The sequence below is a fragment of the Capsicum annuum genome, chromosome 4 (assembly GCF_002878395.1).
Source record: "Capsicum annuum cultivar UCD-10X-F1 chromosome 4, UCD10Xv1.1, whole genome shotgun sequence".
Lineage (NCBI taxonomy): Eukaryota > Viridiplantae > Streptophyta > Magnoliopsida > Solanales > Solanaceae > Capsicum > Capsicum annuum.
The window spans coordinates 27,591,624-27,663,712 of record NC_061114.1 but is presented as its reverse complement, the minus strand read 5'-3'; the positions used below and the strand labels follow the sequence as shown (position 1 = coordinate 27,663,712).

The 72,089-nt window shown below is 33.9% G+C and overlaps 1 pseudogene; it reads left to right on the top strand.

Moving 5' to 3' along the window:
- Nucleotides 1–31,710: 31,710 nt before the first annotated feature.
- LOC124897926 lies at nucleotides 31,711–32,060 on the top strand (annotated as a pseudogene).
- Nucleotides 32,061–72,089: the final 40,029 nt, after the last annotated feature.

The following is a 72,089-nucleotide window of genomic DNA, read 5'->3' as shown; positions in this document are numbered from 1 at the left end:
AAGCAAAAAAGACGGTAATTGTGATTCATAGTAGTGGTCTAGCTGATGGATATCGAAAAATGCCGCGATATATTTATATGCTAAGCAAAGTGTATCCTGACTTGCACATTTGGATGCATAAGGCATTAGATAATGATTTTAAATACTTATTTATTGCCTTAAATCCCATGATAAGGGGCTTCCAGTTTTGCCGGCCTGTTATAGTTGTGGACGGTGCCCATTTAAGCGGACCATACAAAGGAACCTTTCTATCGGCAAGCATACTTAATGATGCAGGTATTATTCTTTACTTTTTAATAACTCTATAAACATATGAATATGTCTATGTATTGGATGTACTTATTCTTCCATCAACTTACAATATTGTGGATTCTAAAAATAACAATGTATGGACTTAGTTTTTTCATCAGTTTAGGAAAGCATTTGGTGAATAGGACAACATGTGTGTTGTATCGGATCAAAACGAGAGTAGCATTAAAGGTGTGAGCATTGTTTATCCTAATGTCCACCATCTAGAATGTATTTTACATTTTTGGAAATTTTTTTGCACATATTTTAGGTAAAGCAAAGAAAGACTTAGTGACCTTTATTATTCTAAGGTTAAAGCTTATAGAAAAGAAGGTTTTTGATTACATTATGTCAAAGGTTGCTAAGATTGATCCTAGGGTTAAGAAAAACCTGAAAAAAGCTGGTTATGAAAAATGGTCTCGAAGTCACTCGCATTTTAATAGAGGTAGAATTATGACCTCTAATATAGCTGAATGTAATAATGGTTGCTTGATAGAGGCAAGAGAACTTCCTATTTTTGGATTCCTTGAAGAAGTTACAATTTTATTTGTGGTATGGAATTGTAAGAATAGTGAAATTGCATCTTATACCAAAACAACATTAGGGAGAAGATTTAAAGATATTCTGACTCTTAATAGGGATAGGGCTTTACGGATGACGGTATGTATTTGAATAGTTATGAAACTAAAAGTTTTTTTAATTCGTTATTAATTTTTATGCTACCATATGTATTGAATCATGTGTTCCTAACAGGTTAAGGTAGCTACAAGTTATCTTTACTGTATATATGAATTTGGAAGGAGGTACATTATCGATATTGAACGTGGCACGTGCAACAGTGGCCAATATCAAATTGATGAAATACCCTATCCACACACAATTATCATATTCAAGAGTAAAAATTTAGAAGATTATGGTCCTTACTACTCGAAATTACACAGGATAAAAACCATTGTTAACATGAAGGATTGGAATGTCCTCAATTTGTAGAAGATGAAGAAGTTCTACCGCCTAAATACAGAAGACCTCCGGGTAGTCCAAACAAAGAAAGTTATTTTAAATCAAGTGAATCACTTTCTTCAAGTTCAAACTGTTGTGGTAAATGAGGACGTACAGGTCACAACCGATACACGTGAGATTTTATTCCAAAGGAACCGTAAAAAAGATAATTTGATTTTTCATGTGATGATGTGGCATTTGGTTTCGTTTGAATAAACAATTTACTTTATTGATGTTGATAATATAGAAAAGTTTTGAACTGTCTTTTATATTGTTATTTCAAGTTAAGTTCTTAATAATAGTTTGAGATTGTCATAAAAATGTTCTATATTAGACATAAATCAAATTGCATTCCTATAACTATTCCACTTTACATTATGCAAAAAGGTGTATAAATACTACCTAATTTGGCAGCTAACATTAAATAGTCATTCATATATATTGTATAACAAACAATTAAACATTAAACTATCAGTTGTATGTAATGTATAACATTGTTTATAACTGAACACCCGTAAACTTTCATTTTAAAAATAGATCTTCTTTGCACTCTTGTATGGAAGTTAGTTCAATTTAAGTAGTCATGCTATAATGTGCTTTATGTATGAGAATGTATTATACATTTCTTACTTTATGTCTTGTCAAGATTGTATGTATGATTTACACTCAAACAACGGCATGTTTCATATGTATAAGAAAGTTTTATACTTTAGTTTCTATGTATGATGTAATTGTTTTCATTTTTTTAATTTAAGTTATAAAATTGTAACTATATGTATGAGAATATATTATAATTAACTTTCTATGTATGAGACAAATGTTATATATATGAATCATAATCCATACATCGATACATTAGATGTAACTGACAGTTTAATGAAGTTTTGTTCTTCAAAATATTATACATTAGATATAAAATAACTCTTTAATGTATAATTGTTTGTTATACGTTATATATAAATCACTATTTATTGTAATAGCTGTCAAATTAGATAGTACCAATACAATATATTGTACGTCAAATGTAATAGCTACCAACTTAGATAGTACCGCCATAATATATTGTACGTTATTGCAATATACTTAATTAAAACTGAAACATGACCCTAGTAAACGAAGTTGCTAACTATACATAACAAATGTATGTATAAGCAATTCTAAGAGATCAATAAAATCTAAATTCCAAACCAACATCTAATACTAACTAGTGTTGTAATTGTTTAACAATCATTACTAAAAAAAATTAGATGTTTACATGCAGACTGTTAAAAATCGTGCTACTCAAAAGTAACAATTGCACTTTCATTAATTGATTGGAGATAACTATTCCTTGGATGTGGAGGATCATCATTATCCCTTGTGTATCCTCCAATTCCCTTCTCACTCTGTAATTCCATAGTAAAGATTCATAGCGTGCACGTTGACTTTGTGCGTCAAACCCACATGAATGCACATCCAGTCCTTCACTTAATATTTCTGCAAATGCAGTAACAAAAACTCCATAGTCCCTGATATGAAAAAATTATGAATTAATAGGTTGTTCAATAATTATTACATGATTATGCATGTAAAAAAATATAAATCAAAATCACTTACATACTAGCACACGTTTGCTATGGTATGTTTTGCACATAGTCAACATCAAATGAGTTTTGATTCATAAGTTGAGAGAGCTGACCAAGCTTGTCTTTGTATGCATCCAGTGTTGCCCAGACAGTACGCTCTGTCTTTTAAAAAAACACTGTGTTACAAGAAAGTAGACAGTATCACTGCCAACTTGTGTATGCTATTTGATGGTCCCCTTTTTATTGTTCCTAATAGTGAGTCATAGACACGTATAACTCTCGCCTTCAATACAATTACAACTAACACCCAGTGAAACTCTTTACCATAGTTAACTGGAACATAGGCCTTATCAACTATATGTTATGGTAATCTAGCAGAAATACAGAATTCATTAATTATATTGATAATTGATTCTACATTTCTAGCCACAACACATGATTCTGCGTAGTCTTCTTGCATAGAGGTCTGAACATATGAAGCATCTGGATAATATCTACGATATGTCTTCTCGATACATTTTGAAGAAGCAACTTGTTGTTGTATATCTATAATTTTCACAAAGCTGCAGCTTTTATTTCTTTCTCAAATGGTAGAAGATCATATCTAAATTCTACATATACAAACAAAAAAAAAGATTTAAAAAAATAAAACATAATAAGAAAATATGCATGACAAACCAAAAATTCATATTAAATAGAAGCTCCATAATTTATACCGGTTGACAAAATATGTATGAGATGGTTTTATACAGTAATTGGATGTATGCTGCTAGTGTAATTTGTTTTAGCTATATGTACAGTTTTGCACAGTATTGTATGACAAATCATAATAAATTACCCAGTTTGAATGATAATTTGACATTGTTTTAGAAATTTACCTTACATATAATAGATGTACACTCCAACTAATGTACGTGTATGATACGTATTTACATTCTTGTATGGTAGCTAGTTTAATTTAAGTAGTCATACCAACATGTGGTATAGGTATGGAAATGTATTATACATTTCTCTCTATGTATGAGGCCAGTATTATTTGTATGATTTACTCACTAACAACAGCTTGGTCTACATGTATGAGAATGTATTATACTTTAGTTTAAATGTATGACACAAGCATTTTTTTTTAGACATAAGTAAAAACAATGTAATTGTATGTGTTAGAATATATTATACTTAACTATCTATGTATGAACTCAATGTCATATGTATGATTTACACTCCAACAACATCCTATTATATATGTATGGGAATGTATTATACTTTACTTTCAATGTATGATGAAACTACATTCGTTTTTAAGATTTGAGTTAAAACAGTTCACATTATTGTAGGAGGTATTATAATACGTTGCCCATTATTTATGATATATATCATCACATTTGCAATTTATAGAGAAAAAATTGTATTTACACTCCAACAACAATATGTGTTGGATACTTATTTACACAGTTGAATGAAAGTTAAATTTACCTCATCATTCCAGCATGTGTTAGTTTGCGACATCAGGTAGAACCAATTCTTCAATTGTGGATGTGTAACGACAAAGTTTAACTCTGGATAACTTAGTCTGGAACTATTTTTCAGATAGTAATTGTCGGTCTGTTTTTTGTACAATTAACAATATATAAATATTACATATAATTATGTTAATGTACTATTTTAAAAAAAATGGTTTCAAATTACTGACTTACCAGCATGATATTTCATTAAATCTTCTACAGCCCATTTAGAGTAATCCAACATCAATTCATTAGGCAACTCTTGATAAATGGTACAACCCTCGAATACATACTTCTGCTTCTTTTCATTATCAGAACTTCCTTTAGCTTTAGAGCTTGAACCAAATTTTGTTAGGTACAGTGACCTAAAAATTCTGGACTTCTTTCGGTCCCTTTTTACTAGTGCTTTCATGGCTTCACGGTCCCAAACTTGAGCACCTGGGTCGAAAAGCGTCCATTGGATCTCGATCATAGTATTTGGAGTACCAACATCCACTAACTTCATAGTTGAGGGTGTTGTCAAGCCAAATATGAGTGCATCAACAACGTCTTGAACTGAATTAGTTATTGCGCCACTGAAATCATCCTACATACATGGATATTAATATGTTATGTCGTGATAAATATAGTGTAAAGAAGCATAAATGAAAAAAAAATAACAATCAGATTTTCCATAATTACTTTACAGATGTAAATTCTCTTTTAATGAATTATTTTTATCAGACAATCAAAATATTTGTAATGTATAGTAAATCATTGGTACTTGAAAACATCAAATACCAATACACAAAATATATAAGTATATCAAGTTGCAAATACATATTATTTATTAAAAACTTGCAAATCTCCCCTACTTAACAGTCGAATGTATAAGTGGTTAGGTAGCTTTAGAAATTCTCCGTAAGACATAACAAATGCATGTATAAAACTATTAATACATAACTTATATATGTATAAGCTGATTTATGTATAGTATTCTACTATGATTAAATACCTCAAATCAGTAATATATAATAGTTAACTAATTAAGTAGGTGTCATACATAAAATAAATACGTATACTTAGTTGGAAAACCTATTATAAAGGATCAGAAGACAAAAATAAAAGTAATTCTATGATTTTAATATAGATATAACTCTTGCATACATATCAGTTCTCCAAAACAAATGTGGAATAATAATATCAAAATACCTTCTCTTGGCTTTAAGTGTCAGTTGTTTTTATACATTCAGTATTTGTGTTGACACATCCTTAGATATCCGTGTCCGCAAGTTGAATTTCAACGGGATCATCATTTGTGATTTCAGTCAGTGGACCCTTGTCCAAATGTTCATTCAATTTAATAACAAAAAAACATATTTACCAATGGTAGAAAGACAGATTTAGAGTAACAAACACACATATTTAACAAAAAAAATACCGCAAAATACTCTATGATTGGACTGTCCTATTTTTTTATTCTTCTTTGCCATCTTCTTCTTATCAACCATTTTCTCATCCTATATAAAATAACAATATGATTGTATGAATATTTTACCAAAGTAATAAAAAATTGAATGTAAAAAAGTTTTATACCAGTGATTCTTTATTTTCTTCTTTCTTCAAAGCTTTCATAACCTTAGAGGTATATTTGATATTACTGTTATCGGGTCAGTAATCTTTTTATCAACCTTATTACGTACACACACAAGAATATTAGTAACAATTTTATATTTTTAAAATAAAATTATCAATAAGAAAGTTAACTTACATAGTACTTGATGTAAGACCTTATCTCTTCCATGTCTAAATTTAACTTAGAAGTCCCATGAGGCAATGTGGAAGATGAAGGAAAAGACATAACTTGCTCACGCTTTGAAGACACAACAAATTATCCTTGCTTACCATGCTTAAATTGAAATGATGCCTTATCTGTTGAGGCCTCTTGATTTTTTGAAAAAGACCCCGACACATCACCTACTGAACGAGCATGTGTAGAAATATCATCGTCTTTCACCCCTGGACTATTTTCCTGAAACCTTATTGTCTTTCTTCTCTTAAATGCTTGTTTAGTTGATAAAGGTGAAGATAAACTAGCCTTAATTAGAATTTCCCATGGTGGTATAGTGTTGAAATCATCAAAATATTCAGCTGTAATAATAATACAAAATCGATAATTATTAGCTTTCCTTTTTAACTTGCAATCAGCAGATGTGGTAGCAGCAGATGTTGCAAGTCAATAACTTATCTCAAATCTTCAGTAAAAGACAAATCCAATATCTGAACTTCTTCACGTGTAGGTCGTAAATTGTTGCAAGTAAACTACTAAAGTGAAGTCCAAAAAAAATATTAGAACTTCAAGAAAATGAATTGAAAAAAATAAAGAAATGGTTTTACATCTACCTTACTGAATATTCCAGCCATAAAAGACTCATACTTAGGCCTCACACACTCTACAAACCAGTTGAATATCCTTGGGATGATGTTTCTCTAATGGACAACAAATTTTTTAACAACTTCATAGCAACACTCAAACATTCAAACAATGAGTACGCGTGGCATTCCACCCAAAGAGTATAATTATTTTGCGATACAAGAAATCTTATCACCATGAGTTTATCAACTTGTCAAATGTAATCTTTTCCCCTGGTAAATATCTGTAACGACCATCTTCACCCATCTGGAAGTGGGCTAAGCTAATTGGTGATTCACGAAGTCGAGAAAACAAAAATGTATGAACAAAGTATAGAATGACAATGTTCAGTGCATCTTGAGAGTTATCAAAGTATTTCTAACGCCTCGAGAGTACACCCTAGGTGCCACACAGTGCTTACAGTCCCAAAGGACCATAAGTTAACCCATGAGTTGGTACCTTTTGTGAGGACTAAGTAAAACTAGTATCAAACAATCATATGCAGATATAAACTGAGGAATGCCATCAAGTTTTAAGTCATAAATCTGATAAGTCTGTAAGACAAAACTTATAATGCTGATAATACCAACTGAAATCTAAAAACTGACTAACTATCTGTACTAGTTTGAAAAGCCTCTACTGACTGAATAAGAGTTGATGGAACAAGCCCTAACTAACTTCAACTAACTACTGAACTGAAAGCATGAAATTAAATATAGTTTGTCCTCAAAATATCAGGACTCACCACTGCTACGGCTGATAATCTGGAAAGTCTATACGTGATATGAGAACTGAATGTCCGAACCTATGATACGATACATCATAGCGTAAAAAAAGAGCATGCGATCAGTACTTGAAATATATGGGTATGTTAAATGAGGTAGGCTGATATGCTAGTTTTATGTACATGAATAATAATAACTGTCTAAATAGCGTGAAGTCTAAATAGAATGCATAGAATCGGTTCTATAAGTACTGAATGTGCATAAAATTTGTAAATACTATGTGTGCATGAAATTTGTAAATACTGAGTGTGCATGAAATTTATAAATACTGGGTGTGCATGACCAAGCATAAAACATGTTGTGAGTATAATCTGTAAGCTTAGTTACTGAAATCTGAGGACTAAATATTTGATATATGTATGCTATTGTCAAACAATACTGAAGCTAAATTACTGAGCTGATTACTGAATTGGGACTATGGGAGGTATCATCTAATTGACATGCCCTGCTCTGAACTGATTAAGGTTCAACCTATAACCCCAGTTAAAAGGGTGTTAATATCGTGCCATGGGTACTAACAATGTCTATGTAGATCAACTAAGATACTGAAAAACCAGGATGTAAAGCCTAAACTGACGGGTGACACCTGGGCGGAGTCAATCCTAATTTGACGGGTGACCCCTGGGAGGTGGTCAAGCCTAGTCTGATGGGTGACTCCTCATCTTACGCTGGCTACACAGTTAATTAACACAGGGACTGCTACTAGCGACTCTGCCAAACTAACGGGGAAGACATCATCCCTGCATTCGCTCAGTTCTAAATCCTACTCCCAACTGAAGGAGGCTAAATTCTAAATTGATCTAAATTTAACCGATTATGATGACTGATTGGACTGATAATGCTTATAACATATTTTAAAACTATTTTGAAGATACTAAGACTAATTAAACAACAAATTTTTTGGGTATTCATAACCCCCAGGACTCGATAGCAATAATAGTAAAATAGTACTAAGCTTTGGGGACATAACATAGAAACATTTATTCAAAAATCTATTCTTGTAGGCATTTCATCAAACACTTGATATGCATAGTTTAAGCTAAGCATAGGAATAGCTTAAAGCTTATAGTAATAGCATGAATTCAACCTCAACACCACTAATTATGATATAAATCAGTGAATAATAACATTAAAATATGTGGGGTTGGATAACAACTACAATTTCATTTAAACATGGCATAGAATTACAATTCATGGGAGTTCATGGTTAAAATTACCATTTAAAATCATAATAACTTGTAAAGATCGCAACTTTGAATTTAAAATTTGATACTTGGACTCCATGGGTGAAAGGAACCCATGGATGGACATTTAACATACCTGGGTTGATGAATTCGTGAGAGTTGTTGGTGAATTCTTGAGATTTGTTCTTGAATTGTCGAGGCTAGGGTTTTTGTTCTTGAAAAAGGGCTACTTTAATTTGAGTAATTTGTGAAAAAAATGATCATATAATGTTTTTTTGAGACTTAAATATCGTGTTTGGATGGATTTAGAGCTATGGGAAATGACCAAATAGTCCCTGGACATTAAAAATCCCAATTTTGAGGCTTACCATTGAGCGGTATTAGTCCCACTGCTATAGCACCACTGAGCGGGCTAATAGCGGTGACCTACTAACTTGGGATGACTCTAATTTGGAGTTTTACCACTGAGCGGTATTGGCTTCACCGCTATTGCACCGTCGAATGGTGTAGTTGCGGCAGCCCACTGCCTCACATGAAAAATGCTATAACTTTTCGCTCAATTATCGAATTTAGGCAAAATTTATATCATTGAAAAGATAATTCAATTATATATCTGTTCGTAGGTTATGAGTAAAAACTTCTTAGTAAAACAAAGAGAAATACATAAATACCCCCCTAATGTTGTCCGACTTTTTCAAAGAGACACCTAAACTATACTTTCGACTTATTACCCCACGAATCTTACCTAAACCATTGTAAATACACCATTTTGACCAAAAATTTGACTCTGTATGTAGACACACACATAAAGCACGTTAATGGGAAAAAAATTATGAACTAGTAAATTAAAATGTGCCACGTGTAATACAAGTGATCAATTTTTTTAATTTTGTATTTTAGTATTTTTTTCTTCATTTTCCATATTTTTATTTTATTTTTTCTTCGTTCTTCTTCTTCTTCTTCTTCTTCTTCTTCTTCTTCTTCTTCTTCTTCTCCATTAATTTCCATTAATGGTTCCTTTATTTTTTCTCTTCCTCTTTTTATTTTGTTGATTGAATGAGAATCTTACATATTACTTCCTCTTCCTCTTCTCATCTTTCTTCCTCACGCATCCATTGTCGTATATGTCAAGAGGTCAAGAAACAGTCCACATAAGCTTGCTTCAGAGATTCGTACCCAATGTCCAACACTCTTACTGCTACTAGGGGTGAGCATATTTTGGTTTAAACCAAAAAACCCAAAAAAACAAACCGACATTTAATTTTGGTTTTGGTTTTTCTGATCGGTTTCAATTTGTATTTTTTAAATTTTGGATTTTCGATTTGGTTTTCGATTTTTTTTTAAAAAATTAAACCAAAAAATTAAAATTTTATAAATAAATAAATAATACATATATTTTATTAAATATATTATATATATATATAATATTCAGTAATTCACAATCACAATTAACATTTAACATATGCCGCAGCCCGCGGCTATTGTCAGCCCTAAATCCTTATTTCGATATAAGTATTCCCTATGATGTTTCTCACGTACGCCAGCGACGATGAGTCACGACTCACGAGTGTTCCTCCATTCAACCAAAGGCAAGGCAGTGTTCCTTCGTTGATCGTTGGTTTATATATTAGTATCTCTTTAGTATATGGTATTGTTTGTACTGTCTGTGTTGTCTTGAAATTATGGTCGATGGTTTTTCTTGTTTGCATGATATGAGATGATCTCGAATCTTATTTAAAGATGAATGAGGTTTTAAAATAGCAGAGTCTCAGTTTTCTCAAACCATTCTTCATAATGTTAACAATTGCACAGCAAATAATGGTTAGTAAGTCATAAGACAATGACAAATATCTTGTGAGAAGGAAATAATTGGCACTATTACAGAGTGAATCACGAGAGACTGTAATCTAGGATGTTTATGTTGTGTCTGTCCTACATTGTTAGTTATTATTATCATAAGTCTGGGGTTGCAGAGGCATGTATATGTTACCTTATGCTTCCTTTGTCAAGTAGAGAGGTTTTTAATAGACCCTCGGCCCTCTGGTGAAGTAAAGCATTTAAAAAATGAAAAAGAGAGGCTAACTACTTTAATATTTCAAATCGAAATAAAATCCGAAATAACCAAACCAAATTTGTAAAAATCGAACCAACCCATTTATTTCGGTTTGCTTATTGATGTCATTTTTGTCAATCCAAAAACCGATAAATCAAACCGATATTAAACAATCAAACCGAACTGGACGAACGCCCACCCCTAACTGCTACTGGTCACCTTTGATTGATTAATATAATGTTAAAATTTAGAAGTACTTAAAAGTGTTGGCACTTGGCACCCTTTTACAGGACACGGGAAAGTGACATCCAATGTTAAAAATTTTAATTTAGCTTTGGCTTGTATCCTGGAAGACAACTACATTCAAATTCAACCAAATCGAACATATTGCAATTTCTAAATGCTCCATAATGTTCATAATTGTCACAAGGGTCCATGATGTTAGAAATAGATACAAACCCGTTCTCTTGTCTATCCCATATTTCATTGAAGGAAGAAGAGTATTGGTAGGATAATCAAAGATCTACCATTTAATAACATCCACTTTTGAGTCTTGAAACAACACCAAGTGATGTCTCTCTATTACGGATTTTGAGAGACATCTTTATATATGAAATTTCAATTTTGATATTATTTTTATCAAAATCTTCATTGATTTAAAATATCAAAGTTTATTCATGTAAAAGAATGATTAATTTTATATTAATAACTTAATCAAAGTTGAGAAAGTGCTAAATTTTTCTTTTTTATAAGAATGCTTTCTAATTGCTGAAGGGAATGAAGATGTTTGTGGAGAAGAAGGAAAAGAAATATGAACTTAAAGAGGATTGGTTGTAGAGGAAACGCATGGAGTGAAATGATTGGTGGAAAGGGAAAAGAAAGTCAAAAAGTATTTTTGGTGGAAAGTTAAAAATAATTAAAAATAAAAAATATGTATTTTTTATTAAGTCAAACGTGTCAAATTTTAATTGGTGTGTGTTTAACACCTACTTTTTGAAATTGGGATTCGTCTAAAAATAATGGAATAATATCGGTTTAAAATTATGTAGGGGGTATTAGGACACACACAAAGATCAAGTGTCTTTTTGAAAAAACGGTCCAACATTAGGGGGGTATTTGTTTATTTTCTCTAAAACGAAATATATGATCATTTGAAGTTGACTATATCATTATTCTTCTCGAGAACTCAATCGGTAAGGGATATTTTGATTCGTCTAATAGCTAGGAGTTATTTGAGGCCTTAATATACATCAAACTCACTCATAAAACTACCAAGACACTAAAATTTATTTCTCGTGAGTTTGAAGCATATCCCTAACATTGGTTTGAATTTTTGGGGTATTACAATATCTCCCCCTTGGGAACATTCATCCTCGAATGAGATTGATTAAGCTAAAAAAACTGAGGAATTTTGGTTTCATGTTGAATATACACGATGATAACATGATTACATGACTGATTCTAAAACATGACACATGACTGAACTGGTTCTGTGAATGTATGACTGACATGAGAATGATATGCAGCTGGAAGTGAGCATGGAAAAGAGAAATTCTAAGAAGATTATTACCTTAAGCTGAATATGAGTTTACGGAGAAAAGATGAGGGTACTTGATCCACATATCTGTTTCTGCTTCCGAAGTGGCTCCCTCAACGGACTGATTCCGCCAAAAAACTTTGACTAGGGGAACGTCTTTGTTCCTTAATCTATGAATTTGGCAAAATTGGGGACGATTACCACCCTCTAACTTAGCTGAGTAAAACTAAAGCTACCTATTATAGCCTTTTTGTTCTCCCTCTCTCTTTCCTTAAGCTTCTGTTCCTCAATCTATCAAGCATGGACCATAAGTATGTATACGTCCATAACCTTAATTAGCATCGCAGTCCTACACTCCTTGACCACATTATCAGATACCCCAGACACAAACTTGCTCATCCTAGACCTATATTGTCAGCCACCACATGAGGAGCACACCTAGCTAACTAAGTAAACTGGAGGGAATACTATTTCACACTTATATTGCCCTGCCTCAAGTTGATAAATTCTAACACTCTGGCTTCCCTCAACTCTAATAGAAAAAATTTATCTAAGAAGGTTGTAGCAAACTCCTCCCATTCTATAGGCTCTATATCTCGCCTCTATCCCATTTCCACTACTTAAACTAAGTGTGAAATATATCCTGCAACTGGTAAGCAACCAGTTCAGCACTTTCACTAGAATTCACCCCCATAATATCGGTTACTTTATGGACCATGTGTACGAATTCCTATGAATCCTCTTCAGATTTGGATCCCAAAAATAGAGGAGGATTCATTCGGGTAAAAGTCCCAAATCCTTGTTGAGGCAGTATTAGCCACCGAGTTGGCCAAAACAACAACTGGCTACTCATCTTAGGTTGCTACAGAGTAAGCTAGAGTAGTGAATGCAACTCTAAACTCTGCATGAGAAATATGCACATTTAGGGGATCTTCCTGGAAGGGCGGAGGTGCTGGGTGGTTTATATTTCTTCTTCTGTTTGTCTTTCTAGGAGGCATATTCTGTAATCTGAAGGGAAAGTAGATTAGACGGAGAGTTTAACTTGAGCATCATGCTCTTTAGCATGATATAAACACCAAAAGAAGGGTACTTTTCCTAAAACACCTTGTAGCCTCCCGTCCATAAGTGTGGCACGGTTTACACTCATGCACAAGACTCTACTTGTAATACCCCGTATTCAAGTACATATATTAGCGTATTCAAGTACGTGTATTGGTCTTATTTATATGGAATTAATTTTATTTTATTTTATTTATACTGAAATTTGCCCGTCGATGGTTCCATACGAAGGTTATTGAATAAGCTTTCCAACGATATAAAGATTTCCAAAAACGGATAGGTTTCGGATATAATCGAGCACGTTCGAAACTATAAAACGGTGGCCGGGATATTGGGAATAGTAAATGTGCAGAAAAATTTCCTGCACACAAACTACTGAGGTCAGTCATTTTTTTGGGTCAACTTTGAACGATCATAACTCCCTTAATATAATGAACTGGGAGAGCTTCCACCTATGAAAAGAAATATCTTTGAGTCTTCTTTCCAATGCAATTGGTTTCATCCAAATCCGACATCTGAGTAATGAGTTATACTCGTTTTACTTCAGCCTCTCAAAACAGATTTTTAGGGTCAACTTCAAACGATCATAACTCCTTGTACAAGACGAACTGGGTGGCCTACTTTATATTAAATGAAATCCCTTTGAATTATCTTTCCAACGATACCAATTTCCCCGAAATCCGATATCGTAGCAAAGAGTTATGGTCGATTTACTTTAGCCTACCAAAACAGTCCACCATGGACAGATTCGGATTTACTTAAATTTTAAGGGCAATATGGTCATTTTCCATCACCTCATGGACGAAAATTGGTCATTATATACATATACTTAGCCTCATATCCATCATTTATCATCCAAATTATTGAAGGATAAGAAAACCTAGCCTAAGTTCAACTCCAATTATCTTGTGATTCAACCGTAGAAAATCCAAATTGATTCCGTAGTTGTGTTCACCGTCTCGAGGGCTTCGAGAAGCACCCCTTATTTTTGCCAACAGGACTTTGAAATCAAAAGGGCCATTTTATGGTAAGGATGTAAATTATGTTGGTGTTATTTATATGGATATGTATATATATATATGCATGTGAGCATAAGAAGTATGTTATTTGATTGTTGTTGAAAGATGATTGGAAATGATGTTGGATTATTCTTGTGCATAGTTGGATTATGTTGAATTGTGGAGGGATTTGGTGTGATGATGTGGTATTGAAATTATGATTATATATATATATATATATACACACACATAAACCGATTGTTCAAGTTGGTTTTTGGAATGCTTTGCAAATATTGGTTGTATGGAATTATGGAAGAGAATTGTGGTGTTGGGTTGCTAATACTAGATGCCAAACATTTCATTGTAGATAAGTGATTTGTAAAGGCGGAAAGTTGTGTTGAATTGGTATCCGAATCTACAACGAGGTATGTAAAGCATACTCTAACGATGTTCTTTGGCATGAAAACACCAATGTTCCATCAAGTAAGATTCCGAGGTTGTCCAAAAACATGTATTGTTCTACATTACCAACGAAGTTGTTTCCATTCTATAAAGTGTCAAAATGTTTCATTGATATACCGAAAGGCTCCTATTTCATTGTTGTGATATTGATGATTCCGAAACACATTGTTGATGTACCAATGAGTCTTTATTACATCGTTATTGTATAGAAAGTCTACTACTTGGTTCCTATTGATGTATCATTATTCTAAAGGTACTATATTGGCATGAACACTAATGTAATAATCTCAAAAGCTTTTGAACTAAGTTATTGGAAAGATCTCTTATGTGTGTTACTTGATATACGTGTGGGTGGTAGCTCAGGGGCTTAAGCCTAGTATGGGCCGATCCCGATATTTGATATGATTACAGTTGATATGTACTGGGGGCAGCCTAATGGTCACAGTATGGTACAATATTGATTATTGTTAGGTGGTTGGAGGTTCGGGAGGAGGAGGTAATGACGAATGATAATTGTAAAGAATAAAATGAACGAATGTATACCGTTCCACAAATGTGTTTGAATTCAAGAACCCAATTCAGATTAATGATAATGTACATGATCCTAAAAGTGTTTATGAAGTGTGGTTCACTTCTATTATGATTTATTCATTTGCGTCTGATTTTCTTGATCCCCCATATCACATATGATTATTTACAGCTTTACATACTCAGTACATATTTCGTACTGACGTCCCTCACGGGGGACCTGCATTTCATGCTGCAGGCACAGGTGCTTCAACTCATTCACAGCATAGATAGGAGCCAGGTCATACAGCTATTGTTGGTGAGCTCCAGTTTGCTTCGGAGCTTTTTGAGTCGGTCCCTTATGTTTTGTTATTGTACAGGAGTCATGTGTGGGCGGGGGTTTGTCCCGACCCTAGTTATGTCATGTATATCCTAGAGGCTTTGTAGACATAAGGAAGGGTAAAGTCATGGAAGTTTATATAGTGATGTTATATTTGTATATGTGGTGGCCCCGACGACCAAGTATTATATATATATATATTTGTGCGTGTTGTGCTGATACAGGTAATTAGACCCTTCTATATGCAACGAAGTGTTGTCCAAATTTTTGGTGACATGAAAGTGAAAGTACAGGTATTTGAACGGGTTCTCCCGGGCCTTCTCGGCTTCGGGTGCCAGTCCGGCCCGATGGGATTTTGGGGCGTGACACTACTCAACGTGAATTTCAAACTACCTAGTATACTTTAAAACCTTAGGCTTTGATAACAAGTTTGTAATGCCTCGAGATTATACCTTGGGTGCCACACGGTGTTTACAGTCCCGAGGGACCACAAGCTAACGCCTGAGTTGGTACTTGCTATAAGCCTTGAGTAAAACTGATATCAAAAGATCATATGCAAAAATAAATACAGGAATGCCATAAGGTTTTAAGTCATAAATCTTATAAGTATGTAAGACAAAACTTATAATGCTGATAATACCAACTGTAATTTGAAAACTGACTAACTGTCTGTAAAAAGCCTCTACTGACTGAATAAGAGTTGATGGGATAGGCCACAACTGACTCCAACTGACTACTGAACTGAAAGCATTAAATTAAATATAGTCTATCCTCAAAATATGAGGACTCACCACTACTACGGTTAATAATTTGGAAAGTCTATCCACGATTCGGGAACTGAGTGTCCGAACCTATGATATGATACATCATAGCATAAAAAAGAGTATGTGATTAGTATGTTGAATGTACTAATATGCCAAATGAGGTAGGCTGATATGCATGGTTTTATGTACATGAATAATAATAACTAATTAAATAGCGTGATATCTAAATAGAATGCATAGAATTTGTTCTGTAAGTACTGAATGTGCTTGAAATTTGTAAATGCTGACTGTGCATTAAATTTGTAAATACTGAGTGTGCATGAAATTTGTAAATACTGAGTGTGCATAACCAACCATAATATATGTTCTAAATATAATCTCTAAGTTGAGTTACTGAAATCTGATGACTGAATATTTGATATTTGTATGCTATGGTCAAACAACACTAAAGATGAATTACTGAGCTGATTACTGGACTGGGATTATGGGAAGTATCATCTAACCGACTGCCCCGCTCTGAACTGATTGGGGTTCAACCTGTAACCCTTATTGAAAGGGTGTTAATACCGTGCCACGTGTACTAACAATGTCTATGTGGATCCACTAAGATACTGAAAAACTAGGATGGCAAGCCTAAATTAATGGGTGACACCTGGGCAGAGTCAAGCTTAATCTGACGGGTGACCCCCGGGAGGTAGTCAAACCTAGTCTGATAGGTGACTCCTAACTTACACTGGCTATGCAGTTCTGGAATACAGGGACTGCTACTAACTACTCTTCCTAACTAATGGGGAAGTCGTCATCCCTGTATTCGCTCGATGCTAAATCCTACTCCCAACTGAAGGACGCTGAATTCTAAACTGATCTAAATTTTATTGATTTTGATGATTGACAAAATGATAATGCTCATAACATATTTTGAAACTATTTTGAAGACACTAAGACTAATTAAACAGCTAAGTTTTTGGGTATTCATAACCCCGAGGACTCAATAGCAATAATAGTAAAATAGTACTAAGCTTTGGGAATATAACATAGAAACATTTATTCAAAAATCCATTCTTGTAGGCATTTCATCAAACACTTAATATGCATAGTTCAAGCTGAGAGTGGTAATAGCTTAAAACTTGTAGTAATAGCCTGAATTCAACCTCAACAACACTAATTATGATTTAAATCAGTGAATAACAACATTAAAACATGTGGGTTTGATAACAACTACAATTTCATGTAAACATGGCATAGACTTACAATCCATAGGAGTTCATGGATAAAATCACCATTTAAAACCACAATAGCTTGTAAAGATCTCAACTTTGAATTTAAAATTTGATACTTGGATTCTATGGGTGAAAGGAACCCATGAATGAACATTTAACATACTTGGGTTGATGAATTTGTGAGAGTTGATGGTGAATTCTTAAATTTGTTCTTAAATTGTTGAGGCTATGATTTTTGTTCTTGAAAGGGATACTTTAATTTGAGTAATTTGTGAAAAAAATGAACATATAATGCTCTTTTATGACTTAAAATCTGTGTTTGGACGGAGTTGGAGCTATGGAAAATGACCAAACGATCCCTGGACATAAAAAATCCCGATTTTGAGGCTTACCGCTAAGCGGTATTGATCCCACCGCTATAGCACTGCTAAGTGGGCTAATAGCGGTGACCTACTACCTTGGGACGACTCTAATTTGGAGGTTTACCACTGAGCAGTATTGGCTTCACCGCTATTGCACCGTCGAGCGGTGTAGTTGTGGCAACCTACTATCTCACACGAAAAATACTATAACTTTTTGCTCGGTTATCAGATTTAGGAAAAATTGATATCATTGGAAATATAATTTAATTGTATATCTACTGGTAGATCATGAGCTTAAAAATTCTTAGTCAAATGAAAGATATGATCATTTGGAGTTGACTATATCATCATCCTTCTCGAGAACTCAATTGGTAAGGGATATTTTGATTCATCTTATGACTAGGAGTTATTTGAGGCCTTAATATACATCAAACTCACTCATAAAACGACCAAGACACTATAATTTATTTCTCATGAGCTTGAAGAATATCCCTAACATTGATTTGGATTTTTGGGGTAATACAATATCCCCTCTTGGGAACATTCGTCCTCGAATGAGATTGATTAAGCTAAAAACACTGAGGAATTTTGGTTTCATGCTGAATATAAATGATGATAACATGATTACATGACTGAATCTAAAACATGACACACGACTAAACTATTTCTGTGAATGCATGACTGACATGAGAATGATATGCAGTTGGAACTGGGCATGGAAAAGAGAAATTCTAAGAAGATTATTACCTTAAGCTGAATCTGAGTTTACAAAGAAAAGATGAGGGTACTTTCTCCACTTATCTGCTCCTACTTTCCAAGTGGCTCCCTCAACGGACTGATTTCTCCAAAGAACTTTGACCAAGGAAACTTCTTTGTTCCTTAATCTACGAATCTGGCAAAATTGGGGACGATTACCACCATCTGACTTAGCTGAGTAAAATTAAAGCTACCTATTCTAGCCTCTTATTCTCCCTCTCTCTTTCCTTGAGCTTTTTCTCCTCAATCTATTGAGCATGGACCATAAGTCTAGATATGTCCATCTCCTTAATTAGCATCGCTTTTCTATACTCCTTGACCACACTTTAATATACCCAGACACAAAATTACTCATCCTAGACCTATTGCCAGCCACCACATGAGGAGCATACCTAGATAACTGAGTAAACTTGAGGAAATACTCTTTCACACTCATATTACCCTGCCTCAAGTTAATAAATTCTAACACTTTGGCTTCCCTCAACTCTAATGGGAAAAATCTATCCAAGAAGGGTATAACAAACTCCTCCCATTCTATAGTCTTTGTATCTATGCCTCTATCCCCTTTCCACTGCTTAAAATAGGTGTGAGCTATATCTTGCAACTGGTAAGCAGCCAGTTCAGGACTTTCACTATAAGTCACCCCCATAATGTCGGTTACCTTTTGGACCATGTGTAGGAGTTTCTGCGGATTCTCTTTAGATTTGGATCCTCAAAATAAATGAGGATTCGTTGGGGTAAAGTTTGGAATCCTGGCTGCGGCAGTATTGGACACTAAGTTGGCTGGAATAGAAACTGGTCACACATTTTGGGCTGCTACAGAGTGAGTTAGAGTAGTGAATGCATTTTTAAACTCTGCATGAGAAACATCTTCATTCAGGGGATCTTCCTGGACAGGCGGAGGTGCTGGCTGGTTTAGATTTCTTCTTTCGTTTGTCTTTTTGGGTGGCATGTTCTGTAAATGAAAGGTAAATTAGATTAGACAGTGAGTATAAATTGAGCATCACGCTTCTTAGCACGACATGAACACTGAAAAAATGGAACTTTTCCAAAAATGCCTTGTAGACTCCTGTCCATAAGTGTGGCGCGCTTTACACTCATGCACAAGACTTTACTCAACATGGCTTTCTGACTTCCTAGGACACTCTAAAACCTTAGATCTAATACTAATTTTTTAATGCCCTGAGAGTACACCTTGGGTGCCACATGGTGCTTACATTCCCGAGGGACCACAAGCTAAACCATGATTTGGTACCTTCTGTGAGCATTGAGTAAAACTGATATCAAAAAATCATATATGGAAATAAACTGAGGAATTCCATAAGGTTTTAAGTCATAAATCTTATACGTCTGTAAGAAAAAACTTATAATGCTAATAATACCAACTGAAATCTGAAAACTGACTAACTGTCTGTACTAGTATGAAAATCCTCTACTGATTGAATAAGAGTTGATGGGACAGGCTCCAACTAACTCCAACTGACTACTGAACTGAAAGAATGAAACTAAATATAGTCTGTCCTCAAAATATGAGGATTCACCATAGCAACGACTTATAATCTAGAAAGTCTATGTGCGATCTAGGAAGTGAGTGTCCGAGCCTATGATATGATACATCATAGCATAAAAAAGAGTATGTGATCAGTACTTTGAATATATTGGTATGCTAAATGAGGTAGGTTTATATGCATGGTTTCATGTATATGAATAATAATAATTGACTGAATAGCGTGAAGTCTAAATAGAATGCATGGAATCTGTTCTATAAGTACTGAATGTGCATAAAATTTGTAAATACTATGTGTGCATGAAATTTGTAAATACTGAGTGTGCATGAAATTTATAAATACTGGGTGTCCATGACCAATCATAAAACATATTTTGAATATAATCTGTAAGCTGAGTTACTAAAATCTGATGACTAAATATCTGATATCTGTATGCTATTGTCAAACAACACTGAAGATAAATTACTGAGCTGATTACTGGATTGGGACTGTGAGAGGTATCATCTAACTGACATGCCCCACTTTAAACTGATTAGGGTTCAACCTATAACCCCAGTTGAAAGGGTGTTAATACCGTGCCATGGGTACTAACAATGTCTATGTGGATCCATTAAGATACTGAAAAACTAGGATGTAAAGCCTAAACTGACGGGTGACACCTGGGCAGAGTCAATCCTAATTTGACGGGTGACCCCTGGGAGGTGATCAAGCCTAGTCTGATGGGTGACTCCTCATTCTACGCTGGCTATGTAGTTCTATAACATAGGGACTACTACTAACAACTCTGCCAAACTAACGGGGAAGTCTTCATCACTGTATTCGCTCGGTTCTAAATTTTACTCCCAACTAAAGGACGCTGAATTCTAAACTAGTCTAAATTTAACCGACTATGATGACTGACTGAACTAATAAAGCTCATAACATATTTTTAAACTATTTTGAAGATACTGAGACTAATTAAACAGCTAAGTTTTCAGGTATTCATAACCCCCAGGACACGATACCAATAATAGTAAAATAGTACTAAGCTTTGGGGATATAGCATAGAAATATTTATTCAAAAATCTATTCTTGTAGGCATTTAATCAAACATTTGATATGCATAGTTCAAGCTAAGCATGGGAATAGCCTAACGCTTGTAGTAATAGCATGAATTAAACCTCAACAACACTAATTATAATTTAAATCAGTGAATAACAACATAAAATATGTGGGGTTTGATAACAATTACAATTTCATTTAAACATGGCATAGAATTACAATTCATGGGAGTTCATGGTTAAAATCACCATTTAAAATCACAATAGCTTGTAAAGATCGCAACTTTAAATTTAAAATTTGATAGTTGGACTCCATGGGCGAAAGGAACCCATGGATGAGCATTTAATATACCTGAGTTAATGAATTTGTGAGAGTTGATAGTGAATTCTTGAGATTTGTTCTTGAATTATGGAGGCTAGCGTTTTTATTCTTGAAAGTGGGATACTCTAATTTGAGTAATTTGTGAAAAAATGAGCATATAATTCTCTTTTGAGACATAAATCCCGTGTTTGGACGGATTTGGAGCTATGGAAAATGACCAAATGGTCCCTGGATATTAAAAATCTCAATTTTAAGGCTTGCCGCTGAGTGGTACTGGTCCCACAGCTGAGCGGGCTAGTAGCGGTGAGCTACTTCCTTGGAAAGACTCTAATTTAGAGGTTTACCGTTGAGCAGTATTGAATTCACCACTATTGCACCGTTGAGCGGTGTAGTTGCAGCAGTCCACTGCCTCACACGAAAAATGCTATAACTTTTCGCTCGGTTATCGAATTTAGGCAAAATTAGTATCGGTTATCTATCTGTTGGTTAGTCATGATCTCAAAAATGATTAGTAAACGAAATATATGATCATTTGAAGTTAGCTATATCATCATCCTTCTCGAAAACTCAATCGGTAAGGGATATTTTGATTAGTCTAATAGTTAGGAGTTATTTGAGGCCTTAATATACATCAAAATCACTCATAAAACTACCAATACACTATAATTTATTTTTCACGATCTTGAAGCATATCCCTAACATTGGTTCAGATTTTCAGGGTATTATAGTTTTCCATTTTCGCACATTGAATCGGTGTTTGCTTAGATATTCCAACTTTAGCATTGGGGAAATACTTGGACATCAAAGATGATTTGGGTGATGAAGTATACATATATTCTTCAATATTAAGGTACATTTAATATAGGTAATAATGGAAAACTCAAGCATCAAATATTTCAGGATATTACCTTATACCTATACATGAATTTCATCATGTTTATCCTACTGGATTTCTAGCATCAGAAGACATTTGGATATTTTCCCGATCCATTTGCACTGAGGTACATTGAGAAATACCCCAAAATTATAATTCTAAATGCCTCAATAATTTCTTCTCCAAAATAATTCTTTATGTCATCTCCAAATGCCCGATTACATAAGCTACCAATATACAATGGGTGAGCTGGGACTTTGTCAATGCAATATTTTATGCCTTAAAAAAATAATAGCAGACACAAATTAAAAGATAAAAACATAGCATCAAAATGATACATATTAAAGATAACGTGATACAACAGTTTCACATGTATGTGTACACCTTATACATATAATACTATAATCTTGCGTAATGTACAATGTAACATTATACATATAAGATATGCACCTTATACATATTATAAATGTAATTTTATCAAAGGTATAATGTAACCTTATACATGATTTAGACTTTCTAATTGTATAATGCAATCTAATACATAAAACGCATCTTATATGTAATATATACTTCTTAATGTACAATAGATTGCATCTCTTACAAGTATAATGAAATATAAAACAGAAGTCTTATGTTATACATTATTCTGATAAACAAACTAATGTATAATGTCTGGACAACTGTATTGAATGAAAATAGTAGTCCTATAACCTATTATAATTCTATTGTATAACTTTACAACTCTTAAAGTATAATGTACCCAAACTAATGTATAGTGTACCTGATCTAATGAATGAGTTTAAAACTACCAATGTAATTTATACTACAATTCTACTGTACAATCCTACAATATGATTATCAACGTATAATTACCTATTTACTGAATTAATTCAAGTAATATAAAAATTATACCTTTGGAAGACGTAGTCGTCCTGAATCATCGACCTTTTTCTTACTTGTCGATTTTGAAGCTGCCTTCTTTGAGCTTGAACGGGAAACTTCCCTCAATTTCTTCACGGTTACCGAGTCATTTTAGTGCTTGGATTAGTTCTTTGAGAAATTGGGCTCTTCATAATCAAATGTACCAGGAATAAAGCCAAAAACAGGAACATTTTGTTCTTTACCATCTAACTGACTAAGTCCTAAACTAAATCTAGGACCAGACTCCATTACAAAATTTATACTTTATTGATTAAGCACTTGCAACTAAAAACCAAAAAAAAAACAAAACAAAGATCTGACTTGTAATATATGAAAAATACAAAAAAATTCAACTTTCCAACTGAAATGACATTGCAAAGCAAGTAATTTCATAAATACATACATGCAACAAAAAAAATTCAAAACTAATTTTGATTTGGTAAAGCTAAAAAAAAAACTCAAAAATTAATGAAGGCGATGAAGTTAATCAGTATATTCAGTTAATGCTTGAAAATTTATAAATTCGAAACCTCTCAGAACACGTAGGTTGAATTTGGGAGTGAAATATGGAGTGCAATAATGGAGGAAATATCGGACTAAAAAGGGAGTAAAAGACGAAAGTATTGGAATGTATAAGGGAGAGGAGAGAGAGTAAAAAAAGGATAGGGATTCTAAGTGATTAATATGAAATTTTTGTAATTTCTTTTCAATTATGAGGTTTTATGTAATAAGTAATAGTTACCTCGTGTATATATGTAATTTTTGAAAAAAAAAATGCTAACCTCTTCACATTATCTTGGGTAAAAGTTTTCTGTAACTTTATAATTAATGAATCAAAAATCACTAAAATATGTTAGAAAATATACCAATGGGATATACGAGAAGAAAAAGAGAATAATAATCTTATACAATAAAATAATATATATAATGACTTTTTTTTAGGACAGGAATCAAGATTTCTAATTCATGCAAATTCAAGTTACATCTAGGAAAACTGGCAGTAAAATTGTAAACTAAAAATTGCTAATACATATAATGACATTTGTTTGTTTGTATAATTTTTGATTACTATCACATAACATCATACAAAAAAATTAATTTGCCAAAGAACAAACTTATTTATTAGAGCAAAATGCTACTTTAAAGACGACTATTACAAAAAATCGAACTATACTCGTCCTAAGTTATATCTTGATGGTTAAATCAATTTGTTATCATAACTGCAAGATTACCTAAATGAGAATTTCTTCACATGAGATTTTTTATCTCTCCTTCTATGAAGACAAAATATTGTGAGAAAAATTGAAAAAGGACTATTTGCAATGCGTTAACATAGCTTTTGAATATCTCACAAAGAATATTAAGTTGCATCTCCATTTGTCATGCAAAGACCAAATTTTCTTATTTCTTGGTCTCTCTTTATCTCCGATGACTGACATAATGTCATAAAAAATAAATATAAGCCCCGAGATTTAAATGAAAATAAAAGGTAAAAAAATTAAACGGAAATACTTGAAAATTAAAATCAACAAAACATAAAGCTTCAGACATTCCATGTGTTTCTCGATTTCTTCTTCGTCAGAGCTTTTTGTCACCAATGATTGACTTTCAATCCTCTGTCAATTTCTACTTTGTAAGGTAATGCTAGGGCAATCAATTGATAAACCATACACTTCATATTCTCATCTAAACCTTAAAAAAATCATAATCAACTTATTAGATAAGTAGATAGTTAGATCTTAAAAAAAGGCAAAGCACATTGAAGCAAACGAATATAAAATTAAAGATTGCAACGGTTGTCTTTAAGAGAAATTACTGATGTTCCTTGTCGTATTGTTTCTTTTTGGAGATGCACCCTTATTTTTTTTAGAGGAAAAATTTTCAAAAAGTGACAAAATAGATAAATTTATTTTTCAGACTTTTAGATATGCCATGTTACCTGATGTATATAATATATACTCAATTCTAAAGCATAATTAGATTAAGAAAATTTAAAAAAGAAACGTATAGAGAGTTTTCACCATATATGAATGAAAATGCTTGTAGAGGCATATAAAATATTTAAGATCTGTAACCTTCCTTTCTAATCTATAAGTTAGTAGCCATTTGTGAAAATTATGACCAAGTTAGTAACTGGTAAGTAAAAGTAAATCAATTGTAATGAACAATTAGACAAAAATTTAGGAGAGAAACATAAACAATTGTCACCATACATGGATGAAGATTCTTAAGGATATAAAAGTTTAAGAGCTCTAACATCCTCCTATTTTGATTAAGAAACAATTGTAACAGAACCCACCCACCATTTAATTCACATAAGTTGCTAGATATACATTTTTCGGAGACTGCATATTGATGTTTAAGACTATTTAATTGGCAGAACCCCTTCAAATCTGCAATTACTCATGCAACTGTAAAGTTAGTAACTGAAAAATATACATTATAATAAAGGATGAATTTACTACCACATATATTTAATGTAGGAAAGAGAATTTAAGAATATAGTAAATAATAATATAATAAAGGAAGATATTTTCTATTCTTTTTGAAAGATTTCAGAACCAAAAAATAAGGAAAAAAACCTTCAAAATTCTAAGAAAAAAGATAAATACTAATGTTAGCCAATAAAGCATGTCACATCAGTTTACTCTTAATCTTCCTTTATATATGTATATACTAGTTTAGTGTACGTGCGTTGCGCATGTATCTCACGTCAATTAATTAAATTATTTATAAAAAATAGAAAATATTAAATCATAAAACAACAATTGATATTATTGATTTCAAAGTCTTAAATAATATGAAAATCATTAAATAGTTATTTCTTAACATTAGAAATTAATTAAATGATATTGTCAAGACAATATCACAATTTGCAAGTCAATATTTCAAGTACTTATAATGAATATGATTCTTAGCTGAAACTTAAAGAAAATCAGAAATACTCATTACAAATAAATAAATGAGATTCATCAACACAACTCACAACTTTACAAGCATATGACTAACTAAAGTGTGTGTGCATACTACAATTAGTCAACAATTTTTTTTTAAAGTAAATAGTCAATAAAGTTTTAATATAGTTAATTCGGATAAATTAACTAATAATACAATTGCAAGTCATAATAAATTTGAAGTATATATAAATTCACAATACAAATTAATTAATTTTAAATCTATATCACATTGGAATAGTAGTACACAATATAGGTTGGATCAAATCTCAATTCAACGCTAAGCTGTAGGTGGAGCAAAATCACTTCGGAACATGCTTAGCGCTCTCTTTCGATCATTTTCCTCTTGCTTCCTCCATCGCATTTAGACATGGACATCATGCATCTTCAGTTGAATAAATATCAATAATTATACATACACAACATTAACATGAAAGTACACCTCCAAAACTCCACATTTTGAAATTTTAAAGAAACCCAAAAAACTGATTGATCTTGCTTAAATTTTGGATGACCCCGACATCAATTTTAGATGATAAATATGATTATCGATGGAGGAAGTTATTGTTGTAGAGAAAAATGATAGGGTTTTAATATTAATTCTTCTTCCTATATACTGTAAACACAATGATCTTCATCACCTTCTCTTTGTTTTTAGTATACTCTTGTTCATCTCTTAATTTAAGCATGTTATTAAGATAAGGTGTCGTGTAGTAGATTTTATTTTTCTCCATAAATTATTTACAAAAAAATAAATAAACTAAAACTACAGAAATAAGAGTTTTATATTTTGTTTTCTTTATCTTTTTCTTTCATACATTTATAGTTACCTTTTCTTAGTTCAATTATATCACCAAATCGTAAACTTTTCATCTAGCAAACAAGCTTTTACTAATTAATTAATCCTCACCATATAGCATAAGTCCATAATTTATCGTTTTTATAATTTATTTTCTCATTTAAATAAAGTTACCATAAATGTGATCCTCCAAATTTATTTGTTATAAGTTGAAAAGTTTTCTTATATCAACCATAATTAGACTTCTAAATAAACACACATTTCATATTAAATAAGACTCTAAACGTACAAATAATATTTCCTTTATGATGCTTTCGTGCCCTTTTCTTCTTTAAGGAAGAAAACTAACCAACTTAAAATTTTAAAAAAATACATATATGTTTATGAAAAAAACTTTAGAACTCTCATCAAATATTTTAAAAATTCTTACTTTTTAAATTATATTTTCCTTTTAGAAAATATTTTAAGATTTCTTAGTTATTAATTCTTCTATACTTTTATCATAATTTTTAAGAATTTTAAATCTGAGTGCCTCATACTTCCAAACTAACGTAAACATTATTAACTAATATAAATTTAACCTATAAGTAAATATCAAACTAAAACAATTAAGTGCTTGAAATGGTCAATACAATTATATTTGGCTAGTGTAATAAAGATATATATCTTGCCTAACTTAACAGACTACTGTGATTGAAAAATTCACCTTTCAATTATTGAAGTTATTCTATGGTCCACTTACGTGGAGTTAATTAGCACAATATATTTTATATAAATAAATTAATTATGATAAAATAAATAATAATAATAATAATAATGATAATAATAATAATAATAATAATAATATATTCATCTTCTCCAAAATTATATTATTTGAGCCTAACATATTGTTAATTGTATATCTCAAATAGTCATATAATTTACAGATGACGGTAATAAGATACTTTGTATCCTACGAAAACTTTATATGTACATGCCTTTTGACCTATCATCTTTTTACTTTACAAAAATCTTCTTACTTTTTATAAGATTAAATATAAATATAAATAGTTTGGTTAATCATTACAAAATTGGTGTTCAAAAATATCTCTTTCTTATTTTTATAATAAAATGTTGAAATTCATTAGATTATTATAGTAGTATTTTAAGACACAATTTGTTTATCTTATTTTTAATAAATAGCGATAATGATTAAATATATTTATATTTAATTCTAAATATTAAGAATAACTCTCCTCTTTGTCTCATTGTCCTTACTTTTCTGTAATTTTTTTATTTCGCTTCTAATTTTTTTTCAAACAAAATTTAAAGTAAGCATACATAAATCAAGCGGAGCAAATTAAACACGAAGATCATAAATTCAACTCATAATCTTAATTGGAGTTGGTACCTTGAAGAGAGAAGCCAGCAACCTTGCAACAATGATACCATTATTTACTCGACCAATTTCCTTAATGATCTCCTATATTTATAGGGTTTTTTAAGATACCATTATTTACTTGATGGACCAGTTTTCTTAATGCTCTCCTATATCGTTACCCTATATTTATAGGATTTTTTAAGACTCTTTATTTATGATCATACATCTTAGGACTTTTTATTTACTTACACTTGGAAAGAAAATCTATAAAAATTAATTGGCTGTATATTTTCCTCTTACCATATAGTTTAGGACTCTTTAATATTTTAATATTATAATTAATATTATAAAGTTAATTAAATAAAATTAGATAAAAAGCATGAAAAGACGATTTTGTCTATTACGGAGTCTTTTAATGAAGGGCAAAAAATTCTAATCACTTTTTTAAGGGTCTTCACACTTTAATATATTATAGATTATAAATATAGATTATAGATTATAGATATTGATATATACTAGTTACATAAGGTTCAGGCTCCAAACTCCAAATATAACAAATGTAATTTTAATTGAATTAAATAAGTATAACTTATAGCTATAATTAATTATGTTTTCAGTATTTTTAAGTTCCTTAATTGGTCAAATAATTGGATAAATTTTAAAGAAAAAAGTTATTTATGGAAAGCAAGTTTAGCAGAAAAATTAGCAAATATCAAATAAATATAAGTGATTTGATATTATATAAATTTACATGAAAAATTATGATAATTATAAATCAATATTTTTATGAGCTTGTGAGCATATGATTTCTCAATATAGATATATCTATTTTGATATTTGTTAATTTTCATTCATTATTTTCTATGTCACAATTTTATACTAGTTAGATGTGATGATTTAAATTTAGTTAAAAAATTCAAGAAAAAACTTAAATTCATTAAGATATATCCCAAAAATCTATTTCATTCTTTGTATATGTATTATTCTTACAAAAATTAATTCTTAATTAACCAAACAAGAAATTTCTATGAGAATTTGATATTGATGGACACTACATTAATTTTAACAATCTATGACACCATTCAGTAAATTGTACTTATAGTATTTCTAATGCATATTTGATTCTAATATTATTTTGGAAGACCTAATACTAAATATCAATTAATATGGATATTATATTAAAATTTTTATATTAATTATTATTTTTTAAAGAAATGTAAAAAGTCTAAAGTTGATAAGTAAAAATAAAGATAGAAATATTCCTCCGTTCAACAATATTTATTCATGTTATTTTCCCCGTTCTTCTTTATTTGCACACTTTTTTAGTTTTGGGATGTCAAATAATACTTGTCTAGATTATAAAATCAATGGATAATTTACTTATTTCTATCCATTTTACCATTAGCAATAAATATGATTCATTACATAACACATTTTTCAAAATATTAAATCTATTATATCAAAGGGTAATATGAAAAAATTACCCCATCATTTATTATTTCTTAATTCATGCACCAAAAGAAAAATAGATAAGTAAAGATGAATGGAGAAAGTGCTAAAGATAGTGTCCAACAATATTTTCCTAGTTTAGAAAATTAATGCATGATTTATCTATGTCGATGCATTTTACCCTTAGTTATTAATTATAATCATTATACAATGCATTTTTAGCATTAAATTAATTGCACTCAAAAAGTAATATAGTAGTAAAATCAACTCTATTATTTATTGTTATATCATGTGTGTCAAGTTAATAATGAACAATTATTATTGGACAAATAGAATACGTCTTTCCATCCATATTTGATATTTTTAGCTTTCATATTGTTCAAAATAAATAATTTTTTGTATAATCAAAAAGGTTTTTTTTTTTTCTAATTTACCTTATCTATGTAGATGAGTGATTTTTTTTTAATATTATCAGAAACTACATTAAATTAATATTACATCTAATCAAGGACAATTAATTAAAAAAAGTTACTTTGGAGAAGTAAATAAATATATATGATGTCCAAATTTACCATATATAAATATATTTCACTTTGAAAGGTAAATAATTTTTTTATATATGATGTCCAAATTAAAATACTATATACTATAAATAAATCATAATAAGGTGAAAAGAAAACAGACTTAAAGAATTACACTATATTCCAAAATTTAAGAATATCACGTCAATATTATCAGATCATTTCTTATTTTGACTAGAAGAAAACTCAAGGAGAGGGGGTTGAGTAAGAAGCACAAGCACTATTAAAATAGTCTCTGCGTCTAATGAAAAAATAAAGTAAAAAACGTTTCTACGTTTAGAACAAAAAATGACAAACACACACTAAACAGTAAAAAGTTAGCAATGACGTGTAAGCATGAAAGAGTACTTGTGATGTTGTGAGGACGACGAAACTTACGCATCCTCACTTATATATAAGTAATAAATTATTTTAAGGACTAATTTTAATTATGGTTACAGAAATTCGTAGGAATTCGTGAGTCTTGTAGAACCAAGCATGCTCATGTTATTCATCTTTTTAAAGTTCTTTTATAGTTATTAAATCAAAATTTGAAATTAAAACAAAATTGTTTTTGCTAATCTAATAATTTGTTAAATTTTTCACAATGTACTAAAACATCAGACGATTAACATTAACGCGTCACTATTGTGTTATATTTCATAATACGATTATATTTATAGAGATCGATTATTATTGTTTAGGAAAATTCACATATATAAAGAAATTATAATTTCGTACCACACAATAATACATATAAGTCCAACTATGATTTATATAATTAAATTATGAAAAATTATCTAAAAGAACAACTTATGTTTCAAAACTACTAAAATTTTCTCCACTTTAAAAATATTACATATATCCCAACATTTACTACTTTTACCTTGTGTAGTTAAAAGTTAAGATACATGTTAAAAATTTCATTTTACAGTTACAACTTTACCAAATTAAGCAATGGTTTCCTCCCCTTTCAACGCCTTCTTTTCTGCTGCAGCAGTTTCAATCCTTGTTTTTGCTCTAATTCAATCTTTTAAATTAAGGTAAAATTTCTCCCTAAAATCATATTCAATATCTTAGTATTATTATCAAGGTGATTTCACATAGTTCTCGTTCCCTCTCCCATTCCCCACTCCTCGTCGCTGTAGAAATGACTACCCATTTCAAGAAGAACAGGAAGAAGCGTGCCCACGTCAACATCGTTCACGGTCATATAGGAAAGCACAGGAAGCATATCGGTGGTCATGGTAACGCTGGAGGTATGCCCGACTGTCAACATCAACAAGCTTTGGTCACTTATTTCCACAAGAGGTGAAGGATAAGGCTGCAAGCAAAGGTAGTGCTCCGTTGATTGATGTGACTCGGTAAGGGTACTTTAAGGTGTTGGGAAAAGTTTTTTTGCCAGAGAATCAGCCTGTTGTTGTGAAAGTGAAGCTGATTTCGAAGAATACTGAGAAGAAGATTAAGGAGAATGGTGGTGCTGTTGTGCTTACTACTTAGGTTTGATTTTATTTAGTAGTTTTTGATATTTGTATAGCCGATCTTCACTTGTTTGGGATTAAGGCTTAGTTTATCTTCAGTTTTGGAGTTTGATTATTAAGGGATGTTTAAAATCAAAATGGATTTCTCCAATAATATTTTGCTGAGCGTAGCAAATAATTAATTGGAACCCCCGATAGAAGATGATACAGTGACCAAGGGATTTAAAGTCATTCATCTTTTCGAGGAAGAAAAAATTCAACTACACTCACCTTGGAAATACTCTCTAATCATCAAGTTACTGGAGAAAAAATTGTGCATCATTATCTCAAAACAAAAATTCAAGATCTATGGAGACCTTTAGAGCAATTTCTTGTATCTCTTGTTCTCTATTTTTGTTGTTATATATATCTTTTATTTTTCAAGTTTTAGTGAAATAGGCATATCAAAGATAGATGTTAGTAAGTTTAAAGATATATATTATGTACGAGGTTGTTTTGTATGTATCTCACACTATTTTTTTTATTTTAATTCAATTATTTATGCCAAAGATACATATTCTTTAAAACAACAGATACATTCTAAACTTTTTGTATATTTGATTTTGTTATTGTGAATTTATGTATCTCTTGTTATTTTAGATTTGGGTAATTTCAGGATTAGATAAACATATTTACAAATACATGATACTTTCTTTGATATCTTGTATCTATTGTTATCAGTTTAAGTTTTATATGTATCTCTTATTTTTAAGTTTTAGTGAAATCAGCATACTAAAGATACATGTTAGTAAGCTTAAAGTTACATACAGTGTATGAGGAGTATGCTATATATATCTCACATTTTTTTTTTTGGATTCAATTATTTATATCAAAGATACATATTCTGTAAAACAATAAATACAATTTAAGCATTTTGTATCTCTGGTATTGTGTTATTGTGGATGTATGTATCTTTTGTTATTGCCTATATATATTTTCTTAGTGTTCATACTTCTCTACATTTTTCTTTGCAGGTTTTCCCCATATGTAATGATGAGGTCTCATGTCACTAAGGATCTATAGCTCTAACAAACTTTGTATTAAACCAAATTATTGTATTGAAATCAGTGAACGATTTATTGAATATGTTAAGAAAAATGCACAAATTTTTTATTAACATATTCTACTGACATAAATTCTATTTGAATTGAGGGGTATGACCTTCATGTAAGTTTATTGAGTATCTAAATATATGAATTTCCAAGTTCATAAAATAAACTACTTTCATTCCTAAGTTGATCAAATACGGATCCAGAATTTTAAATGCTGGTTGATAAGAATAGGCTCCTGCTTTGACTAACCTATGCAACTTGTGAAGTATCGCGCTATAAAATTTCTATACTCAAAAGGTAAAACAAAAATGATGTTGACAAAGTGCTAAGCAGGAAAGCTCAAGATTCATTAGAAGTTAAAATTCTTTAGTAGTAAAGTTTGTAGAATAGAAAGAAAGTTATAGATTCTGACAACTTATGATCCTTAGTAAGTCTTTTCAAGCTATAGCACAGAATAATGCTTCTTTGAATTTAAATAAAGATTGGGGAATATTCAATATGATAGACTTGAAAAACTAAAAAGAAGAGCAAAAGAAACTTTCTACAAAATAAAATAGTATTGTACTCAAAAATAATGATCGAGCCAATTTGCACGAACCATGAATATTCCAAAGGATAGCTGTTATTTACTAACAATACAGATACCAGATAACTCTATCCACCAAAGATTGAATGGATCAATATAGAAATCATCTAATGTTTTGACATCTTATAATTCCAAGTGAGTTTTTTCATGCTATAGAACAAAACAATGCTTTCTTGAACTTCAAGGAGGATTTGGGGCATATAAAATAGGATGGATTTGTAAAATCTAAAAAAAGAATAAGATAAACTCTCTATAAACAGAAAATAATATAGTATAAGTAAAAGTCAAAAACAACTTTTTTTTTTCTCCTTTCAGTTTAATCACGTTCAATTTATGTTGCTCGAACTCTTTAAAAATAGTGCATGCATGTTTGGAGGATCTGGCAAGACCAAGACATCAGTTTTTGAGATTTTAGTAACATAGTCTCCAATCAATATGACTATATCCACTTAAAGAGGTCAGTCCCCCGGCAACATGATGCCCTAAATATCCATATACAATCCCCCGAACGACATTATAGGACATAGCTGCAATCATACAAGAAAAACTTCATAATCTGTTACAAAAAATAAGATGTATTTTTATGATCTTGGGCGTATTTATATATCCAAACACCGCTATTTACCCATATTTAGACTTATTTTGAGAATAAAAAGTGTAATAATTATATTGAAGTGTGAGTTAAATTATGTTTCGTGACTAACCGATATGATTAGAAATACAGGATTAATTTTCCATGGATTTGGAAGAAAATTAGATGCACATAATGAAGAGACAAAAGAACATGTGGACCAAAGTCAAAAACATATGGAGATGCACGAGAGTAAAGAGAAATTAAAGGAGTTGAGGATTGACGAGATGAAAGAAAGGATCTGGAAAAAAATTCCAGTGAATCGACGCGATCTCAGCACGTCGCGTCAACTGACAAGATTTGTAACTTAGCAAAAATTTGAAGAACAAGTTCCAGTGCATCGATGCGATGTCAACACGTCGCGTTGATGCATAAGTTTTGTGCCTTAGATAATTCTACAAGTGCAACTTTGAGTGTATCGACGCGATGTCAACACATCGCATCGATACTTAAAACATTGACACTTAGCAAAATTTTGAGGATCAAATTCCAGTGAAACGACGTGATGTCAATGCGTCACGTCGTGTGGTAAAGATTTTGATTTAGTTTGATTTTCAAAGATGACTTCCAGGAGGACAACGCTATGTTGATGCAACCCGTTGGCTGTATCAACATAATTAGCAATGTGTCGCGTCATGGCTTTAGATCTGGTGAAATTTTCTCAAGTATAAAAGGAACACGTGAGCACAATTTTAGGAACTTTTGGCAAGCATAGCAGCGGTGGAAATGTATAGAATTCTTCTTTTAGGGTTCTAATTTTTTCTTTTGAACTTCTTTACTTCAGTCTAATTTTGGGTATGATTAATTACTTATTTTTGATGTTTAATTCAAACACGAGTGGCTAAATACCCCTGTTCTGGGGTTGAGGTCAAGGACATGATTACTCTTTGATATTCCTTATAGTAGTTTCTTTTTGGATTATCATTTGGGTTGTTCTTAATTTCTTGAGCTTACTATTTTAATGCTTGGCCACCATTAGAATAAATTTATATTTCTATCTGAATCGTGGAGGAGAATCGTAGATTAGAATGAGGAAATTAAGGAGCAAGGTTCTTATACTTTTATAAAATAAGGGATTTAGATTAGCATCTAGGATAGGGATATACCTAGAAACCTTGTTTGGTTCAATTTCAAGAAGATTGCTTAATGAATCTAGAAGAATTGTTGTATCTCTACGGGAGTTGTAGCTGCAATATTCAATAGATAAAAGATTTTAGGTCAGGATATCAAGATCGTTGCCTAAACCTTGTGAACCAACAACCCGATAACCAATTAGATTACTATAAGAATAGAGATCTGTATAATTGTTTGAGAAGCCTCAACCCTGGAATTCTTATCATAACTGTTTACAACCGTTGCTTACTTTGCTCTAGTCATAAAATTTTATTTTTTGTTTATTAATTTACATTTTTATTCTCAAATTCAAAATTATCTTGATACTATACAACACCTAATACTCATTTCCTGAAACTAAAAGTTGGTTAAATTTCTATTTTTTTAGTCCTCGTGGAAACAATATTTGATTGTCTGAATCACTATATTACTTGAACGATCATGAGCACTTGCGTGTGCGTCTGATTCGCAAAAAGTTTTTGGCGCCATTGCCGGGGACTAATATAATTAGTAAATTTCTAAATTTTTATTTTTTTTTATATTAAGTTTAGGTGTTAACAACTTGATCTTAGTGGCTGAATTTTCGTAGTTTTAGCTGAATTCAGGACTGGCGAGAGATAAAGAACTGGTAGAGCCTTTTGTAGAACCAGAGCAAATCATTCAACAAAGGCGAAGAATGGTTGAACAACGAAATGAACTAGTGGATCCAAATGTCGGGAATGTTCCACCTCCTGTCATTCCTATTATTCCAGTTGTTCGTGCTCAACAAGATGCTAGACCTATTTGTGAGGTGGCAATCCCACTCACGAACCATGTGACGAACAGTATTTTAAAGCCTGAACCAGGAGGTCAATTTGAATTAAAGCAGAATATGGTGCAATTGCTGAATTCAGCGGGGCAATTTCATAGCCTTTCACACAAAGATCCGCAGCAGTATATATAGACCTTCCTGGAAATCAGCGATACATACATTCCTAAAGGGGTGAATTCTGACTATGTCAGATTGACACTCTTCTCTTTCTCCTTAATTGAGGAAGCAAAAAGGTGGTTACATGCTGAACCACCACTCTCCATCACTTGATAGAAAGATCTAGCTCAGAAGTTTTTTATTTGATTCTTTCCATTTGGGAAGACGACACACTTAAGGAGTGTGATCTTGAGTTTTAGACAGAAAGACGGAGAGAATCTATACCATTTAAGGGTATACTCAGAAATTGCCCTCATCATCATCAATCTAATGATGTTCTTGTGCATACTTTCAGAGAAGGATTAGAGCTAAACATGAAGATTCTCTTGGATTCAACATTAGGTGGACAGGCTCTTGAGAAGTCATATAAAAAATTGTACACACTGTTGAATCGGATTTCATAAGGGAACCCTGACTGGCATGCAGACTCGAAGAGTACTCCTAAAAAAAATTACAAAGGTATTGGAGGTAGATCAGTTCACTACATTACAGGAACAGATAACAGCCATGCAAAATCATATGATTACTCAGCTTAATAACATAAAGTTGGGTTTTACACTACCAGCAGCCACAACGAATGCAGTCCAACAGGTGAATTCTTGGTGTGAGATTTGCGAAAGTGGTGAGTACATAGATGATGCTTGCACGGCCAATCCAAATTCTGCCAACTATGTGTGGAATACAAATCGGTAGGGACAATAAAATTTTGGTAATACTTATAATCCCAGCTGGAGGAATCATCCCAATATTTCATGGGGTAGAAATCAAGCGCAGAATACAAATCAATACAAGGGCAAGTGCAACAAAATCCATAGTCAACTCAGAATACTCAGGCGACTACTCAATCTAGCAATATGGAGGAATTGATGAAGCAGTTTATGGCTCAATAAGCGCAATTTGCAACTGACATTAAGACTCAACAAACATAGTTTGCAGCTGAGTTAAATAGTCAACAATTGCTTATGAGAAATCTAGAGTTACAGTTGGGTCAAATTGTAGGGGCACTGAATACAAGACCTCAAGGAGCATTGCCTAGCGATACAGAGACAAATCCTAAGCAGGTTAATACGGTTACAACAAGGAGTGAGATGCAAACTAAGAAGATAGTTTAGGAGCAGGGTAAGTCCCACAATTATTGATGACAGTACCAAAGACAAGGCAGAGAAAGAAATCAAGGAAAAAATGGAAAGTGAAAAAATTCATGTGGACAAAAAGACTCTCCCCTTACCCTTTTCTCAAAGGGCAAGAAAGCATCAAGAGGAGGCGAGTTACAAGAAGTTCTTAGATCTTCTGAAGCAGGCTTAAGTGAATCTTTCTCTTATTAACATTTTGCAAAGTGTGCCAAAATATGCAAAATATTTGAAGGATATAGTTGCAAATAAGAACAGGTTGACCGAGTATGCTACCGTTGCACTTACTCAAGAGTGTGTGTCCAAGATTCAAAATAAATTGCCCACAAAGCTTAAAGATCCAGGTAGTTTCACCTTACAGATTACCATCGGACAGACTATTTGTGAACATAGATTATATGACTTGGGAGCTAGCATAAATCTTATGCCCATATCATGGTACAGGATGATGGGTCTTGGGAGTAGCCTACTACTATTATTTTACAGCTGGCAGATAGATCACTTGCCAAGCCTGATGTATTATTGAGGATATTTTGGTGCAAGTAAGATCGTTAATATTTTTAGTGGATTTTGTAATTCTTGACTTTGAGGTTGATTCTGTGGTTCCATTCATTTTGGGATGACCTTTCTTAGCAACAAGGCAGACATTAATTGATGTAGCAGCTAGGAAAATGACAATGCAAGCGCATGATAAAGTAGAAATTTTTTTATGTGTACAAGGCGCTGAAATTGCCAGCTATATATGAGGAGTTGTCATCCATATCGGTAATTGACCTTGCTTCTGATTGGCAGTTGCTATTGTCTAATGATCCATTAGAGCGAGCTTTGATGGGACATGATCTTTATGGAGATGTGGAAGCATTGGAATTGGTCCAGGTTATGAATTTGGCAGTGGTTGAGACGATGAAAGTGCCTGTCGAACCATTAAATAGGCCAATTGGTCCTTTGCCCAAGCCCTCAGTTGAAAAAGCTCCTAACTTGGAGCTTAAGGTTATTTCTCCTCATTTGTAATATGTTTTTCTTGGTGATCAAGATACTTTTCCTGCTATTTTGTCTGCAGGATTAACAGATGTACAGGTAAGGATGCTACAACAGTTTTAAAAAAAGAAAAAAGGCAATTGGTTGGCAAATGTCTGATATTATAGGAATCAATCCAGCATTTTTCATGCACAACATCTACATAGAAGAGGGTTACAGACCTAGAGTGCAACAATAAAGAAGGCTAAATCCTGTGATGAAGGAGGTGGTCAGAAAAGAAGTGATCAAGTGGTTAGATAGTGGTATTGTCAACCCAATTTTTGATAGCAAATGGGTGAGTCCAGTGCACTGTGTTCCAAAAAAAGGGATGATTGTGATAACTAATGATGATAATGAGTTGATCCCCACACGCATGGTGACCAGTTGGAGGATCTATATTGACTATCGAATGTTGAATGAAGCAACTCATAAAGATCGTTATCCAATTCATTTCATTGATCAAATGCTGCATGGATTGGCAGGACAAAAGTATTATTGTTTTCTAGATGGGTACTCCGGCTACAATCATATAATCATAGCACTAAAAGACCAGGAGAAGACCACTTTTATATATCCCTATGGCACATACGCATTTAGACACATGCCCTTCGGCCTATGCAATGCACCTGCTATTCTTTAACATGGTTAAAAACTTTGTGAAGGTATTCATGGATGATTTCTCTATGTACAATAATTCTTTTGAAAAGTGCTTACAGAATCTTGACAGATTTTTAGCTCGATGCGAAGAGACAAACTTGGTGCTAAATTAGGAAAAGTGTCGCCTTATGGTTAAGAAAGGAATTGTCCTCAGCCATAAAGTATCATGTAAGGGACTCGAAGTAGATAAGGCGAAGGTTAAAGTGATTGAAAAGTTACCACATCCAGTCACAGTCAAAGGAGTATGGAGCTTTCTGGGACATGCAGGTTTCTATAAACGGTTCATTTAAGATTACAAGCCCCATGTAAGAATTATTGGAGAAATAGGCAAAGTTTGAGTTTGGCGATTATTGCCAATCAGCTTTTGAAAAACTAAATAAGAAGTTGATTGAAGCACCTATTCTGATTGCACCAAATTGGGATTTACCGTTTGAGTTGATGTGCGGTGCTAGTGATATTCCTGTGGGAGCTATTTTGGGTCAGAGAAGAGATAAGGTATTTTGCTCAATCTACTATGCTAGCAAAGTGTTGAATGGTGCTCACATTAATTATACGGTTATGGAGAAAGAGATGCCGATAGTGGTGTATGCATTCAACAAGTTTAGATCTTACTTAGTTGGCACTAAGGTCATTGTCCATACTGACCATGATGCTATTAAGTATCTTGTGAGCAAGAAGGATGCAAAACCTCGACTGCTTAGGTGGATTCTTCTATTACAAGAATTTGATATTGAGGTTCGAGATCGAAAGGGAGCTGAAAATCAAGTTGCTGACTATTTATCACGGCTGGAAAGTCGAAACCATATTGTTAATGACTCTCTTAGTATTAAGGAAGAGTTCCCTAATGAAAAGTTGTTGTCTTTAGATGCAGTTGAGTTTCTATGGTATGCTGATATTGTGAATTTGATAGCTTGTGAGGTGTACCCTCATGATGCCACCACACAACAAAGAAAGAAATTGCTCCATGACTCATGTGCTTATATTTGGGACGAACCGTATCTCTTTAAGCAGCATCCAGATGGATTCATTCGTAGGTGTATCCCAGAGGCTAATTTTTCAAATGTGCTTAAAGATTGTCACTCATCTCCTTGTGGTGGACACCATTGGGGTTAGATGACTACAAGGAAAGTGCTGCAATCAGGTTTTTTTAGACTACATTGTTTAGGGACACAATTGCTTTTGTGAAAAATTGTGATCAATGTCAAAGGTTGGGTACTATATCAAGACGTCATGAGATGCCCCTGAATAATATTTTATAAGTTGAAGTCTTTGATGTTTGGGGGATTGATTTCATGGGCCTATTCCCACCTTCAAAAAGCAATCTGTACATTCTTGTAGCAGTTGACTACGTCTCTAAATGGGTGGAAGCTGTGGCGAGTCTGACTAATGATGCAAGAGTGGTGCTGAAATTTGTGAAGAAAAATATATTTTCCAGATTTAGTATACCTAGAGCAATCATTAGTAACGGAGGTACTCATTTTATTAACACCTGGTTCTAAAATCTTTTTGGTAAATATGGTGTTAGGCATAAGGCTGCTACTGCGTACCATCCCCAAACTAGTGGACAAGTTGATCTTTCCTATAGAGATATTAAGCAAATACTCCAGAAGACTGTGAATGGGCAGAGAAAAGATTGGGCAGAGAAGCTAGATGATGCACTTTGGACCTACCGAACAGCTTACAAGACGCCCATTAGGATGTCTCCATATCGCTTGGTGTATGGTAAAGCTTGTCATCTTCCTGTGGATTTGGAACACCAAGAATATTGGGCTATGAAGAAGTTGAATTTTGAGATGAGTGTCGCGGGGGAAAAATGGTTATTGCAGCTAAATGAGCTTGATGAGTTTAGGCTTCATGCCTATGAAAATGCCAAACTATACAAGGAGAAGAGCAAAAGATGGAATTATAAACAAATTCAAAAGAGATTATTGGAACCCGAATAATTTGTTTTGTTTTTCAATTCAAGGCTTAAGTTATTTTAGATAAATTGCGATCGAAATGGTTTGCACCTTTTGAGGTGGTGCATATGACACCTCATGAAGCTGTAGAGTTGTGGAAAAAGAGAAGACGGAAAAGTTTCTAGTGAATGGATAGTGTGTTAAGCACTATTGGGTGGATCATCCAGATAAGAACAAGGAATCTATCACTTTTGCTGATGACTAATACTGAGCTAAGTCGTGTCACGACGTAAAATAAGGAGCTATGTGGGAGGCAACCCACAAATGTAATGTAATAGGTAGTTTAATTTTAAGAATTTGAAGAACAAAAAGAAAAATACAAAAAGATGAATCGTGCCACAACAAAAAATAAGGCACTTAGTGGGAGGCAACCCACTTTTAGTTATATAATTTTGTTATTTTTGATTAATGTGCAGAAAAGAGGAACTTGGTGGAGAAAGAGAAGATGAGAAGATGATGAAAATGGACCTTTGAGTAAGTATATAGGTGATACATAGTGAGAAAAATGTAAAGGGTAAGCAAAGATACAATAAGGTATGGGAAATTTAGCCTTAGAAAATTTTTAGGATGCAATTTTCAGTGGCTTGACACTATCTTGGTGCGTCATATCGAGGTACACCAATTTCATACTTAGAAAAAATTTCTAATGTTATTTCCAGTTGATCGATGTGATTTTGACGATGCATCACATCATTGCTCTTGAGGCTACACTTAGATAAATTTTTGGGGCAAAAATCCAGTAACACGATGCGAAATCAATGCATTGCGTTGAATGACCATCGTGATACCTGATGCATCACGTTAGCCCTTCATTTTTGGGCCACCTCTATAAATATAACCTTAACCCATTCCATAACTCACCTAACCCTAGCGCCCTATTTTTCTCCTAAGTAAAAAAGCAATTCCCCCATTTTTTTTCATCAAGTCAACAAGGTAAGTCATGTATTATTTTTATTCTCTACTCAAAATTGCTTGATATGGTAAACAATGCATAGAATACTAAATAGTTAGTGATAAAGAGCATGACTTAGTTTTGTTTTGAGAACTTGAGATGATAAATAACATTGTGAGGTGAATTAGTGATGATAATTTTGTAGGTTGGGAGTTTTGCTTGAACTAAAATTTATAGATCTATGGTGATGGACTGTTGAAACTTTGTAGACTGCTCTTAATTCTTATGGTGTACTTACATGAATGACTATAAAATATGCAGGGATTAGCGGTCTATATGAGCACTAAATTGATTAAGTGTAATGAGTTATTTTGCTGAATCATGGGGGAAAGTTTAATGAATTAGGATATGTTTGATTCACTACATGTTAGCAACTAAGTGTGGGTTGAATAACCATGTCACAACACCTTAGTGGTAGCTATGCATGACTGGAGTGAGTATTAGGAAGAAAGGGGAGGTGTTCACGATTGAAGATGTTTAGGTGCGAAGTGAAAAGTCATTAGTGATTGATGCTTAGAGTGTGCACTGTAACAACTTCGAAATGTATTTTTGTGCTTGATATTGGATGACTGATTAGGAGAATTGTGAATTGGAAAGGGGAAGTCTGAGTACCTTAGTGCATTCATACATAAAGCTGAGCTAGAAATTAAGTGGGGGAGGGGGGAGTAAATTTCACATTTAATGGTGATAAATTTGAAGGTGCTTGTTTTATATGTTTGTGGGCTGTTATGTTTTATAGGTATAATGTTGAGTAGCCACCAACCAAGAAGCATAGGTAAAAATACAGTTGGACTGTTTGAGCCTAGGCACAAGAAGAGTCATGACGCTGACAGGGTACCTGCAGCCCCACATATTTCTAGGGGCAAAAGAGGTTTGGAACCAAGGATGTAGCTACGGAAGGACAAAAGTGGTACTCACAACATAAAGAGTCAAAATATTAAACTGATCAATTTATCAACAGGGCAACTTTGATAAAGGAATATTCTTCGATGGTGAGAAAAATAGAGGCCCACCATATGAATTTTCTCTTCGAGTAGCTGGGTCCATGCAACTTAAGCCTAGTTCAGGAATTCTATGCGAATTAGAACCCAAAAGATTCTGAGGTAGAAGTACATGGTCATGTGATGACTTTCAATATAAACACTGTTAATGAGTTGTTATGTGCACCCTATATGGATCTAGAGCCATTAAATACAATGATCATTGAGCCCCCTATCAGTATATTCATTGTCTCCTGTGCGACACTCGATCTATGGTGAGGTGGATTCGCCACAAAGAGGGAGGTACGCATGTTTCACTTCCTTTTGCTCACTTGAATAAAGAGGCACGATTATAGTCCAGAATTATCTATGCCTTCCTGGTCCATGGGAAATATATGATGGAGGTGTCTCGTGATAAGGTGTGTCTTATTTATGCCTTCATGTGTGATGATGTGACCCTAGATAGGAAGGTCTGAAGGACGTGAATTAGGGCAGAAGACTAGGGCCGGTTTGGGTTGCTAGTGTAGGGAATTACTTGGTGGGGGTTTTATTCTTGTTATGATTTCGTGTTCCATGTTTTATTACGAATCTGTGTGCTTTCCTCTATTTTCTAATACTTATGGGTGCCGTATTTATGTTATGTAATCTAGTTCTGTGCTTTACTATGAGTTTGTGTGGTATCTCGTGACTTGAGCCGGGGATCTATCGGAAATAACTTTCTACTTCTTTAGAGGTAGAGGTATGGACTGCGTACATCTTACCCCCTAAACCCCACTAGGTGGGAATACACTGGGTTTGTTGTTGTTGTGAGTGATGATGTGGAGGTAAATGTAGGCACCATTATTTTTTCCACAATGAGAAAGGCCCGATTTTTAAGAGGTAGGAGATATGGATTTGGTGGATTGCTGACAAGATTTTTTAGGCAACATGGTGTGCCTAAGGAGGATACAGACTATTTACCGTCTGTGGGTGACAGGCCACTTGATATTTCTCGCACCAAGGGACCAGCTCCTCATGGTGAGAATTTGACTATGCCCGAGCGTAATACTTATGCAAATGAGATCACGACCCATATGTATGGGCTAACGATGCTGCATTTGAGGACTGAGAGGTATGCGGCAACCCAACAGGAGATATGTGCTGTGGAGCTTGACTACCCACTGGGACCTCATGCTCGGACTTTTCTGCATATTGGCCCAGATTTTGATAAGCCCATGGATGATGATGTTCCTATAGATAAGGAGAGGTGCATGGCCTATTTAGATAAGAGTCCGAAGAGGAGGAGTAGTCTGATAATGATGGTGACTCAGGTGATGATTTTGGTGATGATAATGTTGATGTTGATGACGTGATATCCAAGGTGAAATTCGACTGAGCAGGGAATACTAGCCACCCTTCCTTATGCTTAATTTCTAGCACTGGGAAAGTGCTTTGTTTAAGTGTGAGGTGGTTGGTTGTTAATCATTTTCATCTTTCTCTCTTTTGTTTATATCTCAACAATTTTTTATTTTGTTTTTATGTTTTATGGGTTGTAAGTTGACAATATTTCCCTTTTTGGTAATTTAGTTTAAAAATATTTCCTTTATTTATAGTATTTTATTTCCACCCTTTGTGGTAAAATTTTTAGATTATGAGTATTATGTGTGCCCTTTTTGGCGAGTTTCGTTATGAAACGTCATAGTTAGTGACTTCCCCTATGATAGATAGATGACGACCGTCTTAAGGGGAGTGCGTCTTTAGAAGCTAAGAACAAAATAGGACCCTAATTGCTACCTATGAGAAATGCAGAGTGTTGGGCAAAATGTTTTAATTTTATTAAGTTGAAACAAAATGAGATGTTTTTAAATGTAAGTCCCAATAAGTGTATTTTGGTTTGACTAGATTAATGTTTAATTTAATAAAGTATAATATCAAAACCCGCAAGGATCCGACTTGATTCTTAGTATGCATAGTATGAGTGAGTGTTTGTTTATATTCTGCATGTATAGGAATGACTAGAACTTGCTCGGTGTATTTACAAAGCGAAATAAAGTGTGTTAGGAGTAGGAAGTGATTTAGGCATTTCTTTGTTAACCAAATTGTAAAAACTTTATTTACCTACCTTTATGTATGACCTTAGTTAAACCCTGTTGAGCCTATAGCCTAACTTCTTTGGTAGCCTCATATGTAGCCGAGTCCTTTCTTTGATAGACCTTAATTTGATCCATATTTCCTAAGCACTTTAATACGAATAATGGAATAAGGGGGAATGTGAAGTACAAATAAAGAAAAAGGTGCAAGTGAAGCTTTAGAGAAGTGATTTACGTATTTAATTATTACGGTTAGGAGTAGAAAATAATATGTTATGAAAATTACTGTTATTGTTACCTGGTTATTACGTTACAATGAACCTGCTTTGGCCCTGGTCCTTTAAGGACAATGTGCACCTCAACTAAGGAAAATTGCTTAGGTTGAGGGTGGCTACTATAGGGGTGCGTAACGAGAATTGGAATAAAAAGAAAAACCTAAAATGTGAATGATGATGTAAAAAGAAAATACTCCTACTATAGTGTTGTTAATGTGCTTAGAAAGATCTGGGTGAAACAAAGAAAGGTGTAAAGTTAATGAAATGAAAAGTTTGGTTGATAAAATGTGATTTTGATTAAAGGTAGTTATGTATTAAAGTGCATAGGGAGATTAGTCACTATTTCCAAAATAGTTCCTACCCGTCCCTCAGCTAGTATTACAACCACAAAAAGACCTATTTGATCTTACATTTTAACATCCAACTATTAGTGGAGTAATATACTCACTAAGGGCAAGCCTATGGTTCATTTCCTATTATGTATGAATTCTTTGTGAGAGTGAGTGATTGAATTTTAATATTCCCCTCTTGATTAAGATTGTTAAATTGTGAGTGATATGGAGAAAACTTTCTTGTTGTGGGGGTGCATGCAGATGAAAGTCTGAATTACTTATCGAGTTGCCGGATTACATGCTTTTTTTAAGTTTTCCAACAAATTGAATGTCATTGTTGGGAAAATGAAGTGTGAAATAAAGGTTCTTATGCCTAATGCTAGCATGATTCTTAGGTGGTGATTAAAAGGTTTGATGATTGCTATGCTTGAAGTTGTTCGAGGAAGAACAAGGTTTTAAGCGTGAGGTGGTGATCTTGGGCGTATTTATATGTCCAAACACCGCTATTTACCCATATTTATGCTTGTTTTGAGAATAAAAAGTGTGCTAATTATATTGAAGTATGAGTTAAATTGTGTTTCGTAGCTAACTGATATGACTAGAAATACATGATTAATTTCTCAAGGATTTGAAAGAAAATCAGATGCACATAATGAAGAGACAAAATATCATATGGACCAAAGTCAAAAACATATGGAGATACACAGGAGTAAAGACAAAAGAAATGATTTAAGGATTGACAAGATGAAAGAAAGGATCTGGAGAAAAATTTCAGTGACACGATGCGATCTCAGCATGTCGTGTCGACTGGCAAGATTTGTGCCTCAGCAAAAATTTGAAGAACAAGTTCTAGTGCATCGACGCGATGTCAATACATCGCGTTGATGCATAAGTTTTGTGCCTTAGATAATTCTACGAGTGCAACTTCTAGTGCATCGACGTGATGTCAACGCAATGCGTCGATCCTTAAAATGCTAACACTTAGCAAACTTTTGAGGAGCAAATTCCAATGACACGACGCGATGTCAACGCATCGCATCAAGTAGTGAAATTTTGACTTTGTTTGATTTTCAAAGATGACTTCTAGGAGGACAACATTATGTTGATGCGACACATTGGTTGTATCAACGCAATTAGTGATGCGTCGCATCATGGTTTCAGATTTGGTGAAATTTTCTCAAGTATAAAAGGAACACTTGAGCACAATTCCAGGGACTTTTGCCAAGCATAGCAGCGGCGGAAAAGCATAGAATTATTCTTTTAGGGTTCTAATTATTTCTTTTGAACCTTTTTACTTCAAGATTAATTTTGGGTATGATTAATTACTTGTTTTTTATGTTTAATTCAAATATGAGCGGCTAAATACCCTTGTTCTGGGGTTGAGGTTAAGAACATGATTACTCTTTGATATTCTTTATAGTAGTTTCTTTTTGGATTATCATCTTCTTAATTTCTTGAGCTTACTATTTTAATGCTTGGCCACCATTAGAATAAATATATAATTCTATGTGAATTCGGGAGGAGAATCATAAATTAGAATGAGAAAATTAAGGAGCAAGGTTCTTATCCTTTTGTAAAATAAGGGGTTTGAATTAGCATCTAGGATAGGATATACCTAGAAGCCTTGTTTGGTTCAATTGCAAGAAGATTGCTTAATGAATCTAGAAGAATTGTTGTATCTCTGTAGGAGTTGTAGCTACAATATTCAATAGATAAAAGATTTTAGGTCGGGAGATCAAGATCATTGCCTAAACCTTGCGAACCAACAACCCTATAACCAATTACATTACTATAAGAATAGAGATTTGTATAATTGTTTGAGAAGCCTCAACCTTGAAATTCTTATCATAACTATTTACAACCGTTGCTTGCTTTGCTCTAGTCATAAAATCTTATTTCTTTTTTAGCAATTTACATTTTAATTCTCAAATTCAAAACCATCTTGATACTATACAACACCTAATACTCATTGTCTGAAACTAAAAGTTGGTTAAATTTCTAGTTGTTTATTCCTCGTAGGAACGATATTTGATTGTCTAAATCACTATATTACTTGAATGATCACGTGCACTTACATGTGCATCTGAGTCGCAATATTTTACGTACTTAAAAAAATGAGAGATGCATACACTGCACCATCGTGCACAAAAAAAATTGAGAGATACATACACTACATAATATTTCATATGCTTATATCACTAAAACTAAAACATCACGAGATACATATTTATACACAATCAGATTTCTAGAGATACAAGAACATAAAAAATGTATCGTGCGTGGAAAAATATGTATCTCGGTCAAATTAATACCCAAAAAAAATACTAAAATAACATGAGATACATACATCTATAATAACACAGAACAATATATATAGAAAGGTAAGAACATAATACCATAGATACAATTTAAAACAAAATGTATCTATAAGCTTAAAATATGAATCTTTTGTATGATTTTTTAATTAAAACATAAAAAATATAAGATGCATATAAATGCATAAATAGAGAACAAGTTATACAAGATAACACAATATGTATCTTTAAGCTTAAAAATATGTATCTATTGTAATGCTTATTTCAATAAAATATAAATAACACGAGATACAAATAAATTTTCTTGTTTAAACTAAAATATAACATGTATATTTGACAGTTTATAAGCCTCCACGAACAACCACGGATGAATTTTTTTATTAGTGATACAACAATTGTGTCTGCCTACCCTACACAAAAAAGCTCGTGTCTGAATTGAAATAGAAGTAACATTTATAACATGTATTGCTACATGCTCAACCAATGCTTTAGTAATTGACCAAGCCTCTACGCCAAATCAAATGAGATGTTTAGTTTATAAAAATTAAAAAAACAAATGAGACAAGACTATACAGCCATAAAAGTGTTTACTAGGATGAGACGACACAATACTAATGTAACTAAGCAGCATTACATTGACAAAGTATTCTAGTAATCCATGAATTAACTAATTACAATAGAACTTATTATAATAGACAAATAAATGTTCTTGTTTTAACTAATTAATATGAAAAAGCGAAGCTGATTTCAAAGAATGTTGAGAAAAAGATTAAGGAGAATAGCGGTGCTGATATCAAAGAATGCTGAGAATTTTTTGCAATCTGAAAACAGATTATGGAAAGACTCTTATTTAAAATGGTGGAATAACAAACTAATTACCATATTTCGTGGGATATTATTTTATTTTTACCATAATTAGATAGCTTAATTGCTATTTTAATGCTAGTTTAGTTGTTACATCCCTTAAAACATGCTAATTAGTTTAATTAAAACATGTATCTGTAGAATGTATCTAACTTAAGTTATATGATCATCAAAGGCTAAAAGTTGGATTTTATGAAATTTTAAAAATAATTGAGATTTTTAGTAAATACTAGTTAACATGTCATTATATATGTAATTTTTATATTAAATTATTTGTCGTCACTATATTAAGTATCTCTTTCACATATAACTGCTACTCCGATCTTTCACACATGTACACAATAAAATTGACAATTTTAATAGTTCTTCGGGTCATTTTGTATAGTGAAAAATGTTTCGTAAATGACACTTTGAGTAGAATAATTGAATATATGTTTCATGAATTGCGGGAGGGGTGATATTGTTAATTCGGTGTGTAAAATCTATATATTTTAGTAAGAACTTCAACATTAAGTTCAAGAACTATTTCAAGAACTATAATGTGTCACACCCCATTTTTAACTCCCAAAAGATTAGATTTTAAGGTTTGAAAGGGTTTTTATTATTAAAGTGACAAAGGATTAAAAATTTTTCGAAAAGGATTATTTTCATTCAAAACTCAGAGTCGCCACTTGGCATAAATCGGGTGTGCCAAGTCACCTTTGAAAATCCTTTTTCAAAAATGATTTGACTCTAAAACTGATCTACGAATAGGGATTCCGAATAAGGAATTCTGTTGACCGAGGGAAAGGTGTTAGGCACCCCTGGGTCCCGTAGTTTGACCACGGTCGCTTGGTGGAGCATATCGTCTAGTATGACATTATGAATGTATAAACCACAAAATACATAAAACAACCAAACCAAAGAAATGAAAATCCAAAATTTAATGTCCAGTTCAATTATACAGTCCAAAATAAAAATGCAAAAATGTAAATCCTATTCTAACCTAGACTAATCCTATACTACGCTCCTCTGCTTCACCCGACGCCTCGGGACTTCACCACGAACATATTCCAAGTACAAGATACTTTGGGGAATTCTCCGGATAAATCAATACAAATCCCTCGAGGCATTCCCCAGCCAAATGAATATATTTTTTAGTGAGAGAAAATCACACTATTCAATAAAATTTCAGACATTCCACGGAATTTCCAACATTTAACCAAATCCACCAATTCTAAACATTTACCTACCCAACCTATGTTTGCCTAAATCAAACGACGTATCATGATACTACAAAGTTCAATAAACGTTCATTTCAAGTTAAACAATCCATGAAATCAAACTAACCAAAAATCACCAATTATATCAAGTTTTCAATTCTCACCCCTAAATTCATTTTTAACCGCATGATTAAACCAATTCGACTATCAAATCACTTTTCAAGACCTGAAACTTACCTCAAACACATACCCCAACAAAGATTTAGACATTTATGCATATCAATCATTTATATCCATAACAACAATTAATATTTGCTCAAAATATTCAAAACCACACCACAAAATCACGATATTAACCAACTCCGATACAATAAAAAAAGTAGAGTTAAGAGATGAACCTTTGAAGAACCGAATTCGTTGATAATAAGGTTTAAGAAAGCCCAGACTATAGAATTGCAAATAGAACCTCGACAGCGACAAATCCATCTCGAATAGCAAAATAGTAATCCAAAACTAATCACAATGATCCGACTGAGACCTAAACAATAATCAATGTCCATAACCTATACAAAAAATCAACGAATCCCAAAAATAGTGTATCCTCAGGACAAATCAGTCCACCCGTGATTTCTTTGAAAGGAAATCGTCTGAGGTCCGGTGAGCTGAAATGCATGAATCTGGCCTATAAATAACCGAATCCGGATGAGAACTCGCTGGAAGGAGCTTGATTCGGCCAAATATCATCGAAATTGCACACCATACATGGAAAAACTGTGTTTCGAGTAAGATTTGAGGGCGTCGTTGCGTTCCCCTTTTTGATCTACTCCATTTTTTTGAGTGTCGTATGGTTGTGTAAACTGTATGTGCGTGATTTTTTTGTCAAGAAGAAAGGATGTTTTTTTGTTTTTGTGAGTTTTTTTCTGTGGAGAAGATCAGATGATGATGATAATGGGTCTTTTTTTTCTCTTCGGTTCCCTTTCACTGTATCAATGAGTGTGTATATATTGGTGAGGGAAGGTTTCCAGTGGGGTCCTTTCTAGTGGTGAGGGTAGGGATATGATGTGAGGTAGGATAATATTTGTTATGTGTTTGTTAAGGGTTGTTATTTTTATATTTTTGTGGGGTGTAATCACATGGGTGAGGGTGTATGATAACGTGAGGTAAAAATGGATAAATTGAGTTTCGGGAAACATCATACCCCTTTTTGGTTTTAAACACAAAGTGTTTTTAGAAAAAAAAGTAAACAATGAGACCAAATTTTGACCCAACCATTATTCAAAGAAAGAAATAGAAGGAGGAAACCCAAGTATTGACTTTGGAAATCGTACCCATCCTTAGTTATGAGGGAATAAAGTCACAGGTATTCCCAAGGACTGAAAGAAGAGGGACTATACCGAGTTGGAGAGTCGAGAAAGGTTCTGTCGAGGTTCCAGTCCGCGGCTCTATCATTACATTAAAAATAATAATTACAAGTTAAAACATAAATGAAATTACAAAAGTCCTATATGTGCGGCTTCTTTTTGACTCTTGACTTGAGATTCATCACCCTATTCTTCAGGCGGGCTCCTGACTTGCCATTTCCTCAACTTGTTGCTTGGCTTTCAATTTTATTACCCTGTTCTTCAGGCGGGCTCCTGACTTTCTATTTTTCAATTTGTTGACTTTCAATTTCTTTACCTTGTTGTTTGAATTTCTATTTATTCGCTCTGTGGTTCCGGCGGGCTCTAATATTTCTTGGATTATCAAAACAAGGAAGTGTGTCTCCTTACAAATGCCGCTTAAATTACCCAAATAGGGAAGTACGTCTCCTTAAAGATGTTAGTTGAATTACCAAAACAAGGAAGTGCATCTCCTTACAAATGCCGGTTGAATTACCCAAACAAAGAAGTGTGTCTCCTTACAAATGCCGATTGAATTACCCAAACAAGAATGTGCGTATCCTTATAATGCCGCTTGAATTACTAAAACAAAGAAATGCATTTCCTAACAAATTTCTCTTGAATTACCCAAACAAGGAAGTGTGTCTCTTTACCAATGTTGCTTGATTTAACCAAACAAGGAAGTGCGTCTCCTTACAAATATCACTTAAATTACCGAAATAAGAAAGTGCATCTCCTTACCAATTTCACTTGAATTACCCAAACAAGAAAATGCATCTCCTTACAAATGCCAGTTGAATTACCCAAACAAGAAAGTACGTATCCTTACAAATGCCGCTTGAATTACCAAAATAAGAAAGTGTGTCTCCTTTCCAATGCCGCTTGAATTACCAAAACAAGGAAATGCATCTCCTAACAAATGTCTCTTAAATTACCCAAACAAGGAAGTCTATCTCCTTACAAATGTTGCTTGGATTACCCAAACAAGAAAGTGTGTCTCCTTACAAATGTTGCTTGAATTTCCCAAACAAGAAAGTGTGTCTTCTTACCAATGTTGCTTAAATTAACCAAACAAGGAAGTGCATCTCCTTACAAATGTTGCTTGAATTATCCAGACAAGGAAGTGCGTCTCCTCACAAATGTCACTTGAATTGACCAAACAAGGAAGTGTGTCTCCTTACAAATGCTACTTGTATTACCAAAACAAGGAAATGAGTCTACTTGAGATATTGGATTATAACTTTTACCATGATTTTGATTACCAAATTTGTACAGGAATATTGCCTCTTGCATTTACGGAAGTGAGGCATTGCAACCTTTGATATTTAGACCCTGAAGTCCTTGATTTGAAGATAACATGTATTCCTATTTCATACAAAGAAAACTTGTGAGTTTTAAAATCATGGTAGCTAGTTTGTGGCTTTGGCTTTTGTGGAAATTACTCTTACCCCTATCACATTTAATCTTGCTTTCAACCATTAGCATATGTCATTGACTCGCTGCATCATTGATCCAAACTCAAATTATTAAGAATGACTCTGAAACAAACACAGTATTTCTGCTTTGCCATGCTTCTCAAATAAACCCTTTGAACCTTGATATTTCCATAAGTTCCCAGACTTGTCTGTTGATAAAACTTTCTGCATGCTTTATTTCAGCTCACAATCATGTCTCTTTCATGTGTTGGCCTTTTGTCTTTCTTTGTGCAATTAAAGAAGATGGTAGCCAGTTTTGAAATCTTTTCTCACTTGTTTTGATATGGACTTGACTCAAAGACAAGAGAAAAATGACAATGACTTTTATTTGGACAACTGACTCAAGAAAACAAAATAAAAATAAAGAGAAGAAAGAAAATATAATGAATTTCCCCATTTGAAATAAAGAAATGAAAATTTTATCTTGAAAGAACATTCAACTCTAATGATTATGCCATGCATTTTGGATTAAGCTGTCTGATCCTTCCATCCAAACTTTCTACCAATTGTTGTTAAGTTAATGGCCTTGAAACTGAGTTGCTTCCTTAGGTCAATTGTATTTAAGACCTCATTCGGTTAGTGACACCTTGAAGGGCTTTCGCTAACAAGCCTCTCTCATTTTTCTCTCAACTCACCATCGCCTTATGGTGTCCGTGAGGGCTTCTCACCAATGAGACTCTCTTATTTTCATTCTCTCAGCTCATCATTTTCCTATGGTGTCCATGAGGGTTTTTCGCCAATAAGACTATTATTGTTATTTTTATCAAATCATAGTCGTCTTAAAGTGCTCGTGAGGGTTTTCACCGATAAGACTTTCTTATTTTTATATTTCTCGACTTACCATCACCTTATGGCGCCCATGAGGGTTTTTACCAATAAGAATCTCTCATTTTTACTTCTCTCCTGATTCCTTATACTGAGAAAGATAAGTAGTTCCCAAAATACGTCATCATATCCCTTGCATGCTTAGCCTTAACATTCTCGAAGATTGATCTGAAGGTATTTCTTTGGTTGTAACTTAGTTTTTGGATAGGATTAGGAAGAAAGAATGGCATGAGGCCCAAACGATACTTGAAGTGGGGTAGGACTTACAACTTTTCGAATTGACTCAAACAATGAGGATTAACCCATACCCCAGTTTCTTTGGCTAGGTGAATCTAAATTATTTATTTGGTTGGACCGAGCCTAGAGTAGGGAAGCCTACGTATCTCACTCCCAAAAAAGGAGAATCAGGTCGCACGTAGTTTCAGCAGATTGTTCTTTTGATTGATTTTGATTTTTTCTTTTGTTGACTCTTTTTCTCTTTGGGACTTTTCTGACTTTATTTTTCTTGACACTCTTTTTTTTCTTTCTTTTTGGACACATTTTTTTCTCTTTTTCTTTTGAAACTTTTCTGACTCTACTGTTTTGCTCGACACCTTTTCTTTTGAGCTTTGTTGACTCTATCTTGATTCCAAAAGAAGGGTATGAAATAAAATAGAACTAAAGTTCAAATAGGGTAAACAAAGGATGACACGATGTTTGGATAGCAGAATAAAATGCCTTCGTTATATCAATCCTTGAAAATGCAAGTACACATCATGCAATGTGAAAATGAAAGATGAAGTTTATTTGTGACATTTCTACAACACTAACTATAACTGAATTTATGCATCACTACACTTTGTTCAACATATCACTCCACCATCTGACCTAATTTAGACATGTCTTTCAATTAATGACCAAGTTATTCTTATGATTCTTAAAGCAACTGTCTTAATTTTCAAAGAAGGCTTCAACTTGTCATCAAATATCTCAACACTCTACCTATTTTCTCAGATGTTCTCTTTCTAACTTTAACCCTCTGATTTAATGTTCATGCTTAAACTGGATTTTAAGATCTGGCTGAAAATTTCTCTAGCATATCATATCACTAGAGTCAACATAAAATGTACTATGTAAAGAAAACAAACAAACAACATATATTTAAAATACAAAGAAAAATAGGACACTTCATTTATTTAAAACAAAAGATAGAAGGGTTTGAACATAAATGACAAAAGAATAAAATAAGATAGATCCCAAACTAAAACCCTGAAATAATTCAGACAACAGAAAATAAAACAAAACAAGCTACCAGACCTCTTCCTAGTAGGGAGAGGGGTGACTTATCAATTGCTCAGCCTGACATCTTAGCCACTAGTTTGTATATCAGCATGACTAGAGCTTTTCTCACTGTCAATGTTCTGCACCATAATTGATTTATCTTGAATCATCTTTTTAATTTCTCTTTTCAAAGTATGACAATCTTCAATACTATGACCCTAAAAATCAGAATGATAGGCACATCGTACATTAGGATCAAAACTTCTTGAATATGGGTTAGGAGTATGCCTAAGGAGAGGAGTGATCATGCCCCACTATACCAATCTATGGAATAAACTGACATATGACTCTCCAATTAGTGTGAAGCTATCCCCCGACTTTTGAATTATTTCATTATTTGGTTTGGACTGAAAATTTGGCTTAGAAGGGCTTCGATATATTTGTGGAGTTTGAGGATGACTCTGAGGAGTTAGTGCATGCCATTATGGGTAAGAAGGGAATTGACCATAGGGTTGTGCATTGTATATTAGATATAGAGGTGGGGAATAGAGTATAACGGATTTTGGGAAAGATTTTGTAGACCTTGGGCATAAACTTGGGTTTGAGCCTATGGGTAACAATGGTGTGGTCCTCTAGCCTGTGCCTGTTGTCCAACTACAATGGAAGATGCATCTTCCTCATAATTCTTCCCTCCGACACTTTTCGAACCTTTTTGAGTAGCTTGAGTAGTCACTTTCAATGTTGCTAAACTTACAATGTAGCTGGTCTTAATTCCATCCTCTATCATCTCCCCCATTTTGAGGACCTCAATAAATGGCTTCCCTAATGTAGGTAACAAGTGTTGATAATATTTTTCATCCTTCTTTTGAATAAATACCTCTATTATTTTACTTTTTTTCATTGGTAGTTTCACCTTAGCAGCTTGTTTACGCCATCTAATCGCATACTCTCTGAAACTCTTAGTACTCTTTTTCTTTATGTTAGTTAGGGATTTCTCATTGGGAATCAACTCCACATTGTATTAGAATTGTTGTACAAATTCATTAGCTAGGTCATCCCAACTAATCCACTTGTCGATGTCTTGGTCAAAAAACCATTCCGAAGCTAAGCCTAAAAGACTCTCACCGAAATATGCCATGAGTAATTCTTTCTTTCCCCCTCCAGCACCCCTTAGTTGGTTGCAATAACGTCTCAAGTGTGCTACAAGATCACCATGTCCATCATACTTTTCAAGCTTCGGCATTTTAAAGTCAAAAGGAAGATAAACCCATGAAAACATGCACAGATATTTATATGAGACACTTTTATACCCCCCCAAGTCCCCGGAGGTCTTTCATAGCCAGTTCCAAACTTCTCAATTTTTAGGTCATTTCCTCTTGTTCTTATATTATAACAGGCTTCTCAGTGTTAAAAGGAAATTCAGGCAGGTGAGTTTATCCATAAGGATTAGTCGACTTAAATGTGGGATCAATAGCATGATATTGATCAGCAAAAATATTCAATACAGGCTCTCTCGTAGAGTGGAGAGGCAAAACTTATGGATAAACCTTAAAAGTAGAAGCTTCGGGTGGGGGTGCTGCTACAAAAACATGAACAGTGGGTGGAGCCGAGCATATGGTAGCTTTGTGTTGAGGAGTGACGAAATAAATATTGGAAGTGTTTGGATAGTGTTGCCCCGAAGTAGATTTTAAGACCCCGTAAAATTTTCCTAGTCGTTAGAGCTTCTAAAGTGTTTCAAGAGAAACTTAGCACACAAAATTCGGCTAAGTGTTGAAACTTCTTTCATCCCATAAGCTTATGAACTTCGATGAATTATTTCGTGACTTTTCCGACCTTCAATCTTAGATTTTCAAGTTGCATTACGATCGGACAAGAACATAATAAATCATGGCTCCTTGTTAGTTTCATGATAAAGTTTTATGTCTATTAAGGTCTCAAATGTGTCAAACCTATTGGGCGAATCAAAACATTCCTTACCGATTGAATTCTTGAGAAAGATATTGGAATAGTCAACTTCGAAAGAGAATATCTCTCATTATACCTGGAATTTTTGAGCTCGTGACCTATCAATATATATATAATTGAATTATCTTTCAAACGATACCAATTTCACCCAAATCTATTATTGGAGCAAAAATTTATGCCCATTTTACTGCAGCATGTCAAGCTGGGAAATGTGTGATGACATTTCTGACGGCCTATCACATTTCTGACGACATTTCTGATGGCCTGTCACATTTCTGACGGCCTATCACATTTCTAACGACATTTCTGATGACGTCGTTAGCCTTAGGCAGAAACTCAAAAAATCCAACCTTTTGTGATGACATTTTGTGACGACTTGTCACAAATCTGACGACTTGTCACAAATGTCATTAGCTGTTTGTTTCATCCATTAAAGGACATTTTTGTAAGGGCTTTTTGGTCTTTTTCCACTCTTTTTTTACTATATATATACCCAAGAAAGGCTAAGAGACTCATTTCTCTTCTTCTCTCCAAAAAGAGGAAAATTAGGGTTTCCAATTCCCTTCATAAAAAAAAATCCAATTCCTTCTCCAAGAACTTCAAGATCCAACCTAGATTCTACAAATTAATTTAAGTATCAAGATTCCCAAGTCAAAAACTTCAAGAACCCTATCACAAGAGTACAAAAAGGAGTTTCGAGCAAGCTTATTCATCCTAATCCAAAACCTTTTTTTCAAAAATTAATGGAATCAACAACAAGCTCAAGAATCCTTTAAGAATATTCCAAGATCATCTTCCCAGGTATGCAAGTGTTCATCTATGGGCTCCTACCGTCCATAGAGCCCAAGAATTCCTTTTTCAAAAATTCAAGGTTTATGTATATTTCTAGATTTTGTGATGTATGTGTATGGAAATTGATGTTCATGTTGTGGATGCGATTTTTATGCATATTTAGCTACGGAATAGTGGACCAAAAACCCTAGTATGTGAACTTGTGTAGTATACATGTTATTGTGAGATGTATTTCATATTTTAGGATACTAGTTGCAAACTTTAATCTTATTATGAATTAATTTGTATATATATTCCCATGTTAGGCCCTAATCCTCAAGAAGGGTGGATGTAAACATGATATTTGGATATGGTATGTGTGTGTAACCAAAGCATGCTTCCCACTTGTTTGATAGAGTGACTAGATGAAGAAAAAGATGTCATGTTGATATGATATATATGAAATTCCTAATAATGTATAAGCCAACGTATATGAGGTGTTTGATGAAATGTGTTAGTGAAGGGAATTAGGGACATTTGCTAACATTGTGCATTGAGGGTGTTTGGAGAAATGCTCAAGGGAAAAACAAAATCATGTATCATAGCCCAAAACATGATTAGATGATAAAAGCATGCTACGTAATGGTTATATCAAAGTTACTCCCATGTTGTTCTTATGCAATGTGATTGTATGATGAAATGCTCATTCTATTAGAGGTGGCCATGGTGTTAAAGCAGGAATTGTGGCATAATTGTATGCATCTCGACCCATGATCAAGAACTATGTACTAAATCATGCATGCCAGATATTTGTTAAAAAGGCCTTAGAGAAGGAATTATGATGTGTTGTATGATCCGCTATTCTTGTGCATTCCTATAAAATAAATGTAAGGTATTAGTGTGCATTTCCCATGCATTTACATGTCATGCTATGCAAGTGATTGATGAGACACCGTATGGATTATACTGTAAATAAAATTCCATTGTCATGATATTCAAATGTGGTCATGTTTTATTCATGTCTATGCTATTGAGTGCTGGGGGTATGTATGCCCGAAATAGTCTGCTAGTTTAGAGTTGAGTCAGTCTTACGATAATCTCAGCCGAGTGATGGTCAGTAGACTTCTGATAGTCGTGGAATTTACGATTAATTTTGTAAAGTCTCAGCATAACTCTATCCGATTCGGTATCAATCTAATCAAGCTTAGTATTCTCAAACGTTAATCTACTTCCTTCACAATCTTCGTGGTACTTTTGTATTTAGTCAAGTTTTCAGCGTATTATGTGAAATATCTGAGTTCTATAGTAAATCAGTCAGTGAGTAGAATTTGGAAGTATTCCGTCATATAATGTGATCAAGTAATCTTAATCAGACTCATTCAGTTCTATGATCAGTAATAGATTCATCTTATTTTAGTACAGTCTAAGAATCAACCCAGAGTCTTTCAGTTGGGAGTAGGATTTAGCACCGAGCAAACCCAAGGATGGGAACTCACCTGCTATTAGAGGGTGTGATTCTTAGAAGCAATCCTTGCATTCCAGAACTGTGTAGCCAGCACAGGAACATGAGTCGCCCGTCAAGCAAGCTTGACGTCCTGTTGAGGGTCACCGCCAGAGAGCCTGACCTTAGAGAAAAGATAATATCTTTACCCATGGCACGGTATTGGCACCCTCCCAACCGGGGGTAGAGGTTGGACCCCTAAGAGATAGTAGGGGTATGTCGGTTAGATGAATACTTCCCAGTTTCAGTTTCAGCTCAGTCTCAATCTTCAGTATCGAACTCAAATGGTTCTATGAATTTGTAGACCACCCGTCAGATAGGCCTGGTCTCACGTAAAGTTAATTAGTTATTCACTTTAGAATATTTAGAGATCACTCGTTAGATAGGTCTAATCTCAGTTACAGTAAATCATTATCTTCATCAATTGATAAGTCTGATCTTAATCTTAAGCAAGTATCCCAGTATCAGTAAACTTAAAAAGTCAGTTGTCAGTGAGTTCAAAAATTAGCTTTAGTTCTGCAGCTTATTGGAAAATTCAATATCGATGAATTCAGTCATTATTCATTAGTAGTACAGTATCATAGCCTCAGTTATTAGTGACAGTAGACTAGGATTTTTTGTAAGTCAGCATTTAAAAATCAGTGTTCAAAGTTAGTATGATTTCAGTCATGGTTTATGCATTCATGCATGTATTCTTACTCAACATACTCATGTCAGCTATCAGTTACAGTTCATGCATACAGCCCTTGTATTTAGCCTTACCTCACTTGCATACTCAGTACATTCAAATGTACTGACGCATTTTATGCTATGGTGTTTTACTTTATGCCATAGGTTCAGAAGTACGAGACCCAGAGTTCCCTTAGCAGTCCAGACTCATTCAGCAGCAGTAGATGTAGTAGTGAGTCCTTATCATCCGAGGATACTTTTGTTTTAGTATTTTATGTGTTTCGGTCATCTTAGTAGATGGAGTTAGTTGGGGGACATGTCTTATCAACTCGACATTTCAGACAGTATAGAGGCTTTCAGACTAGAGTTGTCACACAGTTGTATTATTATTATTCTATTTTTAGTATTTTGTATTTTGTATAGACATTTGAACCTTATGGCAAGTTTCTGCCAGATTTTCCCATGTATTATATTATATTATGCAGTGCTCAGGTATAGATATCAGAAAAGGGTTAGCTTATGGTCCTTCGGGGTCATGAGCACCGTGTGACATTTCGATCCTAGAAAATTGGGGCATTACAAACTTGGTATCAGACCCAGGTTCAATAGTGTCCTAGGGAGTCTGAAAGCTGCATCTAGTAGAGTCTTCTACAAGGGTGTGTTGTGCGCCACATTCATGTACAGGAGGCTATGAGATGTTTTAGGAAGAGTTTTCCTTCTTTTAGTGTTTGTGTTGTGCTAGTGAGCATGAGCTCCATATGAACTCTCAGTCTAATCTGCTTTCTCCTTTTATTTCCATAACATGTCTTCCAGAAAAGCTAGCAAAAGAAGTAATGAAAATCAGCCAGCTCCCCCGCCCGTTCAGGTAGATCCCTTGGATGAGCATGTCTCTCATGCAGAGTTCAGAGCTGCATTCACTACCTTAGCTCAGGCAATAGCTGCTCAGAACAGTTTGCAGAACGTTGTCCTATCTAGGCTTTTAACTGACATTCAGCAGAATGAAGGGAAAAAGCGCAGGATGGATCAGAGGACTAGAACCAATAACTCTACGCCAATATTAAGGGGTAGTAACCACTCCCAATTCCTTCAGAGATCCTCAGCACCAGTTCCGCTATCAGTCCAGGCACCGGTATCTAAACCTAAGAATTTTAGTCAAGAGGGAGCATCAAGCTCTAAGTCACTAGGTCGTGGGAAGAGGGTTCTTACCTACCTGTGTTGCAAAAAGTATAGTAGGAAACACAGGGGTATATGTAGAGCCGGCAGTAGGGGTGTTTTGGATGTGGTAGGCTAGGTCATAAGTTGCAAGAGTGTAGAATACTATAGAGCCGGCAGTAGAGATTTGCGCCAATAGGAAGCCCCTTCCAATACTATAAGTGGCCAGCATCAGGCCAGACCCCATTCACCTCAGACTCGCCTTGCTCAGAAAATTTCTCCTGATATTATTATGGGTACGTATGAGTTTCTTACCTTTATGTTAATGCTCAGTTATACCCTGATACTTCTCTTAACCTTTTAGTAAACCCTCTTTGGTATTGGGTAGTTACCTAGATGGGAGAGAATAGATATTTCCTGTTAAAAAGGCATTGTTGCATGTTTGTTTTACACGAGACTTTAGTCGTTAAAATAGGCTTAGAGGTCATGTTGATGTGTAAATGGCTAGATGTGTTCCAAAAATTTTACTAGGCTTGAACAGTTCTTGAAGAATTGAAGTTTATGAAGGATTTAAGTTCATAATGATGTGAATGTGATAATTGTAGCATATGAAGAAATAGAAGTAGATGATGTGTTTAGTGAGGAAGGTATGTGCTGAAAAGAGTATAGCATGTGATAATGGTGGTAGAATTGAAGAGAGCTAAGAGTTGTATCCCAGGAGATAGTATAGTAGTTTAGATATTAGTAACATGTTTACAGACCTAGGGTGATGACTTGAGACTAAAGTGGAGAGTATAGTTGAAAGAGTGCAGAAAGAGTACCTTCAATTGAGCTTAAGTTTTCAGTGTGAGTTAGTCTATAAGGCCAGTAATTCAATTTAGCAGACAAATAGCAAAATTTTCATAATTGTTCTTTTATCTTTCTATCTAGCCATCCTATTGGAAAATTCAAACTTGAGGCTACTTCAAGATAGACTATCCTAGTAGCTACGAGAATGAACCAGCTCATGCATTACACATAAGATTCAGTTCTTAAATGCCTTGTGCATCACCTCAAATTATCTTAAGTATCCCAATGAAATAAGGTTCGTAGAGGGACATAGTGTCCCAAGGGGGGGATACTCAATAACTCCCCGATTTCTTCAATTCCTTGACCCATTCGGTTTTATGCTCAAATTCTTATGAAAAGTTTTGCATCAGTTATCCTTGCATATTCAGTCATGCATTCAAAAGTCAATCCAGTCAAGTATTCATGCATCAGACATACATTCTCAGTATAACAAATCAGTTATGTATCCATGCATCAGACATGCATGTTCAGTATGAAGATTCAGTATATCATAAGTCCTAGTCATATAGTCATGTTTCAGATGTTCGCGTTCCTTAAGTAAGTTGAGTCGATCAGTACGCTTATCCTATCAAGCGACTTTCGAGGATGAATATTCCCAAGGAGGAGATAATGTAAGACCCCATAAAATTTTCCTAGTCGTTAGAGATTCTAAAGTGTTTCAAGAGAAGCTTAGCACACAAAATTCGGCTAAGTTTTGAAACTTCTTTCATTCCATAAGCTTATGAACTTTGATGAATTATTTCGTGACCTTCCCGACCTCAGATCTTAGATTTTAAAGTTGCGTTACGATCGGGAAAGCACATAGTACATCATGGTTCCTTGGTAGTTTCATGATCAAGGTTTATGTCTATTAAGATCTCAAATATGTCCAAGCTATTGGGCGAATCAAAACATTCCTTACCAATTGAATTCTTGAGAAGGATATTGGTATAGTCAACTTCAAACAAGCATATCTCTTATTATACTTGGAATTTTTGATCTCATGAACTATCAACAGATATATAATTAAATTAGCTTTCCAACGATACCAATTTTATCCAAATCCGTTTTCGGAGTAAAAGGTTATGCCCATTTTACTCCAGCATGTCATGCTGGGAAATGTGTGACGACATTTCTGACGGCCTATCACATTTCTAACGATATTTCTGACGGCCTGTCATATTTCTGACGACATTTCTGACGGCCTATCATATTTCTGACGACATTTCTAATGACATTGTCATCCTTAGGCAGAAACTCATAAAAACCAACCTTTTGTGACGACATTTTGTGACGACTTATCACAAATCTAACGACTTGTCACAAATGTCATCAGCTATTTGTTTCAGCCATTAAAGGACATTTTCGTAAGGTCTTTTTGGTCTTTTTTTACTCTTTTTCCCCTATATGTATACCCAAGCAAGGCTAAGAGCCTCATTTTTGTTCTTCTATCCAAAAATATCAAGAGGAAAATTAGGGTTTCCAATTCCCTTCATCAAAAAAAAATATTCAATTTCTTCTCCAAGAACTTCAAGATCCAACCATAGATTCTACAAATTAATTCAAGTATCAAGATTTCCAAGTCAAATACTTCGAGAACCCTATCAAAAAAGTACAAGAAGGAGTTTCGAGCAAGCTTATTCATCCTAATCCAAAACCTTTTTTTCAAGAATTCATGGAATCAACAACAAGCTCAAGAATCCTTTAAGAATATTCCAAGATCATCTTCGCAGGTATGCAAGTGTTCATCTATGGGCTCCTTCCATCCATAGAGCCTAAGAATCCCCTTTTCAAATATTCAAGGTTTATGTATATTTTTAGATTTTGTGATGTATGTGTATGGAAATTGATTTTCATGTTGTGGATGCAATTTTTATGCATATTTGGCTACGAAATAGTGGACCAAAAACCCTAGTATGTGAACTTGTGTAGTATACATGTTATTGTGAGATGTATTTCATATTTTAGGATACTAGTTGCAAACTTTGATCTTATTATGAATTAATTTGTATATATATGCCCATGTTAGGCCCTAAGCCTCAAGAGGGGTGGATGTAAACATGATATTTGGATATGGTATGTGTGTGTAACCAAAGCATGCTTCCCACTTGTTTGATAGAGTGACTAGATGAAGAAAAAGATGCCATGTTGATATGATATGTATGAAATTCCTAATAATGTATAAGCCAACGTATATAAGGTGCTTGATGAAATGTGTTAGTGAAGGGAATTAGGGACATTTGCAAACATTGTGCATTGAGGATGTTTATAGAAATGCTCAAGGGAAAAACAAAATCATGTATCATAGCCCAAAACATGATGAGATGATAAAAGCATGCTACGTAATGGTTATATCAAAGTGACTCCCTTGTTGTTCTTATGCAATGTGATTGTGTGATGAAATGCTCATTATATTAGAGGTGTCCATGATATTAAAGCATGAATTATGGCACGATCGTATGCATCACGACCCATGATCAAGAACTATGTACTAAATTATGCATGCTAGATGTTTGTTAAAAAGCCCTTAGAGAAGGAATTATGATGTGTTGTATGCTCCACTATTCTTGTCCGTTCCTATCAAACAAATGTGAGGTATGAATGTGCATTTCCCATGCATTTATATGTCATGCCATGCAGGTGATTGATGAGACACCGTATGGATTATGCTGTGAATGAAATTACATTGTCGTAATATTTAAATGTGGCCATGTTTCGTTCATGTCTATGCTATTGAGTGCTGGAGGTACGTATGCCCAAAATAGTAAGCTAGTCTAGAGCCGAGTCAGTCTCGCGATAATCTTAGTCAAGCGATAGTCAGTAGACTTTCGATAGTCATGGAATTTAATATTAATTTCATAAAGTCTCACGTAACTCTATCCGATTCGGTATCAATCTAATCAAGCTTAGTATTCTCAAATGTTAATCTACTCCCTTCACGATCTTCGTGGTACTTCAGTATTCAGTCCAGTTTTCATCGTATTATGTAAAATATCTGAGTTTTATAGTAAATCAGTCAGTGAGTAGAATTTGGAAGTATGTCGTCATATCATGTGGTCAAGTAATCTTAATCAAACTCATTCAGTTCTATGATCAGTAACAGATTTAGTTTTTTTGAGTACAGTCTAAGAATCAACCCAGAGTCTTTCAGTTGGGAATAGGATTCAGCACCGAGCGAACCCAAGGATGGGAACTCACCTTCTTGTAGAGGGTGTGATTCTTAGAAGAAATCCTTGCATTCCAGAACTGTGTAGCCAGCACAGGAACATGAGTCACCCGTCAAGCAAGCTTGACGTCCTGTTGAGGGTCACCGCCAGAGAGCCTGACCTTAGAGAAAAGATAATGTCTTTACCCGTGGGACGGTATTGGCACCCTCCCAACTAGGGATAGAGGTTGGACCCCTAAGAGATAGTATGGGCATGTCGGTTAGATGAATACCTCCCGCAGTTTCAGTTTCAGCTCAATCTCAATCTTCAGTATCAAACTAAGATGGTTCTATGAATTCACGGACCACCTATCAGATAGGCCTGGTCTCGCGCAAAGTTAATCAGTTATTCACTTCAGAATATTTATAGATCACCTGTTATATAGGTCTAATATGGCACAAAGTTAATCAGTTGTCAGTGAGTTCAGAAATCAGCTTCAGTTCCATAGCTTATTAGAAAATTCAATATCGATGAATTCAGTCATTATTCATTAGTAGTATGGTATCATAGCCTCTGTTATCAGTGATAGTAGACTAGGATTTTTAGTAAGTTAGTGTTTAAAAATCAGTGTTCGAAGTTAGTATAATTTCAGTCATGGTTTATGCATTCATTCATGTATTCTTACTCAACACACTCATGTCAGCTATCAGTTACAGTTCATGCATACAACCCTTGCATTTAGCCTTACCTCACTTGCATACTCAGTACATTCAAATGTACTAACGCATTTTGTGCTATGGTGTTTTACTTTATGCCATAGGTTCAGAAGAACGAGATCCAGAGTTCTCTTAGCAGTCCAAACTCAGTCAGCAACAGTAGACGTAGCAGTGAGTCCTCATCATCCGAGGATGCTTTTGTTTTAGTATTTTATGTGTTTCGGTCATCTTCGGTAGATGGAGTTAGTTGGGGGGACATGTCTCATCTACTCCAAAGTTTAGAAAGTATAGAGGCTTTCAGACTAGAGTTGTCAGATAGTTGTATTATTATTCTGTTTTTAGTATTTTGTATTTTGTATTTTAGATGTTTGAATCTTATGGAAAGTTTCCACCAGATTTCTGCATGTATTTTATTATATTATGCAGTGCTCAGGTATAGATACCAGAAGAGGGTTAGCTTGTGGTCCTTTGGGGTCATGAGCATCGTGTGACGTTCCGATCCTATAAAATTGGGGCGTTACATAGATCCTAATGAATCTTGTAATGTGTCAACAACAATAGGAAATTATGCATGTGACAATGGAGGCAAGCTAGAAAGATATTCCAGATTATCAGTGGGAAATGGAGGAGGCGGCAACCCATTAGCCCAAGATCGATGAATTTCTATCATTTGCTGCCTTAATTTCTGAATCTCTTCATAAGCTTCCAAATTCTCATTGCCCAAACTCTTAATCTGATCAGTGAAAACAAACTTGGTATCCTTATTGGCCTTAACATTCTCTATGACTTGGTGCAATATGGAGGACCAGCCAAAATGCCACAAACCAACCACCTTAAACTAACTGAACAAGAGATAGCAAATGCGATAGAATTCAACACTTTTTCTCAAAACCTTTTTTTTAAAAGGTCATCGAACCCAAGAGAGGCGCCTACGTATCTCACTCCTGAGAGAGGAGAATTAGGTGTACGTAGTTCGTTACCAAAATGGCCAACTAAACTCTTTTTCCTTTTTTTTTTTCTTTTTCTTGAAACTTTAAAAAGAAAAGGAAATAACAAATTGTCAAAAGAATTGATAAAAATCTTTTTGCATTTTTTGAGTTTAAACTCCCTATACAAAATGAAACCTATGATTACCAAAGAAAAATCTTTTTAGGTTTTCGATTTTTAATTTCATATGAAAATGAAACTTGAACCTATTAAAGAAATTTTTTTTTTGTAGTTTTCTTTTAAAGATGTATATGAAACACCTACTCTAATAAAGAGTGAAGAAAATCTTCCTTTTTTAGAATTTTTCAAATAAGATCCCCGAACCAATAATAAGCTGCCTACGTTTCTTACTCCCGGGAAAGGAGAGTCAGGGGTGCATAGTTCGTCCAGATTGGACAGTTAAGGATTAAAACGAACTAAGACTTGACTTGAGAGACGTGATTATAGACGGGCGATGAGAAATAAAATATTTTTGGATTTTCAATTAGACACTCACACAAAACTGACACCAACAACAATGAAAGAGAAAAAAATCTTTTTGGCATTTTTGCTGTATGAAATGTACAAAACTTCTACCATTTTTCATTTTCTTTTATAAAAACTGCTAAAAATCTTTTTCGAAAATTTTGAATTATGAATGCATTCTAAAGGAGACAAAGTGAGAGATCTTTTTGATATTTTGATTTTTGAACAAATGAGTGCAGAAAATAAAGAAATCTTTTTGAATTTTTGAATTGTGAAAAACAAAAGCCATAAAGAACACTAAGAGCTACGAAACTTTTTTTTTCAAATGGTTTCTTGTCTACATACTTTACTTTTAACACATTTTTTCCCCAAGTCAGTCCGTCAAATGACCACGTTACCTTCAAAGATGCAACATTTAGCGCGTAGGGATGTTTTAAAGGTGAGTCTCCTATAAAGGGCCAAGTGGGCCCTGCTAGGTCTTCAATATGATGCACGTAAGCATGACCTAAAGGCTGACCTATGTCGGAATTCACTAACAAAGCTGTTCGGGGGAGCGTATGGTTGATAGTGGCTGCTTTGCTTTCCACCTACTCCGTAACACCGACGGCTCCCCCCCTAAAATAAGGGTGACTCAACTAGAGGTCGTGTACAATACATGTACTATGGACTTGTTACAGAAAGAATGACTCAGGTTATGCACATGATGACAGATATAAAACGGTAACACAAAAGATAAAAACTGTAAACAAAGAGCACGTAGGCACTCAACAGTGATAATACAATAACACAAAACAACACAAACAAAATGTCCATACATCTATAGTGCCAAACTAAGTCGATACAACTCCAAAATAAGCTCAAATTCTAAAAAATCCCCAGCAGAGTCGCCAGAGCTGTCACACCCCTTTTTTAACTCCCAAAAGATTAGATTTTAAGTTTCGAAAGGGTTTTTATTATTAAAGTGAAAAAGGATTAAAAATTTTTCGAAAAGGATTATTTTCATTCAAAACTTAGAGTCGCCACTTGGCTTAAATCGGGTGTGCCAAGTCACCTTTGGAAATCCTTTTTCAAAAATGATTTGACTCTAAAAATGATCCGCGAACAGAGATTCCGAATAAGGAATTCTGTTGATCGAGGGAAAGGTGTTAGGCACCCCTGGGTCCCGTGGTTTGACCACGGTTGCTTGGTGGAGCATATCGGCTAGTATGACATTTTGAATGTATAAACCACAAAACACATAAAACAACCAAACCAAACAAACGAAAATCCAAAAGTTATTGTCCAGTCCAATTATACAGTCCAAAATAAAAATGCAAAAACGTAAATCCTATTCTAACCTAGACTAATCCTATACTACGCTCCGCTGCTTCACCCGACACCTCGGGCCTTCACCACGAACATCTTCCAAGTACAAGATTCTTCGGGGCATTCTCCAGATAAATCTATACAAATCCCTCGAGCTATTTTTCGGCCAAATGAATATATTTTTTAGTGCGAGAAAATCACACTATTCAACAAAATTTCAAACATTCCACAGAATTTCCAACATTCAACCAAAGCCACCAATTCTAAACATTTGTCTACCCAACCTATGTTTGCCTAAACCAATCAACGTATCATGATACTACTATGTTAAATTAACGTTCATTTCAAGTTAAACAACTCATGAAATCAAACTAACCAAAAATCACCAATTATATCAAGTTTTCAATTCTCACCCCCAAATCCATTTTTAACCACGTGATTAAACCAATTTGACTACTAAATCACTTTTCAAGATCTGAAATAACCTCAAACACATACCCCAACAAAGATTCAGACATTTACGCATATTCATACATTTACGCATACCAATCATTAATATCCACAACAACAATTAACATTTTCTCAAAATATTCAAAACCACACTACAAAATTACGATATTAACCAACTCCGATACTAAAAAAAAATAGAGTTAAGAGATGGAACTTTGAAGAACCGAGTTCGTTGATAATAACGTTTAAGAAAAGCCCGGACTATAGAATTTCGAATTGAATCTTGACAGCGACGAATCCAACTCGAATAGCAAAACAACAATCCAAAACTAATCACAATAATCCGGCTGAGACCCAAACAGTAACCAATGTCCAGAAACTGTACGAAAAAAACAAAAAATCCCAAAAACAGTGTATCCTCAAAACAAATCAGTTCACCCGCGATTTCTATAAAAGGAAACCATCTGAGCTCTGGTGAGCTGCAATGCTTGAATCTGGCCTATAAATAACCGAATCCGGTCGAGAACTTGCCAGAAGGAGCTTGATTCATCCAAATATTGTTGGAATTGCGCACTAGACGTGGAAAAACCGTGTTTCCAGTGAGATTTGAGGGCGTGGCTGATTTTTTCTATTTTATTTACTCCATTTTTTTCGAGTATCATGTGGTTGTGTACACTGTGTGTGCGTGATTTTTTTTTTGTGAAGAAGAAAGGAAGGTTCTTTTGTTTTTGTGAGTTTTTTTCTATGGAGAAGATCATATGATCATGATAATGGGTCCTTTTTTTTCTCTCTAATACTCTTTCACTGTATCATCGAGTGTGTATATATTGGTGGGGGGAGGTTTCCAGTGGGGTCTCTTCTATATGTGTTTTTTGTGTGTATATAATTCTAAAAAATGCCAAAAGGTCCCCAATTTTGTTATGCTCCAAAAAATATGTAAAAAGGTAGGGGTTGGGTAGTGGTGAGGGTAGGGGTATGATATGAGGTAGGATAAAATTTTCTATGGGTTTGTTAAGGGTTGTTATTTTTGTATTTTTGTGGGATTTAATCACATAGGTAAGGGAGCATGATAACGTGAGGTAAAAATAGATGAATTGGGTTTTGGAAGGGTCAAAATTAGGGGTCTACATAATGAAATTCATACAACTTCAAACACAAGTTCAAATGAATAATCAAAAGAACTATCAAAATGAAGAGTTTATCAACTTTAAGAAATATAGATGAAGCAGAAAATGTATAATCAAGTCCACCAACTTCACAGTGTGTCCTTAATGAATTTATTCCCTCAAGTATTCGAGGTTATGAAATTGTTCCTCCTTGGATAAAATGATTCTCTTTCAGAAAATAGTGGTACCTCAAATTTTCTGAAACTTCGAACTCACTCAATGATTTGATGATCACAAAAGAGCTTTTAGAAAAAAAAGAAGATTATTTTTCAACTCAAAATTGTGTCTTTACCTAAGAAAAAATTCAGGTATCTATAACCATCAAGGTGTTGCTTCATGAAGAGAAACAATGGCTCAGAAAGGAAAACTTCTTCATAAAGGTGCAACTCTTCGACAAAGGTGTAACTCTTCGAAAAAGTCACAACCCATTAGAAAGGTTATAACCATCCAAAGTGAAAAGGTACCTATTCAAATTGCATTCTTGCTCTTGGTGTCTTTCTGGAAAAAACACCTATTCATTTTCCGTTCACATCTATAACAAAACTAACAATCCCCCACATGAATGGGGAATGGCTATATCATCAAAAAAAATATATGGACAAATGTGTGATCAACAAGAAAAGACTAATTGCATCTAGATAAGTAGGTTTTCCTTTGAACTTTCCGTGGTGAATATACACCGGATGCACTCGGTCAATCGGTAGATGTGATATCTTTGAACTGCCAAACTTTAATGTACACCTAGGTAACACAAGTCACACAACCGACCTTTTACCATTTATGGGTCTTACAATTTTGTTCATTTCAGCCATGAACATGTCCTAATTTCATAAGAGCATAGAGAATAGGCCTTTACTAACATTCTCCATTGAAGCAGATTCCACTTCACCCTCACATATGTGATTCCTAAATGTTTAATCTTATAGATCAAACTATTTGGTCAAACATGCAAAACTTAGAAACCATTAAAAAGCTTCAAATTATAAGCCTTATCCTTGTTCTCTGAACATTGTCTTCATCATGAGAATGGGTTGAGTATATTGATAATGTTGAACTGTCAATCACAACTTTGTTTGATCTCCTTGAACTTAGCTCTTAGGATCTCTAGTCTTCTAGGTAGATTTACCACCATGCTAACTTATCCTAGGCCTTAAACCTATTTTCTTCGATGATATATCAACTTCTTCTCCAGTTAGGCCTTTTGTAAGTGGATCCGACAAATTATCCTTTGACTTCACATAGTCAATAGTGCTAATTCCACTAGGAGTAGTTCTTTAATAGTATTATGTCTCCGTCTTATATTGGCACAACCAAAAATCAAAAGGGGTCATGATGGCACTTGTTGCGGCGAACCTTGACAAGTAAGCCGAACACCCTAACTAATAAACAAAGGGGAAAAAGATACTAATAACCCTATGGTAAGACTTCTAAAATGAAACCAATCCATACAAGTATAATAAATGCAGAACAAAACAAAACAATATAGCCATAACTCCTAAAAATAGGTGTCAACAGTATAAGAACGTATCTAGTACAACTTGAATCCCTCGAAATACATAAGATATCCAAATACAAGAGAAACTCTGTCTCTGAAATGAAAGTAAAGACATAGTCTATAGAGAAAGGTTGTAGAAGATATTTGAAGCCTGAAAATCATCAACTACCTTGAAAACTCCAATAATCGCCCGAATTAAGCAACGTGGGGTACACCCGAACCTAAATCTACACCAGGAGGGCGCAATAGGAGTGAGTATGATTTACTTGCACTCAGTAGGTATCATAGGCCGACCGAGCAAAGTAAAAAATAAAGCATACAAAATACACACTAAGGGAACGTCACCTATAATAA